This window comes from Camelus bactrianus, unplaced genomic scaffold (assembly GCF_048773025.1).
Source record: "Camelus bactrianus isolate YW-2024 breed Bactrian camel unplaced genomic scaffold, ASM4877302v1 HiC_scaffold_54, whole genome shotgun sequence".
NCBI classification, from domain to species: domain Eukaryota; kingdom Metazoa; phylum Chordata; class Mammalia; order Artiodactyla; family Camelidae; genus Camelus; species Camelus bactrianus.
Genome location: NW_027413971.1, coordinates 2,379,873 through 2,442,500, shown reverse-complemented (window position 1 = coordinate 2,442,500; position 62,628 = coordinate 2,379,873). Strand labels below are relative to the sequence as shown.

The following is a 62,628-nucleotide window of genomic DNA, read 5'->3' as shown; positions in this document are numbered from 1 at the left end:
TTTCTTTTCTTTTCTTTTTTTTTTCTTTCTTTCTTTCCTTTCTTCCTTCCTTCCTCCTTCTTTCTTTCTTTCTTTTTCTTTCTTTCTTTTTCTTTCTTTCTTTTTCTTTCTTTCTTTCTTTCTTTCTTTCTTTCTTCTCTCTTTTTATTTTAACCTCTACTCTATTGATTTCCTGATCTTTAGGATTTCCTTCCTTCTGCTGACTTTTGGGTGTTTCTGCTCTTCTTTTTTTTAGTTCTTTCAGCTGGTGGGTTCGATTGTTTCTTTGAGATCATTCTTCATTTTTGAGGAAGGCCTGTATCGCTATAAAGTTCCCCCTTAGTGCAGCCTTGGCTGAATCCCATAAGTTTTGGGTGGTTGGGTTTTCATTTTCATTTGTATCAAGGTTCTCTTTGCTGTTGTTGTTGTTGCTGTTGCTGTTGCTGTTGTTGTTGCTGTTGCTGTTGCTGTTGCTGTTGTTGTTGTTGTTGTTGTTGTTGTTGTTGTTGTTGTTGTTGTTGCTGCTGGGTTTTTTGTTTATTTCAACTTTGATTTCATCATTCACCCATTGGCTTTTCGATAGCATGTTGTTTCATCTCCATGCTTCCCCCCCCCCCCCCCCGCCTTTAGTTAGCCTTTAGTTGGCTTCTGTGACTCACTTGTACGTTTTGGAGTTCGGTTGACCCTGTTTGGAAGTCTATTCACCTATGGCTATAACTGTTTGTATGAAACAGATAGTAATAGAATCTCAAACCCATCTAAAAGAGAAAGAAAGGAAGGAGAAGGGGGGGAAAAAAAAGTCTCTATTATTTTCTTGCTTCCCTCTGCCACTCTTAATGGTTTAGATGTCTTCTTTTTACAATTTTGTGTTTATTCCGTTTGGAATGAATGGTAGTGATCACCTTTCCGGTGATGAGTGGTCTCATTTTTGTACCATCCTCCTTCTTCTCTATTTAGAGTAGACCTGTTGATGTTTCTTTTAGCATGGGTTCAGTGTTGCTAAACTCTTTTCGTTTTTGCTTGTCTGTGAAGCAAAGTTCTTTACCTCCCCTTCTATTCTAAAGGATAGCTTTGCTGGATAGAGTATCCTAGGCTGCTTCTTTTTGTCTGTTTTGTTTTGTTTTGTTTTGTTTTTCATTCAAGAATTTCAATAGATCTTGCCACTCCCTTCTGGCCTGTAGTGTTTGTGTAGAGAAATCCGCTGAGAGCCTTATGGGGGTTCCCTTGAAACTCACTCTGTTTTTCTCTTGCCTAAAGGCGTTTAGGATCATTGCTTTATCCTTGACTCTGGCCATCTTGATTAGCCTATGTCTTGGTGTGGGCCTGTTTGAGTTCTTTCTGTTGGGTACCCTCTGAGCCTCCTGGACTTGGATATCTGATTCCTTCTTTAGATTTGGGAAATTTTCAGTCATGCTTTCTTCGAATATCTTTTCGGTCCCCTTGGTTCTTTCTTCCCCTTCTGGAACCCCTATTGTGCGTAGATGGGCACGCTTTCGAGGGTCCCTTAGGTCCCTAAGATGGTTTTCGTTGTTCTTTATTGGTTTTTCTCTCAGCTGTTCTGATTGGGTTCTTTCTGTTGTCCTGCCTTCTAGGCCACTTATTCGTTCCTCTGCGTGATCTAGCCTGCTTTGGACAGCCTTTAGACCAGTTCTCATTTCAGCCAATGAGTGGACCAGTTCTCCTTGACTCTTCTTTATAGCTTCGATTTCGTTTTTGACGTATAGTATATCTCTCAACACTATCTCTTGGAGTTCCTTCAGGACTTGGATCACTCCTTTTTGGAAATCTTGATCGAGCAGGCCATCCATGTCTATTTCATGGATCGTGCTTTCAGGGAATTTCTCTGGCTCTTTTAATTGGGAGTGGTTCCTCTGCTTCTTCATAATGCTCCTATCTCTCTGGCACTGTGGCTTAAGGAGTATCAGTTATCTATTGGTGTCCTTAAGGAGTTTATGTATTTATCGAAAGCCTAGGCAGGCATAAAACTTTAAAAGAGAGAGGGGGATAGGGGGAGAGAGAGAGAGACAGAGACAGAGACAGAGGGGGAGAGGGAGAGAGGGGGTGGGGGCAGGATGTTAAAAGAATGGAGAAAAAAAGGTTTGAAAACAGTGTACGATCAATAATAGAAGAGCAAGTTGAAGCAGAATAGCAATTGAGCTGAGACGTCTTCTAAAAGCCTTTAAAAACAAATAGAAAAGATCAGAAAATAATATACAGTTGTTTCAAAAGTAAATTTTTAAAAGGTAATCGGAAATAGAACAGATTTTAACAAAAGATAAAACAGAGGATTTTAAAAGACGGGAGAAAGAAAAGGTTTGAAGACAGTGTGTAATCATGAATAGAAGAGTAAGTGGAAGCAGAATAGCGATCGAGTTGAGACGTCTTTTAATAACCTTAATAAAAAGGAGGAAAAAAATCGAGAAACAATATTTGAAACCTGTGAATAACCAGTAACAGGAGATCAAAACCAAGAGAATGAAAAAGGGAAGGGGGTGGATGTTTAAAAATAATAATAATGAAAAGACTTGAAATGAAACATTTAAAAGGGATTAAAACCGTAAACGTATACGACTGTTCAAAAGTAAAGGTTAAAAAGGTAACAGAAGGTAAAACCGATGTAAAAGAGATTAAAAAAGAAAAAGGAAAAGAAAAAAAAAAAGAGGAAAAAAAAAAAAAAAAAAAAGGATGTGTTCTCCTGGAGACGGTGCGCTCTTAACGGTTTCACCGAGAAGTCTTTCTGTCGTCGCCCTGTTTCGTGAACTCAGCTTGCTGTTTCCGCGGGCCCTCTGTCGGCGCCCTCGTCTGTGCTGCCCTCGGTGCCTGTGGGCAAGTAGATCGCGCCCCCTCCTGGCACCGCGGTCGGATGCTGCGTTCCTGCCGGGAAGGAGGGAGGGTGGCTGGCCGCCTGCCCTCTCCCGGCGCCGGTCGCTCCGCTGCTCTGTGCGGCTGTGTGCTCCGCCTCGGGTCGGCGCTCCTCTCCGTAGGTGGGCTCGGGGAAGACGGTGGAACCGCCCCGCCCCTGCTGCATTCCAAAACTCGGCTCCTTCTTAGTCTTGGTGGCGCGAGTTCTCTGAGGTACCGGGGCAGATATATAATATCTGCCTCAGGCTGAAAACGAGTCTCAGTCCTGCCTAGGAGGTTGCAGAGCCCCCGGGTGCGGATTCGAGTCTCGGCCCCGCCCCCGCTCCCGCCCCCGCCCGCGCGCTGCGCGCCGCGCGCCAGGGGCTATGGCGGCTGTGGCTGCGCCCCGCCTCTCTTCTCGCGAGAAGGGCCGGTGATGGCGCCGCGGGTCTGAGGAGATGGAGGCTACGGCGCCCCTCTCCCCAGGGCACACCGGCCGTGTTGCTTTACCTTTCTTTCCCCGTAATGGACGGGTTGGGGGGGCGGGTTGTTCTGCTCTGTATCCCCTCCCGGCCACGGCGCGTGGTGCCGCCGCCACGGTCCTCTGCCCGGCTCGTGCGGCCTGTCCCGGCCCCCGGCTGCCGGCCTGCGACTCGGGCTGGGTGTCGCGGGGACCCTCTGTGCCCGTTTCACTTGGATAGGTCGGTCAAGGGGCGCTCCGGGCAGCTCTGAGACTCGGAGGCTCCCCCACCGTCCCGTCGGCCTCTCCGTTGGAGACGGGGAGGTCTGGCGAACGAGCCCTATTCCTCCTCTGCCGGTCCCTCCCGCACTGTTTTGCTTTTGACTCTTTCTTTTCTCCTTTTCTCCTACCAGATTTTGGGCGTCTTTGTCTTTCGAAGAGGGCGGTGTTCTGTCGGAGTTCCGCAGGTGGTCTGATTGGCCGAGTGGGTCCGTCGATGTGAGTTTTGGTGTATTTGTGGGAGAGGGTGAGCTACGAGCGTCCTTCTACTCCGCCGTCTTGCTTCTTCTCGGGTTATTTTTGAAGAGTAGGTGCTGGGGATTGAACCCTGGACCTTTATTTTTTGCATGCTAAGCATGGGCTGTACTGCCTGATCTCTAGACCCTCCCCACTGCAACCCCCCCCTTTCCCACCGCCTCCATAGTACTCGATGAATCTCCTACCTAGATATCTATGCTTCCTTGGAATAGGGCCGTCGCTTTCTTCATCGGATTGATGCACGTCTGTGGATTCGTCTCGTTTCTCTCCACTGCGGTGGGTGGCATCGGGGCGTGGGGTGGGGTGGAGTGGCGTGGGCTGGGAACAGTTCTTCACGTGTAGAGGTGGAGCGGAGCGATGAGGATGGTGACTGTTTCCCCGAGTGCTCGCGCCGGGTGATGGAGGCCTGTGGTCTGACTTGGAAGAGGACTCGGGTGACCAGAACAGAGCCCGTGTGGGGTCGTTGTGGAGGGAGGAACTCCACCCCCCCCCCAGCCCCAGCCAAGGCACTCGTACCTCATCGAGGGACGGTCGGCCGAAAACAAACGAAAGCTGTCAGAGGTTTGGGGGTGGGGGTGAAGGGGTGTGTGTGTGTGTGTCTGTGTGTGTGTGTGTGTGTGTCTGTGTGTCTGTGTGTCTGTGTGTCTGTGTCTGTGTGGTGTGTGTGGTGTGTGTGTGTGGTGTGTGTGTGTGTGGTGTGTGTGTGTCCCCGTTCCCCGTACCACGGTCTCTGGTCGAGGCCCCCCCGAGCGGAGAAACGCACGCCAGGCCGTCCGTGCTCCTGGTTGTCCGGCCGCGTGTCCCTGCCACCCAGAGATCCCGAACCGTCCCGCTCGCTCCCCTGCCATGTGCCATGTGCCATGTGCCATGTGCCACCTGCCTGTCGGCCGGGCGATATTTTAGACCCTGCGAAGAAGTCGACCGGACGGACGGGCCGGGCCGGGCCGGGCCGGGCCGGGCCGGGCCGGGCCGGGCTGGGGTGGGTGGTGCTGGGTTCAGAGGAGTGGGGTACAAGCGGGAGGCGGGCGTCGATGGAGGGGAGGGGGAGGGGGAGGGGGAAGGGAGAGGAAAGGGGAGGGGAGGGGGAGCAGGGATGACGATGGTCTGGGGCTTGGCGTGTGGGGTGGGGGTGGGAGGGATGGTAGCCATCCTATGACTTTCTCTCCCTACCCCGCCTTTTGCAAGTCTGTTCGAGTGACAAGGTGGTGCTGGTTTCTGGCTGGTGCACACCATAGTGATTCTGTTCTTCTTTTTCCTGGTCTTTTTCAGGAACCCTCGTCCCGAGGGACTGAATCTAGTGCCCTGTGCTGCGCGGTACGACCTAGGGGTCGAATCTGCCAGGAGAGGACTTACAAGGATTTCGAGGATCCTGGAAAACTGCTACCATCCAGAATCCTACATGGATGTTCAAGATCTTGTGGATGGACGGACGGACGGAAGACGGATCGAATGGAGGCCCCGCCCCATCCCCTGGACCCCTTGGCCCAGGAGGATCGTGATGGGTCTGGAAAGGACTCTTCCGACGAGGGTCTCGGGATGGACTTTCTCGGTCTGCGGAAGGTGTTTCTGCACAAAGAGGAAGAGAGGGGCGTTCTCGGCCAGAGAGCCCGAACCGCCTCCTTTCAGGGATCCGCTCCAGTCAGGGTTGGGGTCGGGGTCAGAACGCAGCCACCGACAGCTCCCCTCCCTCGTCTTGGCTCTCCAACTTGGGAAACCCTCCTCCCTGCCCCCTCACCCATCTTCTCGTCAGCCGGCCTCCAGCTTCCCCGTGCCAACCACCTCTCTCATGCTGCCGGACTTTCCTCCTCCTTGGGCTGCCAGGAAGCTCTCCCGCTCCTCCACGTGCTTTGGCTTGGAATCCCTGACAAACACAAGCGGTGCTGGTGGGCGGGGCCGTGGGCGGTGGCAGAAGGACTCCCTTCATCTTATGGGAGCGATTTTTATCTCCATAGACGTGGCGATTGAGAAAACACATAAAATCACTCAGAAGAATACCCATGTGTAGTATCCCTGACCTAGATCCGTGTCTGTCTGTCTGTCTGTCTGTCTGTCTGTCTGTCTCTCTCTCTCCCTCTCTCTCCCTCTCTCTCTCTCTCTCTCTCTCTCTCTCTCTCTCTGCCTCTCTCTCCATTTCGCTATTCTCTGTGTGTGTGTGTGCGCGCGCGCATGCGTGTCTGTCTGTCTCCCTTGTCTCTCTTTCCTCTCCTCTCCCCTCCTCTCCTCTTCCCTGTTCTCCCCCCTTCCCCCTCACCCCTCCACTCCTCTCTTCTCCCCTCCACTCCTCTCCTCTCCCTCTTCTCATTTCCCCTCCCCTCCCCTCTTTTCCCTCCTCTCCTTTCCTGTCCTCTCCCCTTTTATCCCTCCTCTCCTCTGCTCTTTCTCTCTCTCTCTCTCTCTCTCTCTCTCTCTCTCTCTCCCTCTCCCCCCCTTCACTTCCCTCCCTCCTCCCTACCCCCCCAACCCCTACCTTCACAGGGCCTCATAGATTGCAATCGGTTTCCATGAAATGTGATGAAGAGGGAATGAATTTTAGAATGATATCCCCATGCCATCGAATCCTTCTTCCCCAGGGATAGCGACTTATTTGTGGTCGTGTTTGTTTTTGTTTTTCTTGTTGTTGTTTTGGGGCGCATCGAGGGCGCAGGAGGCGTTGGGAGTGAGGGTGATGTTTCTCTTTCTGTCTGTCTCCTCCTTAGGACGGATTTTAAGAGGAGGGAGGACTCACAGAAATCTACCATCTTGTCTCGTACTGCAGCTGTGTTTGAGCTTCCTATACGATCTGGGCGGAACACTCCCCACCCTCACCTCAAGCCGCCATTGCCGCCCCCTCAGCCCCCTGCACCCCCGTCCAGTCCCACACTTGGGGCGGTGGTTGGGCATGGGGGGATGTTGGCGGGGTGGTGGTTGGTGGGGGGTGGGGTGGTGGAGGAAACCAGAAAACAGACCACTGTGGCACGTGGGTGACTGGGGCTTCAGGGTGAAGGAGGATGAATAAAATGGCCGGAATTAGGCTAACGGATTATTGCTTCTTTTTTTGGCGGGGGGGGAGGGGAGGATCATTAGGTCATTCATTCATTCATTCATTCACTCATTCATTTGCTGGGGGGGGGGTGTCATTCGGTTTCTTATGCTCGCCCTGAAAACGGTCAACTGTCCTGACTGACTGGTTGCTGCTCACGGTTCCAGGCCTGTTGTTGAAACTGGAAGCTATCGATCTTACTGTTTCTACTGTATTTCACTCATTGAAAGTCATCATCATGCTGGGTCTCTGAGTCTTTCTCCGAGGAGAAGGTCGGTCACGGGACTAATGACCTGACAAAATAGCCTGAGTGACCAAGAAGGCCACACCTTGAGTGCTTATGAGATAACGAGATCTAACCACCAGCCTCTATAGAATGGGTCACCTGGAGGCATCGTGACACCATTCTGAGTCTTCTGATGAGAAAACGATTCTGTGGATGGTGATCGATGCCCGATTGTTTGAGCTATGGCTCTAGAACCACCCCACCCACTCCATCCCCAAGGTGGGTACACAGTTTTGAAGACGCTAGCCTGCTGTGAATCCCCTTTGCCCGGCAGAGCGATAAAATGGCCTCTTTGCTTCTAAGCTCCGAGACCTTGTCTCTGGATTCTTGGGCTCGTCGGGGACGGGGGCCGATCTTTTGGCAACAAGCGTGCTTCAGAAACAGCGGATGCCCGAGAAGGACACTCTGCCTCTCCCTCTTCTTCCGGGCCTGAAATGGGGAGGAAAAAAACATCGCTTCCCCTGGAAGCTGGAGTCCGGAGCCCGCCATCCGGAGGGACTTCTGGCTTGGCCTTCTCCTGGGGTGGGGGGGGAGGGCACGCCACTGCACGTGTTCTTTGTCAACTCCCTGTTTCTCTCTTCTCGAGTTATCTCTTTGGGACGGCTCCCACACTGGGTGAAAACAGACAGACAGGCTGGTATGTCTCCCTACCCCACCCTTCGCCCCCAAATGACTGATCTCCTGTCCCATCAGAATCACCACTTGTTTTCCAACGTGGCTTTCTTGGATCCTGGAGGACTTGTAAAGGAAAAGCCCAGCTGGGCTAACAAGCTAAAGTCACAAATCTAAGTGTGATAAGTGTCCGTTTACTGATCTAAGTTCTGCTGGGCTAACTCGTAAATCTGAAGTTTAGTGTCAGTTTACTGGGCTAACAAGCTAACTCGTAAATCCAAGCTCAACAAGTGTCAGTAACGTGATCTGTTCCAAATTGATAAGCTCCAGTGTACTGATCCTTTGCTTTTTGTTGTTTGAGCCTTATTGGCGAATAGACCCATATTTGTAATTAACCCTATGAAACCTCATGTGCACGTCTTGGAGGTGCTCAGAGCTTCGGAGCAGAAGCCCCTCTGAGCCCGCCGGCGTAATAAATCTGAGTACTCCAACCCTCCGAGAGGTGCTTGTTTCTTGGCTGGCCTGTCATTTCCGTAACAGACTGATATCAACTTAGAGCCAAGATGGGCGCAGAACTGAAGGAGCTTCTCGGCTGGCCTAAGAAGCCTGTCGTCGTGATGTGGGAGGCATTCTTTACGAGGGACCTATCTGATTAAGTGCTTGACCGCCTTTTGGACTTTGAACCAACTTGGAGATAGGAACTAGGATGAGAGGGCACCCGAAATAGCTCAGCAAACTCTTCTCCATCCTTAGAAGACAGACAGACAGACAGACAGACAGACAGACAGACAGACAGAGTGAGTGTGTGTGTGTGTGTGTGTGTGTGTGTGTGCGCGCGCGCGCGCGCGTGTTTGTGCGCGTGCGGGGGTGTGGGAGAGGGAGGAGATGACGTCAGCGTACTGGACACTGTTTCAGTGACATGGGGAGTGCTGTCAACTAGGAAGGAACGTCATGTATTCTTCAGCCTTGTGTCTGTACAGGTGGGTACACTCAGGGTTCCAGAAAGGATGGGATATTCCTGGCAGTCGTCTACTGCCCTGGCATCGAGGGCTGGCTGGCTGGCTGGCTGTCATCCAAAGTGGAGGCTCTCGTGAAAGGGACGGAACCGAGTCCCGAGGAGATGCCTCCTTCACTGACTTTCATGTAAACACAGTGGACCACAGCCTCCGGAAAGAGGGTGGGTGGCACACGTGGCCCCAGTCTGTTCTGTCCATTCGGCAAATGGCCTGGGTTAGGGGAAACCCAGCATGGCGACCATCCGACAGGCCGACCCACTGACCCACGGACGTGCTCGGTTTCTCCCAGCTTCCTGGATGACCTCCCCCACCCACCCCCACCCCACCCGCATTCCTTCACCCACCGTGGTGTCTGGTGTCAGGGCACTTGGAAGATGACTCCCATTGTTCAATAGACAGGGGCAGGAAGATTCCTATAGGACCGCAAAAACAGTCAACTGGCCATACATACATACATACGTACAAACTTTTTGTCCCCAGAGGCCTCAGACCTCCTCTCTCTGGACACGCTGAACCCCAGTAACTGGCCCCCATTCAACTGCCACATAGTAGGGGTCATCCAGACGTTCTTGGGATGGTAGGTATGACTTCCAAAGGGGTTGAAGCCTTCCTTCCCCCGCTGCAAGCCTGATGCCATCAGCATGGCCAGGACACTGCTACAAACAAACAAACAAACAAACAAACAAATAAACAAACAAACACACACACACCACCACCACCACCACCACCAACAACAACAACAACAACAACGACAACAAAAGACAAACACATGCGTATGTGACTTGGGGACATACTTTCCGCAGCCTCCAGGGACGAAGGCACCCGCTTCGCTGGGTAAATCCTACGAGGCTTCACTAAAGCGCTTGCCAACTTACTTCTCAGAAGGATCGATCTCTGCCCCCATCACCCGCCATCATCAGGCAAGGTCGTCAGAATCCATGGGAGATATAGACTAGAAGAAGAAGTAGAGGAAGGAGGAGGAGGAGGTGGAGGAGGAGAATCAGTGACATGAGGTGTGTACGACTTCTTGTCTCCAAGAGGATTGAGTTTTAAATTTTTTTCTTTTCAGATACAAGGGAAAATAAACTTTTGTTTTTTCCCCTTCCTTCCCTTTTAGAGGCGGACACCCACATGGTAACTATCATACCTCTGTCAGCAGAATGGAATCCTTTCTCTTTTTCTCCCTCCCTGACCCTTCTGGGATTCAGAAATCCTCCGTGAGGATTTTTCTATTCTTGGCAGCAGAGTTATTAGCATCATTGACTTGGAGGCAAAAACTTAGGTTTCCATTAAACTGGGATAGACATGCATGGATAAGAGATACTAGTGCTACTCGTTTTCCTTAGGGTTCCCCTGTGTCTGTGGGGTGTGTGTGTGTGTGTGTGTGTGTGTGTGTGTGTGTGTGTGTGTCTGTGTGTCTGTGTGTCTGTGTGTCTGTGTGTCTGTGTCTGTGTCTGTCTGCCTGCCTGCCTGCCTGCCTGCCTGCCTGCCTGCCTGTTTATTGTAGGAACTCTCTGTCAATGGAAGTATAGTTGACTTACAATGTTGTGTTCATTTATGACGTACGGCATAGTGATTCACTTATTCACACACACACACACACACACACACGTATACTTTTTCAGGATAGGTTATTACAAGCTATTGAACATAGTTCCCTGTGCTAGACAGTAGGACCTACTTGTGTACCTAGTTTGTATAGGGTGGTTTATATATGCTAATCCCAAACTCCTGATTTATCCCTCTGCCCTCCCCCGTTCCTCCACCCTACCCTGTCCCCTGTGTTAACCATCGGTTTCTTTTCCATGTCTGCGAGTCCAGTCTGTTTCTGGTTTGTAAATAGGTTCCTTGGAGTCTTTTTAAAATGGAGTTATTTATGTATGGATGGGTGTCTTGACTTACTTTCAGATCCCACCTAGAAGTGATGGCATAGGATATCTGTCTTCCTCTGGGTGACTGACATCACTAAAGCTACGGAACGCTTCACGTATGTGCGTGTGTCGTCCACGTTCAGGGGCCGTGCTGATCTTCTCTGGATGGTTCCCGTGTTAGTCGATGTGCTGTGGCAGCAAGCGCTTGCCTTAGGGTTTTTGTCTCAACCTGAAAGCCGGCCCGGAGACTGAAGGTCTTCTAGTTGCCTCCACTATCTGCCTAGGACCATCTCCACGAACGTTTCCCATTTTCTCTCACCCTTTTGTCTTGGCATCATTGAGTACTAAAATGCTCCGTCTCCTGAAGCCCTGCAGACTGAAGCTGGACAACGGGAGGTAAACGTCAGAGAAATGGCCACAACAGCTCCTGTGGAAACCATCCTAGGGCCTGTTTTTGGAGGAGCCGCTCAGAGAGTTGAGCCGAACACCCCAGGACATCATCAGAGGCATTTCAAACTGCTCGAGCCGTTTCGATGACCCCGATGTGTGGAAATCTCCTACCAGACTGACCCCTTACTCCCGGCCCTGAATCTGGTTTCTCATCTGCTCCAATGATTAACCTTTGTGCTGTTCTTTGGTTTTCCACACAAGTGCCTCTTAGGCGATACCTGACTGCTTGCTCCCTAGGCCTAGCTTCAGAAGCCCATCGACACCACCGCCTCCTGAGACGAGATACTACAACTGTTTCCTTGAACAGACCTGTTCTCAGAACTAAGAAACTGGGTCCATGAAACGCAGGCCCTCTAGGAAACTATTCCCTCCCTCCTGCCCCCACACCACACGCACGCACGCACGCACGCATGGACGCACATGCACAGTCAACAGCCCAGCTTTTAATGTGTAAAACTTCCAGGGAAGTTACAGAATAGGGAAATGTTGGGGTCCAGAGTAGGCTGCCCCAAAATGTGCCCGATGGACTATGCTGAATGAAAGGGACTTCACAACTGGCCAAGGGGGAGGGTATAGGTCAGTGGTAGACTGTGTGCTTAGCAAGCAAGCACAAGGTCCTGGGTTTAATCCCCAGTACCTCCGGTCAAAAATAAATACATAAAATCGAATTCCTCTCCCCGCCCGCCCCCCCCAAAGTATACACTGCTGTATGTCAACTCTGTCTCAATAAAACTGGAAGAAAAAAAGGAAAAAAAAAATGATTTAACAAAAGAAAGAAAGAAACAAACAAAGAACTGCCCGAGGCAAGAGGAACACTCTGGCCCTCCTTTCTGCCTCCCTGGAAGCAGGGGAAAAAGAATTTTGTTTTTTTAAAGTCTCCCATCCCAGAGGAATCTATCAAGTCAGAGGTCTGCTTCCATGCCCTTCCATGATTCTCAAACGGTGTAGTGGGGTTTACCCAGATTAGGAAAAGGAGGGGACTCCTTTGGCCTGAGACCAGGCGAGATTCTCCCCCTCCCTCCCGCCTCCCTCCGTGCAGTTGGGACGGGGTGGCCTAAGGGTGGGGAAATTGAAACCAAAGAACAAAAGCCGTTCAACAGAGAGGAGCCGGAGGCCAAGTCAAAGGCTCTGACCTGAGCACAGAGCTTTCTGCATTTGAATGAAGCGATTGAACGAGGCCCTGCCGAATGGATCCTCCTGACGTCCCCGCCCCCGCTTCCAGGAGACAGTCAGTCGATTTGGGACCGATCGGTGGAGAAGGCCTGGGAGGCGGCGGCGGCGGCGGTGGCGGCGGCGGCGGCGGAAGCAGCGGCGGGGGCGGGGGGGGGTGGTGCGCGGGCGGGGGCGGGACCAACGGTCGCTCCAACTCTGCCTGCCTGCCTGTCTGCCTGCCTGTCTGCCTGCCTGCCTGCCTGCCTGCCTGCCTGCCTGCCTGCCTGCCTGCGGGGCTGAGGCCTGAGGGCCACGCTGGTTCCTGCCACTCAGGGAAACTTCTGCGGGTGTTGCCGAAAGATCGCCCTCCCCCACCCCGTCCCTGACGAGCCAAATAACCCAGAGACAGGGTCTTAGAGTTTAGAAGAAAAGAGGCAGCTTGATTGCTTTGCTGGGCAAAGGGGACTCACAGCAGGCTAGTGCCCTCCAAACTGTGAACCCGTCTTGGGGTTGGGGTTTCATGCTTCTGTGGACGAACAGGTTGGAGCATGAAAGGGAATCACAACAGGCGGGAGCACAAAAGGTGCTCATGATCAACAAGGGTCTCTGATGAAACTTCCTCCTAAATCTGGATGAGTGTCTGATAACATGGGACCTCCTGGTGGTCTAGTAGGTCATCAGCCCGTGACCTTCTTTATCTGGTCAGACTCACCCGGCGGCACCAGCGCCACGGAGGAACTCGGGGTGGGGGGTGGGGGGTGGGAGGGGGCTGGTCGTTCTCCTGAGCTTATCCTCCCGTGACTCCCTTCCTGGGGAAAGACTCAGACGCCAAACATGATTGTCAAGTTGAACGATCAGAGGAAGGTCAAATCAAACAGTTAGAATCGACAACTTTAGCTGTTTTTAACAGTGGGCCTGGAGCTGGGAGCGGTGTCTGGTCAGTCGAGTTTGCTGATCGTTCTAAAAGCAAGCAGTAAGCATAAAGCCAAAAATTGGCTTAGCCTAAGTGCGGCCACTTCATGATTCCTCCTTCACTGGGGGCTGAGGCGTGGGGGAGGGCGGGGGTGGGGGACAGGACTGAGGTGGCGGCGAACTTCTCCGTGAATGCTCGGAGCCGAACTGCTCTCTGGGCCTAGGTCTGAAAAAGGCCTGAGTCTCAGCTATGACAGATTCTCTCTCTTTCTGGGCACATGGACTGACTCGCCCCGCATCCTCCCATCCTGTCAGACCCTTTGGACACACACCTCCACCTGAAGAGTTCTCTGGCCTCGTCCAGAAAAAACAAACACACGCACGAACAAAACCAAACGAGCACACAGAAACCCTGCTGATCTCCTTGGACCCCATTCACTTCGGAGAGTCCCTCTCGTAGAAATCCCCTCTGCTCGATGATTTCACCACAGCCGCCTCCCTTTCTCCGGCACAGTGACCCCCCACCCCCACCCCTGCGTGGGCCCTGTCCCTCTACCTATCAAAAACCAAACCCCAGGAGAAAAGAAAATCAGAATGCTGTTTTGAGCCACTGGATCTGTGAAAGGAACCAAACAGAAAGCTGAAATAACCAAACCAGCCGAACACCAAAAGCGAACAGACAGATACCCCAGAAAGAAGGGCACGCTGACCCTTGCCCCTTTCCTTCCTGGAATCAGGACATAACATAGATCTACACCCCACCCCCCACCCCACCCTCCCCAGATGTCTTCTTTATGCCGGAACGAGAGTGACGTTCTTATTGTCAACGGTGCTGTTATGGAAATGACAGGCCGGCCAAGAAACAAGCACCACTCGGAGGGTTGGAGTACTCAGATTTATTACGCCGGCGGGCTCAGAGGGGCTTCTGCTCCTAAGCCTTGAGCACCTCCAAGACGTGCACGTGAGGTTTTATAGGGTTAAGTACCAGCTTGGGGTATTCGGCCAATAGGCACGCAATAGCTTTAGCAACATCATTATCACGAAAGTAGAGGCAGTGAGGCAGCAAACCAACATTTCAAGGCCAGATATGTCTCTTTGAAAATCCAGCTGGCTAGCAAAATATGAACAGGGAATCAGCAAACCGGCACTTATTAATTTAGATTTACGAGTTAGCCCAGCAGAACTCAGATCAGTAATCCGACACTTGTTACACTTAGATTTGCGACTTAGCTTGTTATCCCAGCTGGGCTTTTCCTTCACAGTGTAAAGCGGAGAAGGAGAGAATTCTGTACAAACAGACCTCGATGAAAAGAATCCTCACCCTCTTTTAGGCCCCCACCTCAACACACGTGCGCGCACACGCGCGCACACACACACACACACACACATGCATGCACGCACGCGCGCGTATAGTTACTCCTGTTCTCTCTCTTTCTCTCTCCCTCTTCCTTTCTTACTGATTTTTTAAAAATGTTTACTGATAACACAGAAAATAATTGCTTAAATGTTGTCCAGGAATGATATTCATTTTTGAAAACATGATATATATTGTAAAGGATTTGGGCTCCCTTAGAAAAATCCCAGTCCAGGCACGATTGTATAGCACCTCCTTTCACTTTCAAGTGTCTCATTTCAGACAATAAAGTAGCCAGTCATCTTCCTTGTGCATGACCTTTGTAACTGGCACAAGTCAAACGGCACAAAATTCAGACCCAATCTCCTGATCCATATGATTCTCATATTCTTTTTTTTTTTTTTTTTTTTTTTTTAGCGAGTCCAGAAGCTATGGGTCTGTGCCAACCACCCGTGGCTGTTCACTATCCAGCATTTCTTCCATTATCTTTATGTTGTCCTGTTTCTTGGAAGTATTAGTGCAGCTACTTTTCCCGATGGTCTGTCTCTGTCTCTGTCTCTCACTCTTTTCTCCTTCTTTTTTTTGGGGGGGGGAGGAGGGGGATGGGTTTGATTAGGTTATTTATTTATTTTAATGGTGGTTCTGGGGATTGAACCCAGGGCATCATGCATGCTAAGCAGGCACTCTAACAATGATCTATATCCTTCTCTACACCGCCCCCCCGACCCTCCAGCACCCCCCCCCCCGTCCCCGGCCAGGGCCTGTCTTTGCTCAACCCAATAGAAAAGCATTTATGTTTTGCCAGTTTCCTGGGTCCTTCTTTGTTTCATAAAACTGAGAAGAAATACACGTGGAAGTTCTCTCCTATGAATTGAACAGACTGAAGATCCTTTAAATAACCAAATGAGGTGGAAGTGCAGAGAGTACCATACGGGAACACACCGAGGCACATCGTCATCAAATTGACCAAAATTAAGGATAAGGAGAAAATATTAAAATGAACGAGAGAAAAGCAACAAATAACATACAAGGGAACTCCCGTAAGGTTATCAGCTGATTTTTCAGCAGAAACTCTACAGGCCAGAAGTGGGTGGCACAACATACTTAAAGTGATGAAAGGGAAAAACTGACAGGTAAGAATACTCTATTCAGCAAGGCTCTCGTTCAGATTTGAGGGAGAAATCAAAAGCTTCACAGATAAACAAAAGCTACAAGATTTCAGCACCATCAAGCCGGCTTTACAAGGAATGATAAAGGATGGTCTCAAGTCATCAAATCCTAAGAAAAGAGAACAAAAAGATGACAGAGAAAGGGAGGGGGGGAGAGAGGGAGAGAGAGAGGGGGAGAGAGGGGGGGAGGGAGAGAGAGAGAGAGAGAGAGAGAGAGAGAGAAAGAGAGAGAGAGAGAGAGGGAGGGAGGGAGGGAGGGAGGGAGGGAGGGAGGGAGGGAGAGGAGACCTTCGAAAGATTGCTTTGCCTGTTTAGGGTCTTCCGTTGTTCCTTAAAAATTTTGAAATTGTTTGTTCTAGTTCTGTGAGGAATGTCGTGAGTATTTTGACAGGGGTTGCATGGAACCTGCGGTTTGCTTTGGATAGTGTGGCCATGTTGATAGTATTGATTCTTCCAATGCAAGAGCACAAGGCATCTTTCCATTTCTTTGTGTCATTTCAGATTCTGGAGTATAGATAACCTCCTCGATTAAGTTTATTTCTAGGCATTTTACTGTTTTTGACTCAATGGAAGTGTTTATCCCAGTTATAAAATTCTGGTTTTTAAAGTGGAGGGGGGAAAAAAAAAAAGGAAAGGAAGGGCCACAAATGGCAAAATATCCTTCTTTCTCATGGGTGAATTGTATTCCATTACGTGTGTGTATGTGTGTGTGTGTGTGTGTGTGTGTGTGTGTGTGTGTGTGTGTGTCCCCTCTTCTTTATCTATTCAAATATTGATGTGCACTTAGGATGCTTCCGTATCTTGGCAATCATAAATGATGTTGCTGTTAATAGCAGGGTGTGTGTATCTTTTTGAATTCATTCTTCTTTTGTGGTTGGCTTTATTCCTTTGATAAGTATGTAAGTTTAAAAAGCTAAAGCTCTAAACCTTCCTGGAAACAATGAACAGTACATATATGTAAATTAAAAATATATGTGCAGTAAAAACATTTTAAAAAAATAAATAAATAAAAAAGAACGAAAGACAAGGAAATTAGCTATCAAGCCGTGAAAGACATGGAAGAAACTTAAAAGACATCTTACTAAATCAAAGAAACCGGTCTGAAAATTGTTACCAACTGTACAATTCCAACCAAATGACATCCTGGAAAAGGCAAAGCTCTAGAAACAATCAAAAGATCATGGTATCCAGGGGTTTGGGGAGAGGGAGGGAAGGAGGAATGAACAGATGCAGCGTGAGGGATTTTTAAGGCGATGAAATTATTCTGTAGGATACCATAGTGGTGGCTGCATGTCATTGTACATTTGTCAAAACCCATAGAACGTTCAACCTCAAGAGTGAACCGTCCTGTAAACTATGGACTTTGATGGATAATAACGTGTCCATGTCGGATCATCAGTTTTACCAAATAGGCCACACTGATGAGAGATGTTGAGGGGAGTGGAGGATATATGTGTGGGTGGGGAGGGCTATGTGAGAACTCTCTGTATTTTCTGCTCAATTCTGCTGTGAGCCTGAAACTGCTCTAGGAAATAAAGTCTATTAATCAAAAACAAAAACAAAAACAGAAACAGAAACAAAAACAAAACACCCAAATGAGGTGAACCAGGATTCAGTCATCCAAAATGGAGCTGGACGGCCAGTGGGAGGAACTTTGTTGCAGACATAGTCCTGTTTCAGGGAGGGGGACGTTGTCCCCTCCCTCTACACATCTTGAGTTCTCTGGGCTGGACTGATCCAAAAATGGACCCCAGACGGATCGTTGAGCAGGAGCGACAGGGAACCTACTGTCTTTCATTCAAGCACTCATGTCCCCGAAGCAGGCAGCTTTTCTCCGTTTTAGGACAAGAAATCAGCCCTTTGTGCGAAATGGGCCGGGCTGAGAGCCTTTGGTTTTGGGTGACCCGTCCATGAAGAATCGAGACGGAGTTTGGGTTTTGGGGAGGGGGGGGAAGCCCCTGAAAGAAGTCACGAGGTTGGTTGGTTTCTCTAGGCTTCCGGGGCCTGAAGGCTCTCAGTGGGTGATCAGGGTGTTTTCCTAAGTCCAGATGCAGGGAGGGCACCCTCCACGGAAGTGATCGATTTCCCGCTTTCAGGGAGACAGAAAGAAGAGTCTGAGGGTCCCTCTTGCGTCTGCTGGCCCCTCGGCTTCTTCGGTCACTCTCATTTCTAACCCATCCGTGTGCCACGGAGGCACATACATGTTTGGGGTGGCCTCCCCTGGGTCCCGACACCGGCATCAATGGGGGGAGGGGGTGCATGAGTGGTCAGAACTGTATCAAGCTCAAGGGCACCACCAACCGGTTTCAAAAACAAATCTGCCAGCAGCTGCTAGCCGCAGCCTGGTCGTTTCAAAGTTCCCGCCTTGCTCTTGTGGTGTGTTTTCTTTCGTTTCCCCTTCTCCACTTGCCCCGTGGGGTAGTCTGATGACACACACTTCCAGTGCTTCTTTCTTGCATCTGTGTCTCCTGGGCTGCAGTCCTAAGAGCCCCCCCCATCGCCCCCGCCCCCCCCCAATCAACTCGTTTCTTTACCCTCCACCAGGTCTCCTGGCTTGGAAATCTCGGCTCACAGCATGTGTCTCGTGTCCTCTCTGAATTCACGGGCCCAGCCATCCACCCTAAGGAGACGGAGGGAGGGAAGGAAGGTTTTGACCTGGCGACCTTCCTTGCCGGCATCCTCCGGATTTGGGACCCTTCAGTGCGCCACCTGCCACCCGCCATACCACTCTCACCCTGAGGCCTAGCCCTCGGGGCTCCGTCCACGCGGAAACCTGAACGCGGACGGACCTGGACAGTGGGCGGGGTGGGGGTGGGGGTGTGGAGGGGCTTGCTTCATCACTGCCGGAACCGTGGAGGCGACCGGGACAGACGCGTCCTTCAAGAGGTGAAGGGACACGTCGCCCGGGCTAGGTCCGTGCCACAGCATGTGATTTGGCTCTAAAAAGGAAACCAGGGACCCGTGGAGCCGAGAGACCTGTGGGAGACAGGCGGGGCCGTTTCTGCGTGCCCCTGACTCCCTGAAAGAAGCCAATCTGAAAAGGTGGCATCCTGTAGGGTACCGGCTCTGGATGACATTCATTCTCAAAAGGGCAAAAGCCCCAGAGAGGGTGAAAAGATGAGTGGGGTCGGGGGTGGTGGTGGTGAAGGTTGTCTGTGTGGGTGTGTGTGTGTGTGGGTGTGTGGGTGTGGGTGTGGGTGTGGGTGTGTGTGTGTTGTGGCGGGGGGTTGTTGATGAATAGGTGGAGCACAGGGGACTTTTAAGCAGCGAAACTCTCCGGTAGGTAGGTCCACGATGGGATGAAAACCAACATGCTGGATATGGCAATACCTAAGATGGGGTGAACTGAAAGAACCCTTCTGGGTGTCCCGCCCCTCAGCCGAAGTTTAAAGTCCTTCCTAAAGCCAGAAGGTAAAGACACACGAGAGCAATCTGAGGGGCCATCGCTGAGGAGTAACAGCGAGGCCAGTGAATCCAGTGAAAGACTGACTGACGTGGGGGCCTGGGTCCCTCGGCTCGACCCCCTTCCCCGGGAAACCGAAGCCTTCGACGCAGGGATGCGCTTTGACACGCTTCTGTCTCATCGGAGAAGGCTTCTTCTGCCTGGCATTGCGTGACGGGGCCGAGAAACCCGTCCTCTCCTCCTCTGCGTGAGGTAGCGGTCGCTCCCGCCTTTGCGCAGCGGTGAAGAAAGCTACCAGAAACACGGTTCTGCGTTTCTCTCGATACCGTGGGCGAGCGTCACGGCTTTTCCTTGCGTTCCACCATGCAGTCAGATAGCATTCTCAAAACTAAGCGTGCCATGCAAATTTTCCTTTTCCTTTTTTAAAGTGACTGTCAAGAACTTAGGCAGCATCGAGTGAAAATGTTGGGCACCTTCATCTCTTGGTTTGTATGGAGCCAGCTAGGTCATCAGACCCACGTCACCATGATTTCTGAATTCTAAGATCCTTTCCAATCCATGATATTGTACACTCCTGGGTCATGGGATGTCACTATGGCTGATCAGGTCAAAGGGAATGTGTCCCTCCAGAGCACTTATTAACACGTCAGTTTATTTAAACGACAACAAAGGAAATTCCCTTCGGGCGATATTCATTCCACACGCTAAAGGAAAGCGATAGGTTGTGTGCCTGAGCCCACACAGTGTGACGCAGGAACGGGGTGGGGGTTGAGGGAGGAGGAACTCTGGCTAGTGTCCGGGACCTAACGGGAGATAGAGTGGAGGATTTTTGCCCTTCTTCAGGGACAGGGTGAATCGGCCCGAGGTTGACTTGTGCGCTCAGAAAGAGGGCCTTTACCGGATGCCCCGAGCAAGCAGACTTTTCTTTTCTTCTTCTTCTTTTCTTTTTTCAGTTTTATTGACATAGGTTTGACATACAGCCCTCTATCAGTTTCAGGTGTACAGCACAATGATTTGACTTCCATAGACTGTGAAGTGATTATTAGGTAACTTTAGTGACCAGGAAACAACGATATGTTAAAAGGGGGTTTAATCAACAGAACTGCTATTTCTGATGATCATCTATTCCTAAGAGAAAGGACAGATGAACACTCCAAAATGCAGGAAGTGCATAGTCACAGAATGATGAACAATCTTTACCCGTGCCGACGTTTTGACGCCAGGATACGTGGAAAGCTGAAGTTTTAGAACATAGAAATATTTGGCTCTCCATTTGACCTGGAAATCTCCTTGTTGGAAAGAAGCTAATTTCTCCTCCTCATCCTCGTCCTCCTCGTCCTCGTCCTCGTCCTCCTCCTGCCTTTTTAACTAAAAAAATAAAAAAATAAAATAAAATAAAATTTTTTAACAAGAAGTTTTTATCTTTTTGGAGGGGGGACGGGTCATTAGGTGTCTTTATCTACGTTTCAATTAATTATTTAGATTTATTATACGTTTTCAGTGGTGGTACTGGGGACTGAGCCCAAGGCCTTGTGCATGCTGAGCACGCACTCTACCGCAGAGCTCTACGCTTTCCCAGAAAGGAGCAAATTTCTAAACATAGAACTGGATGAGTAGGTCAGCTTTTTGATCTCATAGAAGCAGCGGCCCAGTTCTCTGGGGGGAACCCTCCTTATCTTGTCCATCTCGACAACGTCAGAAACGTCTGTCTGCATAGCCCACAGTGGCCTGAGACTGAGGCCAGGGGGCTGAATCAGGTAGAACCTGAAACCGAATGGAAGAAACAAACAAACAAAAAAGGGTGGGGAGGGGCACGCGGAGGCCTTTTTAAACGTACACACTGCTGCGTGGTCTCCCTCATCGAAACTCTAATTCGCAGCCTTCTTAAGGAGAAATATACACCTGAAACGTCTTTTTTCCACACAGAGTTTAAAAGCTTTCACCCTCCGAGCCGAAAAACCTTACCCGTCCCATCGGTTCTTTCTGAGTGAGTGGGTTCTCTAGTGTCCTACGCGTCTGCTGGGAAACAAGCTGCTGGAGAACCAGCAACTAGAAACCAAGCTGCACCAGCATTTCCATGAGCGTAAAATCTTACATTCACACTTACTTGCTTAAAAATGCACACGCCTGCTTTGTTTTCATGTTTTACACAGTCGATGACCTATAACATGTATGATGCTCAAGAAATTGTGTGAGGGGCAATCCTGAGATTGACCGTGAGGGCGCAACAGATGGCAGATATTTCCTTAGGGTAAAACAATGGACGGTCATGGGAAGCCAGATCATCCATTAACAGAACTTGGTTCTGGCAGGAAAGCATGTGGTTTAACCCCGGGGAAATATTTGCTATCTCGAGATGTCCCAGAGGCAATCACAGGATACACTTAGAAATTTTGCATCCCCCGAGGAGGGTGATTGTTCCTGGAAGGGATAGGCCTGAAATGAATCAGTTAGCCAGCAAGCAGAACTTCGTGCTTCTGGCATGAAATATCTAAAGCCCCACCTCTTTGATCGCATTTCTTTTTTTTTTTTCCCTGAGCCGTATACTCCCAATAAACAGGATGTCGACCAGGCTTTTGGCACTCTAGATCCACGAGACCTTGAGTCCCCTGGTCCCATTTTCGCTCTTTACTTGGTCTCTTTGTTTCTTAATTCTTGCGTCGCCCGTCCTCAGACACGGTCCCGAGCTGCGCTGGACACAGCACCCGTCCTACCCGACTCGTGAGTGACCTATAGTTTTTAAATGAAAGCTACAAAATCTCTGGTCATGTCGATCTGCTGGTCTCGTCTGTATGAGACAGGGCAGTACCTGAGTTTCAGAGACACACACAGACACACACACAGACACACACACACACACAGACACAGACACAGACACACACACACACACACACACACACACACACACACACACACACACTCTAAAGGGAACAAAGAACAAAGAAAGATAGAGAAAGAAAAAGAAAAAGGCTCAGGGGAATAAAGGATTCGCTTGCTCTCTGTGACATGACCCAGTAGACCTAGTTGTCACGAGACAGGAAGCTCAACTCTCCGTGTTTACATTATCTGTTCCTGAGCTTTCTTGCAGAAAATTCTCATGCGTTTCTTTCCCCTCACGGAAGTCTTCTCTATTCCCCACAGAGCCTGGGGCGATGGCTCTTCACCCTGGAGCCGCCTGCGGCCGATCCAAGATATCGGATGATTTATGGAAGTGATCAGTGATCCTGAGACAAAGCCCTTCCTTTAGGTAGAAAAGCATGGCCCCTGCTGCTCAGGGAGCTGGCACTCCCCCTCCCTCTCCCCTCATGCCACCTTCTCCTTTGTGCACAAGCTATCGCTTTCGCAAAAGAGCTTGGCTTGCCTGAGAGTCTTGTGGAAGCCATCCTCATTTCTATGGTACTGCCGTCCAAGGATCTGGAAAGGGCCCGGTCCCATGTATGCATGTATGCATGTAGGCACTTGTGTATGTCCCCGGCTTGTAGGCCTGGCATGTTTCTTCCTCCACATACACTTGCCAGAGTTCATTCATGAAAGAGCTCTATGGAACTGGTTTTCAAGGGAACATGCAGGCAGGGAATGCGAACAGGAAGGAACCCAAATGTTTTCCTTCAGGTTGACATGATCTAGGACAGATCCTTTCATCCAGAAAAGCAAATGTCAAGGGATCGGTCTCGTGAAAAGAGCCATGTCTTGATTGTGACGAGCAGCATTCGAGGTGAAACTTTTCGCCTCCCTAGGTTTACCCCGAATCCATTAAGTTCCTGTGGGTTATCTCTGTCATGAAACGTGTCAGCCAGGAAAAAAAAAAAAAAAAAAAAAAGAGTCTGGGAGCGATGGTTGGCTCGGTCTCAAGTCTCAGGAAGTGTTCACACCCCAAGCAGTCCGAGGGGGTAGTGTGTGTGTGTGTGGGGGAGGCGGTCCATCTCTGAAAAATTGGTGCCTCCTCCACGTAGTTTTTGGTCCCTTGCAACTGAAGCATCTGGCGACGTCCCTGGAATGTTTAGATCGTTTCCAAAGAAGATGAGATACGGAAGCGTTCGTTCCTGGCTCCATGAGTCGAAGGGGATGTGCTTTAATATCTTTCTGACAGAAAAGACTCGAGATCTGTCAGTGTGTTGGCCGACATGACTGGTATACCTTCGGAGGATGGATGGACCTACAGACAGACAGACAGACCGGAATACATACATACTTACTTACATACGTACATATGTAAACATACAATACAATACAATACAATACAATACAATACAATACAATACAATACAATACAATACAATAAAACAAAACAAAATGAAACAGAATAAAATAAAATAAAATAAAATAAAATAAAATAAAATAAAATAAATTAAATTAAATTATATTAAAATAAAAGGATGCTGTGAGGAGAAAGTGTCTGTTTCTGGCTAGGACCAAATCGTGTCCCTACGTGGACCGGTTGGGAAAGACTGGTGTCCCAGATGGTTCACCGTGACTTCCTCGTGAACATTTGCTGTGACCGATTCGGGCTTCGGAACAGTCACGGTCTCGTTCTGAGGAACGTCTCCTGGAAAGCATGTGGAGACCGTCTTCGTCTGCCGTCCTTAGGAAACGTTCCAGCAGAGCGGGTGTCCGAGAGCCTCTAGGGGCGATGGCTATGCTTTGTGGACGTCTGTCCCTCTTCAGGCCGAATTTCATGGAAGTATGCTGATCTGGCCAGCCGACAAGTCTGAATGGGGGTGATTTTTTGGTAGAAATGCGCGTCCTTGGAGAGACCAGGGGAAGGGGAGCATGTCTCAGTGGAAACTCTCGTACAGCGTGATAGAGATGAGAATGCGGTTCTGTGTCATCATCTTTGCGTGCTTCCCGCCACCCTCCCCCTCCCCGCCCCGCCCCGCCTTCCACTGATACGCTGGGCCACGTCACGCGTGCTTCGAGTTTTCTCCGATGGTTGGCCAACGCTCTTCCGACTCCCGTTGCCCATGGTTCTCCCGCTTTGGACTTGGCATCCTCGAGAACCAAAGCCGCCCTTTCCCTGAAGCCCCGCCGAGCCGGGCTGAGCAGCTGGACATCCGCTGGAGAGAGGTCACTGCCGTGTCCCCTCTCGAGACCCTCCTCCTGCCCGTTGCTGTGGAGGCCACTCAGAAAGTGGACCTGAACCCGCATGCGTTTTTCAGGCCACCCGAGCCTCTTCGAGCCCGACGCCTAGACATCTTCCTGACTGGTGGCGCTCCGGACTCACACCCTGGGTTTCTCGTTGGCTTCAGCCATGGACCTTTGTCTTCCTGGAACGAAAGACCAGACCGGTTTCATCAGGTGGAACCACCTGCCTGGTGGCGGGACTGTCGTGGAACCCTATGGACCACCCCGAAGTGTATATGCAGCCCAAGGGTGATCTCTCCAGTTGAACAACCATCGAGGCCCAAAAGGACCCCTGCCCCGGGAAGAAAGAAACTTTGACCTTGACCCTTAGCTGCCCGAACGAGAATTTGGATCAGGGTTGGGTAGGGTGATGGAGATCTCCCTTGGCACAGTTCCCGTGTGCGGGACTTTCAATGACTCTGTCTTCCTGAAAGGACACCCGCCCCCTGACCACGCTGTCTCGTCATCAGTTTGTTTCCACGAGGGACGAACCGTCATTGTGTGCACGACAAAGTTGGCCGCTGCCTGTTTGGTCCGCCATCGCTCCGTAAGGGACCGACGAAGTGTGCGTCGTGACCAGTGACCGATTTCGGAGCCCGTGGGTGGTGGGCGGGTGTGTATCTGTTTTCCAGGTCACGCGCGACGCGGTGTGTCGTGGTGTGGCCCGCCCGGCCACCCCACCTCCCTTCCCCCATGGAAAATCAAGGGAGAGTATTGCCCGAGACAGACGAAAGTGCAGCCATGAAACCTAAAAGGATGACCCTGGATGTCAACTTGGAGGTGGCTAGGAGACGGCTGAGCATGCATAGGATCACACTGCACTGCCACCGTGTGGGATGCCGCACATGTGTCGCCGTCGTGGTTTTCATCTCCTCCACCTATTGCCCTCACCTACATCCACTCTTTATTTCCGGTAAGACAGTGAGAATTTTCCCTCTCTCTCTCTCTCTCTCTCTGTCTCTCTCTCTCCTACTGTCTCTCATAATTGACCTGACAAGGGGATGTCCGTTTTCACGTGTCCAACATAGCGATTCGGGATTCTTCCATGTTCCACGATGATCACCGTGATGAGTCTGGTTACGGATCCGTCACCGGACAGCGTCATGACAATAGTATGGTTTGACTCTACTCGCCCTGCTGTCCATGACCTCCCGTAATTTGTGTATTTATTAATTGGAGTTAACTGGAAGCTTGTACTTTTTCCTCTCCCTCACCCATTGCACTCATTGTTCCTTCTTGGTATCCATGAGCCTGTTTCAGCTTCCTTGCATGTGTTCCTGCGTATTGTCTTGGGGATTCTGCCTCGAAGTGACAACATCCCTCTCGGACTTAAGTCACTTAGTTAACATCATCCCCTCTAGGTGTAGGTCTCTCCAGACCACGTGGCACTGTCCATTCGTCCATCCGCGGGCCCGTAGTGGAACTGCCGGGTCTTCCAGGAGTTTTCTGTGGAATGTTTTGAGGGACTTCTGTCCTGTTTTCCCTAATGGCTTTCCTCCACCTCCGTTTCGCCCTCTCCCCCTCGCCCCCACCACCAACCCCTGTTCCGTGTTGCCTTCTGTCTTCTGTCGGAGAGCGGATTCTGTCAGGTATGAGTCGAGAGCTCTGTGTCCGCCCGCCAGCCCGCCCACCCCGCCCCATCTCGAACGGTGGTCTCTATCACGTGTTCCGTCAGGAGCAGGCACTTTCTGCTTGTTTTTGGAACTTGCTGTCGAGATTCCAGGTTCTGGGCCTGTCCGGATATCTCTTAGAAACGGAAATGCGTGCGTTTTCCCCTTTTTAAAATTGTGTTCGTTTGTTTACTTATTTATTTATTTATTTACTTACTTACATTTATTTATTTATTTAGGCCCTTTTTTTTTTTTTTTTTTTGGTTCTTGCTGCTGTTGTTGCTTTCGGTGGTTGTTTGTTTATTCGGGGAGGGGAGGTAATTCGTTTCTTTTGCTGGTTTGTTGCCTGACTTAGTGATTGCCTGACTTACCGACTTCCTTATTTACTTGAACGGAAGTCCTGAAGATCGAACCCTGGACCTTGCGCGTACTGGGCAGGCACTCTGCCGCTGAGTTCTACGCTCCATCCTCCCCCTCGCCCCCTCCCCCATTTGGGGGAGGAAAAAAATAATTTTTTTTTCTTTTAAACTGAAAACGTCCGTTTGGGTCTCCTGCGCGTGTTTCATCCCTGGTTTTCTGGCTTCTAGGAGGTGGAGTTGACCGAGTTCTTGGACTGTTGAGGAGAGGAACCCCTGATGGGCTGCGGTTGTGCTTTTTCTACGGTGGTTTTTTTTTGTTTTTAAACCCCAGAGTATTTCTACAACTTGATTTCCCTTTGGTGGTGGGTTTTGTCGTTTGTTTTCATGTTTCCTTCCTTCCTTCCTTTCTTTCTTTCTTTCTTTCTTTCTTTCTTTCTTTCTTTCTTTCTTTCTTTCTTTCTTTCTTTCTTTCTTTCTTTCTTTCTTTCTTTCTTTCTTTCTTTCTTTCTTTCTTTCTTTCTTTCTTTCTTTCTTTCTTTCTTTCTTTCTTTCTTTCTTTCTTTCTTTCTTTCTTTCTTTCTTTCTTTCTTTCTTTCTTTCTTTCTTTCTTTCTTTCTTTCTTTCTTTTTCTTTCTTTTCTTTCCTTCCTTCCTTCCTTCCTTCCTTCCTTCCTTCCTTCCTTCCTTCCTTCCTTCCTTCCTTTCTTCCTTTCTTTCTTTCCTTTCTTTCTTTCCTTTCTTTCTTTTCTTTCTTTGTTTTCTTTCTTTTTTTTTTTTTCGGATGGGGCTACAGTTTCCTTGTCCACGTTGACTGTGTCAAACACACACACCGACACACACACGCATACCCAGACACGCGGATGCGCATGCACAGTGTTGCTCTGTGTAGATGCACTGAACCTCGATTTACCGAGCGGGTGGCTATCGACTCGCCCCCCCGAACCCCCGCCCGCATTTTTTTGTTTTCCCTCCTCCTTCCTGCGGTTGTGGTCAGCCGTGCTGACGTCCGTGTTCTCACGACCGACCGCGAGTGCGTTTTCCCCAGGCGCCCGTTTGTTGTCTTTGGGCTTTGTCGCGATCTGTGCCGAGATCGATTTTTCTTTCCGCTTCGATGGGGTTCGCGGTCTTCATCCTTTCTTTTCTAGCTTCTGGGCTTTGCCTGCCTGCTTTCGAAAGACCTCCCGCATTCGAGAGGACGGACTCCAAAGCCGATTCCTGCGTTGTTCTCTGAGCGCTCGCCTGGTTTCGGTTTGCCAGCCCCCGCCTTCCCTCCCTCTTCCCCTCCTCCCCTTCCCAACCTCCCACCCGGGAACCCGGGATCTCGTCCTGGTCGCTCTGGGCCACCCGCGGCGTCGGCCCCGGCCCCGCCGGCGTGTCCGTGTGATCTCCCCCGCCCGGGGAATCGCGTGGGGAGCGCGTCCCCTTCGCGGCAGCCGCCCGGCCGGCCGTGTCTTGCCAAACCCCGGCTCCCTCCGTCCTCCCCGCCTTGATCTGTTGCCGGGGTCGAGTCGCGCCGCGTCGCGTCGTGTCGCCTCGTGTCGTGCCGTGACGTGCCGTGCCGTGCCTGCCGTGCCGTGCCGTGCCGTGACGAGGGTGAGCGGGCTCCGAGGCGGACGCCACGGGGCCGCCCGGCGCCTCAGTCCGGGACGAGCTCGGGCGTTTGGGCGGCAGGCGGCGGTCGGGATCGGTTCCGGGGACGTTGGTGACGGTTGTCGGGCGCCATCTGGCTGCCGCTCTGAGATCGTCCCTCTTCTCCCGAGCGTCGGCGACCTCGGCAAGGGATGGGGCTCGGCGGCGGGGCCCGAGGCAGACTTCGGGGAGGCTGGCGACACCGGCGGTGACAGTCCCCGTGGCGCTGAGCCGCGGGCGCGTCCTGCTCTCGGCGCAGATTGGACTCGCAGGATGATGAGGGGGTGACTGTCGCCGCGCTCCCGGGATCTCGTGTGCCGGGGGAAGCCGTGTGGCCTGGCCTGGTCGACCAGCATCCGCCTGTGCCCCTCCAGCCGCGGAGACCGACCCGAGCCGATCGGACACGGCCTGCGCCTTGCCGCCGCGGGGGAAAGGGAGAGAGTGTCCCGCGCCCGGGCCGCCGGCGGCTAGGTGGTCAGGCCCTCGTCTGCGTCCCTTGGACGACTGCTCCTGAGGCGAGGAGCGGCCCGGGCCCAGTGCGGTGAGGCCGGGGACGGGCGCGCTGGGGTTCCCGGTGGTCGGAGGCGCCTCCTTGGATGAAATGTTTTCTGAGTCCCGATGGATCCGGAGACGTGGCTGGGCCGGCCCCTGTTGGCGCGGGAGGCCTGGGAGGGGGTGCCCCCCGGCCCGTAAGCCTGCCCGCGTGGGTTCTGGTGGCGTTGGAGGGACCGAGACTTCATCCGGACTCGGGGACCGGCACGGGGGCGTCCTGCGAGGGATGTGGTGGAGGCAGGCTTTCCCCGGCCCGGGGCCCGGGGCCCGGTGCTCGGGAGCGGTCCCTCGTGGGGGGCCCTCTCGTCGGAGGCGCCTCTGTGGCATCTCCCCGAGTCCCCGGCCACGCGGGCGAGAAAAGGGCAGGGCGTCCCCGGCCTGATCCCATCTCCCTCTCGTCCATTCCCATTCCCATTCCCATTCCCATTCCCATTCCCATTCCCATTCCCATTCCCATTCCCATTCCCACTCCTCCTCCTAAGCCTCCTCCTAATCCCCCTCCCCCTCCCCCTACCAACCCCCCACACCCCGGTCGATCAGATGGCCCCCGAGAGCTTCGGGGCTGCCATTTATGGGGGTAGGGCTGGGGGCAGGTGGCCGGACCGAGGTCCCGGGGCCCCCCCCTGCAAATCGTGGACCCGCCCCGTTTCTGGGCGCTGTCATTTTTCCTGTCGTGTTGGGCATTTTCTGCCAGCAGATAGGTGCTGACACGGTCTTCCTCGGTGTCTGTCACCGAGTGTTGGGTCTCCGGACGCGTGCGGGGCTCTGGGCTTCTCTCTGCGTGAGCCCTGGCCTGGTAGCCGACTCCGCTTCTGACACTTGAGCCGCCCGCCCGGGCCTGCGCGCCGGCTCTCGTGTGTGCGTCCGGCTGACGTGGCCCGTGGTGCCACCTCCGGTCTCTGGTGGCCCGAGGGTGGTGGGGTGAGGTGGCGGCGTGGGTCTTTTACCCCGTGCGCTCCCCGCCGCAGGCACCCGGTGGTGGCCGGCACGACCCCACTCCCGTAGGCTCCGTGCCGCGTGTCAGGCATTCCCCGCCTGGGGTCGTTGGCCGCTCTCCTCGGAGAGGACTGAGGAGTGGGTGGCGCCTGGCGAGGCTGAAGCAGGCCCCTCTGGTGGTTGTCCTCGCCGGGCCCTCCCCTCTGGGGCCTCCCTGCCCCACATGGCTCGCTCGCTCGCTCGTTCACTCACTCACCTGACCGATGTGGTGAAGTCATTCTCCCCCGGGCCGGGCCTAAGCCGCGCCAGACGAGGGACGGGGACGTTCATGGCGAACGTGTCTTCTCTTCTCGTTCTGCCTGCGGGCCCCTCGCCTCTCCTCTGCCGCCCGTGGGTGGCGGGGGGGAGGCAGGGGTGCGGTCTCCGGCCCGACCTCGGTCTCCCGTGCCTTGTGGTGTCGGCGAGGCCGGGGTCTTGCGACGCGGCAGACACTCTCGCCTCCTCGCCTGCTCGGCGTCCTGTCTCGCGAGCGGCCCTCCCCCGCGGCGGGGGAGGGCTGCCCCGCCGCCACGCCACGTACCCCCTCGTCGGGGTGTGAGCGTGTCTCGCCTTGGTCCTCTGCGGTGCCCCTGGAGCGCTCCAGGTTGTCCCTCAGGTGCCCGAGGCCGAGCGGCGGCATCGCTTCCCGTCCCCAGCGAGTCCTCTCGGGTAACCCCTGCGGTGGTCGTGTCTCCCGAGCGCCTCTCTTGAGGCGTGGGGGAGGGGTCGAGACGGTGAGCGAGGCGTGGCCGCTCCCCAACCTCGGTGGGGCCGGGGCCGCCTCCTGAACGTCAGTCCTCACCCTGTACCGGGGTGGGGGGGACTGACGTGGCCGGGCGCACGCCGGGTGGGTCCCCCTCAGCGGGGTTCGCGCCCGGGCGTGGGAGCGATCGTGGTAGGGCCGGGTGATGTGCCGGTGGGGGGCGGGCGTCTGTCCCGTCCCCACGCGGTCTTGGGTGCGTCTCCTCGCGAGGTGGCACGCACGGGCTCTCCCCGGTCCCGACCGCGAACGCTCGCTTCTTGGCCCGCTGCTTACCCCTACCGCAGACCCCTCCTGCCCAGCCGAGCGCTGGCGTACACGTCGGCGGGCTTCCGTAGGCCTGAACGGGGCACGCTGGGTGGGGGGCGATGCGCCCTCGGTGAGAAAGCCTTCTCTAGCGATCTGAGAGCGGAGCCTTGGGGGCACCGGACCCCCCAGCCGCCGCTCCTCCATCCAGAGCGTGCAGTCACTCTCCACGGGGAGCGACTGCCGCGGCGTGTGGGCAGGGCCCCGTCGCTTTGGCGTGTGGGCTGCGCTGGCCCCGCGGAGGGGCCGAGTGCTGTTCTTGGCCTGCTGTGACCCGCGCCTCCCCCCTCCGAGTCGGGGGAGTGTTCCGCCGGGCTGGGCCCGGCGTCTGGCGCGGGGCCGTGCGATCGCGCGCGCGCGTGTGCGCGGGCTTGGCCTCCCCGGCGCGTGCCATGGGGGGAGGGAGAAATCGTTCCACCCTTACTTCGCCCACCTGTCTCCCCGCTGCGAGGAGCCACCCCACCTTTTCCGGTCCCGAGCTGCAGCCACCGGTGGCGGTGCGTGGGCCACGGGTCAGGCCGCCTCACTCGGGAGCATTTCCATGGGCTGCGAGTCCTGGAGTTGATCCATACGAAGCTGGATGTTGGTGGTGGCTGTACAGACGAGACAGATGAGTGAGCGGAAAGTGTTACCCTCAGGAATGGGGTTTGGGCTGCTAAACAAGAGTCCTGGTGGTGGGGCCTGGATGTGGGAAGGACCACCATGTGTTGGCTGAGGCCAGCCGGGGTCCTGGGCATCGTGTGTCAGCACCGCCATGTGGGGGTTGTGGGATCCTGTGGTGGTTTCCCTGGCGGCCCGAATGTGTCTCGAGATTTCTCCATACCTCAGTTGGTGCCCGTTCACAACCCCACCCCTGTGTCTGTCGCTCTTGCTCACGAGCGGCCCCTCTTCGGCGCCGCCGGCCCTACCATGCCTGGAAGGATGGCCACCCGCTCTGAGGATTTCCCCAACCGACCCCCGTCCTGGGACCAGAACGTGGCCTCACCACCTGTGGGTGCTGCCACTCCCCTGGAGGCAGACGCAGTTGAAGCATCGTCAGACATGATGGGGGGAGATGAGGTGCTTCTGAACTGCACAAATGATTGTGTGCATGTTGGGGCAGGGCAGCGACGGCCTGTGCGGTGGGAGAGAATTGCAGTGGGCCGTTCAGAGTCCTAGCGGTGTCGGGAGATGGTGTCCATGAGCCAAAGTGAGGGTGAAGCGAGGTGCTCAGGAGAGGGCAAGTCGGTGCCTAGGGTGACATGGGACCGCCATTTTGCCAGAGGGCCTGTGGCGGTGAGAACACATGTCACAAACCAGCGGGCGATTAGTGTCAGGGTTTCTGTCATGGGGCGTATGGCGGTGGCTCAATGGCCCACAATTCCAGCTTAAAAGATCCCAGGCAGTGTCGCACGTTCGAGGGTGGGCAGGCTGTGGGCCGCTACCTCATTTGTCCTGTCCACTCTCAACCGTCCTTTAACCTGTCCACACTGTCTGAAGTCCCATGTGATGCACCAGAGCTCGTTTCCCTTACTAAGCCAGCTGCAGGTCCTATCCGGGTTTGAAGCTGCAAATAAGCAAGCAAGCGGGCGTTTTAGCGTGTGGGAGTTGAACTGTCATATCCCGACACGTGACGACGCTACGGTCGCATTGCCTGAGGCGAGTCGGGCACAGGCAGGCCAACATGGACCGGGTGACAATGCAGCAAAGACCACGGGGAGCCCAGGCATGGGGCAAAAACCACAGACTGCGCAAGTGCAGAACCATAGAAATAGGAGGAATTAGCGGATTCCCCATAAAAGAGAACAACTGTACACCAGGAAGCTGCGTGGAGGGCGGCCCCGAACCTCCCCCACACAGTCAGCCGTGTTCCGGAATTCTGAGTGTGGGGAGGTTCCGTCTTCTGTCTGCAGCACCCGGGATCTCTTAGGAGCCCTTCGAGAGTCTTACCGGAGTCCCTCGCACTGCGGGCTGACGGGGAAAGGCGGGGGTTGGGCTGGAAACGCAGGTAGCATCTAGTGCCTCCCCCTGGATAGGGGAGGTAATTAGCGGATTTCCCCTGCAATGGAACACGTGTGACACCAGGAAGCTGCGTGGTGGGCGGCCCCGAACCTCCCCCACACAGTCAGCCGAGTTCAGGAATTCTGAGTGTGGGGAGGTTCCGTCTTCTGTCTGCAGCACCCGAGATCTCCGAGGAGCCCTTCGAGAGTCTTCCCCGAGTCCCTCCCAGTACGGGTTGCCGGGGAAATGCGGGGGTTGGGCTGGAAACGCAGGTAGCATCTAGTGCCTCCCCCTGGACAGGGGAGGTAATTAGCGGACTTCCCCCTGCCAGGGAACACGTGTGACACCAGGAAGCTGCGTGGAGGGCGGCCCCGAACCTCCCCCACACAGTCAGCCGTGTTCCGGAATTCTGAATGTGAGGAGTTTCCGTCTTCTGTCTGCAGCACCCGAGATCTCCTAGGAGCCCTTCGAGAGTCTTCCCCGAGTCCCTCCCAGTACGGGCTGCCGGGGAAATGCGGGGGTTGGGCTGGAAACGCAGGTAGCATCTAGTGCCTCCCCATGGACAGGGGAGGTAATAGCGGAATTCCCCTTGCGAGGGAACACGTGTGACACCAGGAAGCTGCGTGGAGGGCGGCCCTAAACCTCACCCAAACAGTCACACTTGTTCCGGAATTCTGAGAGTTGGGAGGTTCCGTCTTCTGTCTGCAGGAACCGAGATCTCCGAGGAGCCCTTCGAGAGTCTTCCCCGAGTCCCTCCCAGTACGGGCTGCCGGGGAAATGCGGGGGTTGGGCTGGATACGCAGGTAGCATCTAGTGCCTCCCCATGGACAGGGGAGGTAATTAGCGGACTTCCCCTTTCGAGGGAACACCTGAGACACCAGGAAGCTGCGTGGAGGGCGGCCCTAAACCTCCCACACACAGTCACCCGTGTTCTGGAATTCTGAGTGTGGGGAGGTTCCGTCTTCTGTCTGCAGCACCCGAGATCTCCGAGGAGCCCTTCGAGAGTCTTCCCCGAGTCCCTCCCAGTACGGGTTGCCGGGGAAATGCGGGGGTTGGGCTGGAAACGCAGGTAGCATCTAGTGCCTCCCCCTGGACAGGGGAGGTAATTAGCGGACTTCCCCCTGCCAGGGAACACGTGTGACACCAGGAAGCTGCGTGGAGGGCGGCCCTAAACCTCCCCCACACAGTCAGCCGTGTTCCGGAATTCTGAATGTGAGGAGTTTCCGTCTTCTGTCTGCAGCACCCGAGATCTCCTAGGAGCCCTTCGAGAGTCTTCCCCGAGTCCCTCCCAGTACGGGCTGCCGGGGAAATGCGGGGGTTGGGCTGGAAACGCAGGTAGCATCTAGTGCCTCCCCCTGGACAGGGGAGGTAATTAGCGGACTTCCCCCTGCCAGGGAACACGTGTGACACCAGGAAGCTGCGTCGAGGGCGGCCCCGAACCTCCCCCACACAGTCAGCCGTGTTCCGGAATTCTGAGTGTGGGGAGGTTCCGTCTTCTGTCTGCAGCACCCGGGATCTCCTAGGAGCCCTTCGAGGGTCTTACCGGAGTCCCTCGCACTGCGGGCAGCCGGGGAAAAGCGGGGGTTGGGCTGGAAACGCAGGTAGCATCTAGTGCCTCCCCCTGGACAGGGGAGGTAATTAGCGGACTTCCCCCTGCAAGGGAACACGTGTGACACCAGGAAGCTGCGTGGTGGGCGGCCCCGAACCTCCCCCACACAGTCAGCCGTGTTCCGGAATTCTGAGAGTGGGGAGGTTCCGTCTTCTGTCTGCAGCACCCGAGATCTCCTAGGAGCCCTTCGAGAGTCTTCCCCGTGTCCCTCTCACTGCGGGCAGCCGGGGAAAAGCGGGGGTTGGGCTGGAAACGCAGGTAGCATCTAGTTCCTCCCCATGGACAGGGGAAGTAAGTAGCGGACATCCCCTTGCGAGGGAACACCTTTGACACCATGAAGCTGCGTGGAGGGCGGCCCCGAACCTCCCCCACACAGTCAGCCGTGTTCCGGAATTCTGAGTGTGGGGAGGTTCCGTCTTCTGTCTGCAGCACCCGAGATCTCCTAGGAGCCCTTCGAGAGTCTTCCCCGAGTCCCTCTCACTGCGGGCAGCCGGGGAAAAGCGGGGGTTGGGCTGGAAACGCAGGTAGCATCTAGTGCCTCCCCATGGACAGGGGAGGTAATTAGCGGACTTCCCCCTGCAAGGGAACACGTGTGACACCAGGAAGCTGCGTGGTGGGCGGCCCCGAACCTCCCCCACACAGTCAGCCGAGTTCAGGAATTCTGAGTGTGGGGAGGTTCCGTCTTCTGTCTGCAGCACCCGAGATCTCCGAGGAGCCCTTCGAGAGTCTTCCCCGAGTCCCTCCCAGTACGGGCTGCCGGGGAAATGCGGGGGTTGGGCTGGAAACGCAGGTAGCATCTAGTGCCTCCCCATGGACAGGGGAGGTAATAGCGGAATTCCCCTTGCGAGGGAACACGTGTGACACCAGGAAGCTGCGTGGAGGGCGGCCCTAAACCTCACCCAAACAGTCACACTTGTTCCGGAATTCTGAGAGTTGGGAGGTTCCGTCTTCTGTCTGCAGGACCCGAGATCTCCGAGGAGCCCTTCGAGAGCCTTCCCCGAGTCCCTCCCAGTACGGGCTGCCGGGGAAATGCGGGGGTTGGGCTGGATACGCAGGTAGCATCTAGTGCCTCCCCATGGACAGGGGAGGTAATTAGCGGACTTCCCCTTTCGAGGGAACACCTGAGACACCAGGAAGCTGCGTGGAGGGCGGCCCTAAACCTCCCACACACAGTCACCCGTGTTCTGGAATTCTGAGTGTGGGGAGGTTCCGTCTTCTGTCTGCAGCACCCGAGATCTCCGAGGAGCCCTTCGAGAGTCTTCCCCGAGTCCCTCCCAGTACGGGTTGCCGGGGAAATGCGGGGGTTGGGCTGGAAACGCAGGTAGCATCTAGTGCCTCCCCCTGGACAGGGGAGGTAATTAGCGGACTTCCCCCTGCCAGGGAACACGTGTGACACCAGGAAGCTGCGTCGAGGGCGGCCCCGAACCTCCCCCACACAGTCAGCCGTGTTCCGGAATTCTGAATGTGAGGAGGTTCCGTCTTCTGTCTGCAGCACCCGAGATCTCCGAGGAGCCCTTCGAGAGTCTTCCCCGAGTCCCTCCCAGTACGGGCTGCCGGGGAAATGCGGGGGTTGGGCTGGAAACGCAGGTAGCATCTAGTGCCTCCCCATGGACAGGGGAGGTAATAGCGGAATTCCCCTTGCGAGGGAACACCTGTGACACCAGGAAGCTGCGTGGAGGGCGGCCCTAAACCTCACCCAAACAGTCACACTTGTTCCGGAATTCTGAGAGTTGGGAGGTTCCGTCTTCTGTCTGCAGGACCCGAGATCTCCGAGGAGCCCTTCGAGAGTCTTCCCCGAGTCCCTCCCAGTACGGGCTGCCGGGGAAATGCGGGGGTTGGGCTGGATACGCAGGTAGCATCTAGTGCCTCCCCATGGACAGGGGAGGTAATTAGCGGACTTCCCCTTTCGAGGGAACACCTGAGACACCAGGAAGCTGCGTGGAGGGCGGCCCTAAACCTCCCACACACAGTCACCCGTGTTCTGGAATTCTGAGTGTGGGGAGGTTCCGTCTTCTGTCTGCAGCACCCGAGATCTCCGAGGAGCCCTTCGAGAGTCTTCCCCGAGTCCCTCCCAGTACGGGTTGCCGGGGAAATGCGGGGGTTGGGCTGGAAACGCAGGTAGCATCTAGTGCCTCCCCCTGGACAGGGGAGGTAATTAGCGGACTTCCCCCTGCCAGGGAACACGTGTGACACCAGGAAGCTGCGTCGAGGGCGGCCCCGAACCTCCCCCACACAGTCAGCCGTGTTCCGGAATTCTGAGTGTGGGGAGGTTCCGTCTTCTGTCTGCAGCACCCGAGATCTCCTAGGAGCCCTTCGAGAGTCTTCCCCGAGTCCCTCTCACTGCGGGCAGCCGGGGAAAAGCGGGGGTTGGGCTGGAAACGCAGGTAGCATCTAGTGCCTCCCCATGGACAGGGGAGGTAATTAGCGGACTTCCCCCTGCAAGGGAACACGTGTGACACCAGGAAGCTGCGTGGTGGGCGGCCCCGAACCTCCCCCACACAGTCAGCCGAGTTCAGGAATTCTGAGTGTGGGGAGGTTCCGTCTTCTGTCTGCAGCACCCGAGATCTCCGAGGAGCCCTTCGAGAGTCTTCCCCGAGTCCCTCCCAGTACGGGTTGCCGGGGAAATGCGGGGGTTGGGCTGGATACGCAGGTAGCATCTAGTGCCTCCCCATGGACAGGGGAGGTAATTAGCGGACTTCCCTTGGCGAGGGAACACCTGTGACACCAGGAAGCTGCGTGGAGGGCGGCCCTAAACCTCCCCCACACAGTCAGCCGTGTTCCGGAATTCTGAATGTGAGGAGTTTCCGTCTTCTGTCTGCAGCACCCGAGATCTCCTAGGAGCCCTTCGAGAGTCTTCCCCGAGTCCCTCCCAGTACGGGCTGCCGGGGAAATGCGGGGGTTGGGCTGGAAACGCAGGTAGCATCTAGTGCCTCCCCATGGACAGGGGAGGTAATAGCGGAATTCCCCTTGCGAGGGAACACCTGTGACACCAGGAAGCTGCGTGGAGGGCGGCCCTAAACCTCACCCAAACAGTCACACTTGTTCCGGAATTCTGAGAGTTGGGAGGTTCCGTCTTCTGTCTGCAGGACCCGAGATCTCCGAGGAGCCCTTCGAGAGTCTTCCCCGAGTCCCTCCCAGTACGGGCTGCCGGGGAAATGCGGGGGTTGGGCTGGATACGCAGGTAGCATCTAGTGCCTCCCCATGGACAGGGGAGGTAATTAGCGGACTTCCCCTTTCGAGGGAACACCTGAGACACCAGGAAGCTGCGTGGAGGGCGGCCCTAAACCTCCCACACACAGTAACCGTGTTCTGGAATTCTGAGTGTGGGGAGGTTCCGTCTTCTGTCTGCAGCACCCGAGATCTCCGAGGAGCCCTTCGAGAGTCTTCCCCGAGTCCCTCCCAGTACGGGTTGCCGGGGAAATGCGGGGGTTGGGCTGGAAACGCAGGTAGCATCTAGTGCCTCCCCCTGGACAGGGGAGGTAATTAGCGGACTTCCCCCTGCCAGGGAACACGTGTGACACCAGGAAGCTGCGTCGAGGGCGGCCCCGAACCTCCCCCACACAGTCAGCCGTGTTCCGGAATTCTGAGTGTGGGGAGGTTCCGTCTTCTGTCTGCAGCACCCGGGATCTCCTAGGATCCCTTCGAGGGTCTTACCGGAGTCCCTCGCACTGCGGGCAGCCGGGGAAAAGCGGGGGTTGGGCTGGAAACGCAGGTAGCATCTAGTGCCTCCCCCTGGACAGGGGAGGTAATTAGCGGACTTCCCCCTGCAAGGGAACACGTGTGACACCAGGAAGCTGCGTGGTGGGCGGCCCCGAACCTCCCCCACACAGTCAGCCGTGTTCCGGAATTCTGAGTGTGGGGAGGTTCCGTCTTCTGTCTGCAGCACCCGAGATCTCCTAGGAGCCCTTCGAGAGTCTTCCCCGTGTCCCTCTCACTGCGGGCAGCCGGGGAAAAGCGGGGGTTGGGCTGGAAACGCAGGTAGCATCTAGTTCCTCCCCATGGACAGGGGAAGTAAGTAGCGGACATCCCCTTGCGAGGGAACACCTGTGACACCATGAAGCTGCGTGGAGGGCGGCCCCGAACCTCCCCCACACAGTCAGCCGTGTTCCGGAATTCTGAGTGTGGGGAGGTTCCGTCTTCTGTCTGCAGCACCCGAGATCTCCTAGGAGCCCTTCGAGAGTCTTCCCCGAGTCCCTCTCACTGCGGGCAGCCGGGGAAAAGCGGGGGTTGGGCTGGAAACGCAGGTAGCATCTAGTGCCTCCCCATGGACAGGGGAGGTAATTAGCGGACTTCCCCCTGCAAGGGAACACGTGTGACACCAGGAAGCTGCGTGGTGGGCGGCCCCGAACCTCCCCCACCCACACAGTCAGCCGAGTTCAGGAATTCTGAGTGTGGGGAGGTTCCGTCTTCTGTCTGCAGCACCCGAGATCTCCGAGGAGCCCTTCGAGAGTCTTCCCCGAGTCCCTCCCAGTACGGGCTGCCGGGGAAATGCGGGGGTTGGGCTGGAAACGCAGGTAGCATCTAGTGCTCCCCATGGACAGGGGAGGTAATAGCGGAATTCCCCTTGCGAGGGAACACGTGTGACACAGGAAGCTGCGTGGAGGGCGCCCTAAACCTCACCCAAACAGTCACACTTGTTCCGGAATTCTGAGAGTTGGGAGGTTCCGTCTTCTGTCTGCAGACCCGAGATCTCCGAGGAGCCCTTCGAGAGTCTTCCCCGAGTCCCTCCCAGTACGGGCTGCCGGGGAAATGCGGGGGTTGGGCTGGATACGCAGGTAGCATCTAGTGCCTCCCCATGGACAGGGGAGGTAATTAGCGGACTTCCCCTTTCGAGGGAACACCTGAGACACCAGGAAGCTGCGTGGAGGGCGGCCCTAAACCTCCCACACACAGTCACCCGTGTTCTGGAATTCTGAGTGTGGGGAGGTTCCGTCTTCTGTCTGCAGCACCCGAGATCTCCGAGGAGCCCTTCGAGAGTCTTCCCCGAGTCCCTCCCAGTACGGGTTGCCGGGGAAATGCGGGGGTTGGGCTGGAAACGCAGGTAGCATCTAGTGCCTCCCCCTGGACAGGGGAGGTAATTAGCGGACTTCCCCCTGCCAGGGAACACGTGTGACACCAGGAAGCTGCGTCGAGGGCGGCCCCGAACCTCCCCCACACAGTCAGCCGTGTTCCGGAATTCTGAGTGTGGGGAGGTTCCGTCTTCTGTCTGCAGCACCCGAGATCTCCTAGGAGCCCTTCGAGAGTCTTCCCCGAGTCCCTCTCACTGCGGGCAGCCGGGGAAAAGCGGGGGTTGGGCTGGAAACGCAGGTAGCATCTAGTGCCTCCCCATGGACAGGGGAGGTAATTAGCGGACTTCCCCCTGCAAGGGAACACGTGTGACACCAGGAAGCTGCGTGGTGGGCGGCCCCGAACCTCCCCCACACAGTCAGCCGAGTTCAGGAATTCTGAGTGTGGGGAGGTTCCGTCTTCTGTCTGCAGCACCCGAGATCTCCGAGGAGCCCTTCGAGAGTCTTCCCCGAGTCCCTCCCAGTACGGGTTGCCGGGGAAATGCGGGGGTTGGGCTGGATACGCAGGTAGCATCTAGTGCCTCCCCATGGACAGGGGAGGTAATTAGCGGACTTCCCTTGGCGAGGGAACACCTGTGACACCAGGAAGCTGCGTGGAGGGCGGCCCTAAACCTCCCCCACACAGTCAGCCGTGTTCCGGAATTCTGAATGTGAGGAGTTTCCGTCTTCTGTCTGCAGCACCCGAGATCTCCTAGGAGCCCTTCGAGAGTCTTCCCCGAGTCCCTCCCAGTACGGGCTGCCGGGGAAATGCGGGGGTTGGGCTGGAAACGCAGGTAGCATCTAGTGCCTCCCCATGGACAGGGGAGGTAATAGCGGAATTCCCCTTGCGAGGGAACACCTGTGACACCAGGAAGCTGCGTGGAGGGCGGCCCTAAACCTCACCCAAACAGTCACACTTGTTCCGGAATTCTGAGAGTTGGGAGGTTCCGTCTTCTGTCTGCAGGACCCGAGATCTCCGAGGAGCCCTTCGAGAGTCTTCCCCGAGTCCCTCCCAGTACGGGCTGCCGGGGAAATGCGGGGGTTGGGCTGGATACGCAGGTAGCATCTAGTGCCTCCCCATGGACAGGGGAGGTAATTAGCGGACTTCCCCTTTCGAGGGAACACCTGAGACACCAGGAAGCTGCGTGGAGGGCGGCCCTAAACCTCCCACACACAGTCACCCGTGTTCTGGAATTCTGAGTGTGGGGAGGTTCCGTCTTCTGTCTGCAGCACCCGAGATCTCCGAGGAGCCCTTCGAGAGTCTTCCCCGAGTCCCTCCCAGTACGGGTTGCCGGGGAAATGCGGGGGTTGGGCTGGAAACGCAGGTAGCATCTAGTGCCTCCCCCTGGACAGGGGAGGTAATTAGCGGACTTCCCCCTGCCAGGGAACACGTGTGACACCAGGAAGCTGCGTCGAGGGCGGCCCCGAACCTCCCCCACACAGTCAGCCGTGTTCCGGAATTCTGAGTGTGGGGAGGTTCCGTCTTCTGTCTGCAGCACCCGGGATCTCCTAGGAGCCCTTCGAGGGTCTTACCGGAGTCCCTCGCACTGCGGGCAGCCGGGGAAAAGCGGGGGTTGGGCTGGAAACGCAGGTAGCATCTAGTGCCTCCCCCTGGACAGGGGAGGTAATTAGCGGACTTCCCCCTGCAAGGGAACACGTGTGACACCAGGAAGCTGCGTGGTGGGCGGCCCCGAACCTCCCCCACACAGTCAGCCGAGTTCAGGAATTCTGAGTGTGGGGAGGTTCCGTCTTCTGTCTGCAGCACCCGAGATCTCCTAGGAGCCCTTCGAGAGTCTTCCCCGAGTCCCTCTCACTGCGGGCAGCCGGGGAAAAGCGGGGGTTGGGCTGGAAACGCAGGTAGCATCTAGTGCCTCCCCATGGACAGGGGAGGTAATTAGCGGACTTCCCCCTGCAAGGGAACACGTGTGACACCAGGAAGCTGCGTGGTGGGCGGCCCCGAACCTCCCCCACACAGTCAGCCGAGTTCAGGAATTCTGAGTGTGGGGAGGTTCCGTCTTCTGTCTGCAGCACCCGAGATCTCCGAGGAGCCCTTCGAGAGTCTTCCCCGAGTCCCTCCCAGTACGGGCTGCCGGGGAAATGCGGGGGTTGGGCTGGAAACGCAGGTAGCATCTAGTGCCTCCCCATGGACAGGGGAGGTAATAGCGGAATTCCCCTTGCGAGGGAACACGTGTGACACCAGGAAGCTGCGTGGAGGGCGGCCCTAAACCTCACCCAAACAGTCACACTTGTTCCGGAATTCTGAGAGTTGGGAGGTTCCGTCTTCTGTCTGCAGGACCCGAGATCTCCGAGGAGCCCTTCGAGAGTCTTCCCCGAGTCCCTCCCAGTACGGGCTGCCGGGGAAATGCGGGGGTTGGGCTGGATACGCAGGTAGCATCTAGTGCCTCCCCATGGACAGGGGAGGTAATTAGCGGACTTCCCCTTTCGAGGGAACACCTGAGACACCAGGAAGCTGCGTGGAGGGCGGCCCTAAACCTCCCACACACAGTCACCCGTGTTCTGGAATTCTGAGTGTGGGGAGGTTCCGTCTTCTGTCTGCAGCACCCGAGATCTCCGAGGAGCCCTTCGAGAGTCTTCCCCGAGTCCCTCCCAGTACGGGTTGCCGGGGAAATGCCGGGGTTGGGCTGGAAACGCAGGTAGCATCTAGTGCCTCCCCCTGGACAGGGGAGGTAATTAGCGGACTTCCCCCTGCCAGGGAACACGTGTGACACCAGGAAGCTGCGTCGAGGGCGGCCCCGAACCTCCCCCACACAGTCAGCCGTGTTCCGGAATTCTGAGTGTGGGGAGGTTCCGTCTTCTGTCTGCAGCACCCGAGATCTCCTAGGAGCCCTTCGAGAGTCTTCCCCGAGTCCCTCTCACTGCGGGCAGCCGGGGAAAAGCGGGGGTTGGGCTGGAAACGCAGGTAGCATCTAGTGCCTCCCCATGGACAGGGGAGGTAATTAGCGGACTTCCCCCTGCAAGGGAACACGTGTGACACCAGGAAGCTGCGTGGTGGGCGGCCCCGAACCTCCCCCACACAGTCAGCCGAGTTCAGGAATTCTGAGTGTGGGGAGGTTCCGTCTTCTGTCTGCAGCACCCGAGATCTCCGAGGAGCCCTTCGAGAGTCTTCCCCGAGTCCCTCCCAGTACGGGTTGCCGGGGAAATGCGGGGGTTGGGCTGGATACGCAGGTAGCATCTAGTGCCTCCCCATGGACAGGGGAGGTAATTAGCGGACTTCCCTTGGCGAGGGAACACCTGTGACACCAGGAAGCTGCGTGGAGGGCGGCCCTAAACCTCCCCCACACAGTCAGCCGTGTTCCGGAATTCTGAATGTGAGGAGTTTCCGTCTTCTGTCTGCAGCACCCGAGATCTCCTAGGAGCCCTTCGAGAGTCTTCCCCGAGTCCCTCCCAGTACGGGCTGCCGGGGAAATGCGGGGGTTGGGCTGGAAACGCAGGTAGCATCTAGTGCCTCCCCATGGACAGGGGAGGTAATAGCGGAATTCCCCTTGCGAGGGAACACCTGTGACACCAGGAAGCTGCGTGGAGGGCGGCCCTAAACCTCACCCAAACAGTCACACTTGTTCCGGAATTCTGAGAGTTGGGAGGTTCCGTCTTCTGTCTGCAGGACCCGAGATCTCCGAGGAGCCCTTCGAGAGTCTTCCCCGAGTCCCTCCCAGTACGGGCTGCCGGGGAAATGCGGGGGTTGGGCTGGATACGCAGGTAGCATCTAGTGCCTCCCCATGGACAGGGGAGGTAATTAGCGGACTTCCCCTTTCGAGGGAACACCTGAGACACCAGGAAGCTGCGTGGAGGGCGGCCCTAAACCTCCCACACACAGTCACCCGTGTTCTGGAATTCTGAGTGTGGGGAGGTTCCGTCTTCTGTCTGCAGCACCCGAGATCTCCGAGGAGCCCTTCGAGAGTCTTCCCCGAGTCCCTCCCAGTACGGGTTGCCGGGGAAATGCGGGGGTTGGGCTGGAAACGCAGGTAGCATCTAGTGCCTCCCCCTGGACAGGGGAGGTAATTAGCGGACTTCCCCCTGCCAGGGAACACGTGTGACACCAGGAAGCTGCGTCGAGGGCGGCCCCGAACCTCCCCCACACAGTCAGCCGTGTTCCGGAATTCTGAGTGTGGGGAGGTTCCGTCTTCTGTCTGCAGCACCCGGGATCTCCTAGGAGCCCTTCGAGGGTCTTACCGGAGTCCCTCGCACTGCGGGCAGCCGGGGAAAAGCGGGGGTTGGGCTGGAAACGCAGGTAGCATCTAGTGCCTCCCCCTGGACAGGGGAGGTAATTAGCGGACTTCCCCCTGCAAGGGAACACGTGTGACACCAGGAAGCTGCGTGGTGGGCGGCCCCGAACCTCCCCCACACAGTCAGCCGTGTTCCGGAATTCTGAGTGTGGGGAGGTTCCGTCTTCTGTCTGCAGCACCCGAGATCTCCTAGGAGCCCTTCGAGAGTCTTCCCCGTGTCCCTCTCACTGCGGGCAGCCGGGGAAAAGCGGGGGTTGGGCTGGAAACGCAGGTAGCATCTAGTTCCTCCCCATGGACAGGGGAAGTAAGTAGCGGACATCCCCTTGCGAGGGAACACCTGTGACACCATGAAGCTGCGTGGAGGGCGGCCCCGAACCTCCCCCACACAGTCAGCCGTGTTCCGGAATTCTGAGTGTGGGGAGGTTCCGTCTTCTGTCTGCAGCACCCGAGATCTCCTAGGAGCCCTTCGAGAGTCTTCCCCGAGTCCCTCCCAGTACGGGTTGCCGGGGAAATGCGGGGGTTGGGCTGGAAACGCAGGTAGCATCTAGTGCCTCCCCCTGGACAGGGGAGGTAATTAGCGGACTTCCCCCTGCCAGGGAACACGTGTGACACCAGGAAGCTGCGTCGAGGGCGGCCCCGAACCTCCCCCACACAGTCAGCCGTGTTCCGGAATTCTGAGTGTGGGGAGGTTCCGTCTTCTGTCTGCAGCACCCGGGATCTCCTAGGAGCCCTTCGAGGGTCTTACCGGAGTCCCTCGCACTGCGGGCAGCCGGGGAAAAGCGGGGGTTGGGCTGGAAACGCAGGTAGCATCTAGTGCCTCCCCCTGGACAGGGGAGGTAATTAGCGGACTTCCCCCTGCAAGGGAACACGTGTGACACCAGGAAGCTGCGTGGTGGGCGGCCCCGAACCTCCCCCACACAGTCAGCCGTGTTCCGGAATTCTGAGTGTGGGGAGGTTCCGTCTTCTGTCTGCAGCACCCGAGATCTCCTAGGAGCCCTTCGAGAGTCTTCCCCGTGTCCCTCTCACTGCGGGCAGCCGGGGAAAAGCGGGGGTTGGGCTGGAAACGCAGGTAGCATCTAGTTCCTCCCCATGGACAGGGGAAGTAAGTAGCGGACATCCCCTTGCGAGGGAACACCTGTGACACCATGAAGCTGCGTGGAGGGCGGCCCCGAACCTCCCCCACACAGTCAGCCGTGTTCCGGAATTCTGAGTGTGGGGAGGTTCCGTCTTCTGTCTGCAGCACCCGAGATCTCCTAGGAGCCCTTCGAGAGTCTTCCCCGAGTCCCTCCCAGTACGGGTTGCCGGGGAAATGCGGGGGTTGGGCTGGAAACGCAGGTAGCATCTAGTGCCTCCCCCTGGACAGGGGAGGTAATTAGCGGACTTCCCCCTGCCAGGGAACACGTGTGACACCAGGAAGCTGCGTCGAGGGCGGCCCCGAACCTCCCCCACACAGTCAGCCGTGTTCCGGAATTCTGAGTGTGGGGAGGTTCCGTCTTCTGTCTGCAGCACCCGGGATCCCCTAGGAGCCCTTCGAGGGTCTTACCGGAGTCCCTCGCACTGCGGGCAGCCGGGGAAAAGCGGGGGTTGGGCTGGAAACGCAGGTAGCATCTAGTGCCTCCCCCTGGACAGGGGAGGTAATTAGCGGACTTCCCCCTGCAAGGGAACACGTGTGACACCAGGAAGCTGCGTGGTGGGCGGCCCCGAACCTCCCCCACACAGTCAGCCGTGTTCCGGAATTCTGAGTGTGGGGAGGTTCCGTCTTCTGTCTGCAGCACCCGAGATCTCCTAGGAGCCCTTCGAGAGTCTTCCCCGTGTCCCTCTCACTGCGGGCAGCCGGGGAAAAGCGGGGGTTGGGCTGGAAACGCAGGTAGCATCTAGTTCCTCCCCATGGACAGGGGAAGTAAGTAGCGGACATCCCCTTGCGAGGGAACACCTGTGACACCATGAACCTGCGTGGAGGGCGGCCCCGAACCTCCCCCACACAGTCAGCCGTGTTCCGGAATTCTGAGTGTGGGGAGGTTCCGTCTTCTGTCTGCAGCACCCGAGATCTCCTAGGAGCCCTTCGAGAGTCTTCCCCGAGTCCCTCTCACTGCGGGCAGCCGGGGAAAAGCGGGGGTTGGGCTGGAAACGCAGGTAGCATCTAGTGCCTCCCCATGGACAGGGGAGGTAATTAGCGGACTTCCCCCTGCAAGGGAACACGTGTGACACCAGGAAGCTGCGTGGTGGGCGGCCCCGAACCTCCCCCACACAGTCAGCCGTGTTCCGGAATTCTGAGAGTGGGGAGGTTCCGTCTTCTGTCTGCAGCACCCGAGATCTCCTAGGAGCCCTTCGAGAGTCTTCCCCGAGTCCCTCCCATTACGGGTTGCCGGGGAAATGCGGGGGTTGGGCTGGAAACGCAGGTAGCATCTAGTGCCTCCCCCTGGACAGGGGAGGTAATTAGCGGACTTCCCCCTGCCAGGGAACACGTGTGACACCAGGAAGCTGCGTCGAGGGCGGCCCCGAACCTCCCCCACACAGTCAGCCGTGTTCCGGAATTCTGAGTGTGGGGAGGTTCCGTCTTCTGTCTGCAGCACCCGGGATCTCCTAGGAGCCCTTCGAGGGTCTTACCGGAGTCCCTCGCACTGCGGGCAGCCGGGGAAAAGCGGGGGTTGGGCTGGAAACGCAGGTAGCATCTAGTGCCTCCCCCTGGACAGGGGAGGTAATTAGCGGACTTCCCCCTGCAAGGGAACACGTGTGACACCAGGAAGCTGCGTGGTGGGCGGCCCCGAACCTCCCCCACACAGTCAGCCGTGTTCCGGAATTCTGAGAGTGGGGAGGTTCCGTCTTCTGTCTGCAGCACCCGAGATCTCCTAGGAGCCCTTCGAGAGTCTTCCCCGTGTCCCTCTCACTGCGGGCAGCCGGGGAAAAGCGGGGGTTGGGCTGGAAACGCAGGTAGCATCTAGTTCCTCCCCATGGACAGGGGAAGTAAGTAGCGGACATCCCCTTGCGAGGGAACACCTGTGACACCATGAAGCTGCGTGGAGGGCGGCCCCGAACCTCCCCCACACAGTCAGCCGTGTTCCGGAATTCTGAGTGTGGGGAGGTTCCGTCTTCTGTCTGCAGCACCCGAGATCTCCTAGGAGCCCTTCGAGAGTCTTCCCCGAGTCCCTCTCACTGCGGGCAGCCGGGGAAAAGCGGGGGTTGGGCTGGAAACGCAGGTAGCATCTAGTGCCTCCCCATGGACAGGGGAGGTAATTAGCGGACTTCCCCCTGCAAGGGAACACGTGTGACACCAGGAAGCTGCGTGGTGGGCGGCCCCGAACCTCCCCCACACAGTCAGCCGTGTTCCGGAATTCTGAGAGTGGGGAGGTTCCGTCTTCTGTCTGCAGCACCCGAGATCTCCTAGGAGCCCTTCGAGAGTCTTCCCCGTGTCCCTCTCACTGCGGGCAGCCGGGGAAAAGCGGGGGTTGGGCTGGAAACGCAGGTAGCATCTAGTTCCTCCCCATGGACAGGGGAAGTAAGTAGCGGACATCCCCTTGCGAGGGAACACCTGTGACACCATGAAGCTGCGTGGAGGGCGGCCCCGAACCTCCCCCACACAGTCAGCCGTGTTCCGGAATTCTGAGTGTGGGGAGGTTCCGTCTTCTGTCTGCAGCACCCGGGATCTCTTAGGAGCCCTTCGAGAGTCTTACCGGAGTCCCTCGCACTGCGGGCTGACGGGGAAAGGCGGGGGTTGGGCTGGAAACGCAGGTAGCATCTAGTGCCTCCCCCTGGATAGGGGAGGTAATTAGCGGATTTCCCCTGCAATGGAACACGTGTGACACCAGGAAGCTGCGTGGTGGGCGGCCCCGAACCTCCCCCACACAGTCAGCCGAGTTCAGGAATTCTGAGTGTGGGGAGGTTCCGTCTTCTGTCTGCAGCACCCGAGATCTCCGAGGAGCCCTTCGAGAGTCTTCCCCGAGTCCCTCCCAGTACGGGTTGCCGGGGAAATGCGGGGGTTGGGCTGGAAACGCAGGTAGCATCTAGTGCCTCCCCCTGGACAGGGGAGGTAATTAGCGGACTTCCCCCTGCCAGGGAACACGTGTGACACCAGGAAGCTGCGTGGAGGGCGGCCCCGAACCTCCCCCACACAGTCAGCCGTGTTCCGGAATTCTGAATGTGAGGAGTTTCCGTCTTCTGTCTGCAGCACCCGAGATCTCCTAGGAGCCCTTCGAGAGTCTTCCCCGAGTCCCTCCCAGTACGGGCTGCCGGGGAAATGCGGGGGTTGGGCTGGAAACGCAGGTAGCATCTAGTGCCTCCCCATGGACAGGGGAGGTAATAGCGGAATTCCCCTTGCGAGGGAACACGTGTGACACCAGGAAGCTGCGTGGAGGGCGGCCCTAAACCTCACCCAAACAGTCACACTTGTTCCGGAATTCTGAGAGTTGGGAGGTTCCGTCTTCTGTCTGCAGGAACCGAGATCTCCGAGGAGCCCTTCGAGAGTCTTCCCCGAGTCCCTCCCAGTACGGGCTGCCGGGGAAATGCGGGGGTTGGGCTGGATACGCAGGTAGCATCTAGTGCCTCCCCATGGACAGGGGAGGTAATTAGCGGACTTCCCCTTTCGAGGGAACACCTGAGACACCAGGAAGCTGCGTGGAGGGCGGCCCTAAACCTCCCACACACAGTCACCCGTGTTCTGGAATTCTGAGTGTGGGGAGGTTCCGTCTTCTGTCTGCAGCACCCGAGATCTCCGAGGAGCCCTTCGAGAGTCTTCCCCGAGTCCCTCCCAGTACGGGTTGCCGGGGAAATGCGGGGGTTGGGCTGGAAACGCAGGTAGCATCTAGTGCCTCCCCCTGGACAGGGGAGGTAATTAGCGGACTTCCCCCTGCCAGGGAACACGTGTGACACCAGGAAGCTGCGTGGAGGGCGGCCCTAAACCTCCCCCACACAGTCAGCCGTGTTCCGGAATTCTGAATGTGAGGAGTTTCCGTCTTCTGTCTGCAGCACCCGAGATCTCCTAGGAGCCCTTCGAGAGTCTTCCCCGAGTCCCTCCCAGTACGGGCTGCCGGGGAAATGCGGGGGTTGGGCTGGAAACGCAGGTAGCATCTAGTGCCTCCCCCTGGACAGGGGAGGTAATTAGCGGACTTCCCCCTGCCAGGGAACACGTGTGACACCAGGAAGCTGCGTCGAGGGCGGCCCCGAACCTCCCCCACACAGTCAGCCGTGTTCCGGAATTCTGAGTGTGGGGAGGTTCCGTCTTCTGTCTGCAGCACCCGGGATCTCCTAGGAGCCCTTCGAGGGTCTTACCGGAGTCCCTCGCACTGCGGGCAGCCGGGGAAAAGCGGGGGTTGGGCTGGAAACGCAGGTAGCATCTAGTGCCTCCCCCTGGACAGGGGAGGTAATTAGCGGACTTCCCCCTGCAAGGGAACACGTGTGACACCAGGAAGCTGCGTGGTGGGCGGCCCCGAACCTCCCCCACACAGTCAGCCGTGTTCCGGAATTCTGAGAGTGGGGAGGTTCCGTCTTCTGTCTGCAGCACCCGAGATCTCCTAGGAGCCCTTCGAGAGTCTTCCCCGTGTCCCTCTCACTGCGGGCAGCCGGGGAAAAGCGGGGGTTGGGCTGGAAACGCAGGTAGCATCTAGTTCCTCCCCATGGACAGGGGAAGTAAGTAGCGGACATCCCCTTGCGAGGGAACACCTTTGACACCATGAAGCTGCGTGGAGGGCGGCCCCGAACCTCCCCCACACAGTCAGCCGTGTTCCGGAATTCTGAGTGTGGGGAGGTTCCGTCTTCTGTCTGCAGCACCCGAGATCTCCTAGGAGCCCTTCGAGAGTCTTCCCCGAGTCCCTCTCACTGCGGGCAGCCGGGGAAAAGCGGGGGTTGGGCTGGAAACGCAGGTAGCATCTAGTGCCTCCCCATGGACAGGGGAGGTAATTAGCGGACTTCCCCCTGCAAGGGAACACGTGTGACACCAGGAAGCTGCGTGGTGGGCGGCCCCGAACCTCCCCCACACAGTCAGCCGAGTTCAGGAATTCTGAGTGTGGGGAGGTTCCGTCTTCTGTCTGCAGCACCCGAGATCTCCGAGGAGCCCTTCGAGAGTCTTCCCCGAGTCCCTCCCAGTACGGGCTGCCGGGGAAATGCGGGGGTTGGGCTGGAAACGCAGGTAGCATCTAGTGCCTCCCCATGGACAGGGGAGGTAATAGCGGAATTCCCCTTGCGAGGGAACACGTGTGACACCAGGAAGCTGCGTGGAGGGCGGCCCTAAACCTCACCCAAACAGTCACACTTGTTCCGGAATTCTGAGAGTTGGGAGGTTCCGTCTTCTGTCTGCAGGACCCGAGATCTCCGAGGAGCCCTTCGAGAGCCTTCCCCGAGTCCCTCCCAGTACGGGCTGCCGGGGAAATGCGGGGGTTGGGCTGGATACGCAGGTAGCATCTAGTGCCTCCCCATGGACAGGGGAGGTAATTAGCGGACTTCCCCTTTCGAGGGAACACCTGAGACACCAGGAAGCTGCGTGGAGGGCGGCCCTAAACCTCCCACACACAGTCACCCGTGTTCTGGAATTCTGAGTGTGGGGAGGTTCCGTCTTCTGTCTGCAGCACCCGAGATCTCCGAGGAGCCCTTCGAGAGTCTTCCCCGAGTCCCTCCCAGTACGGGTTGCCGGGGAAATGCGGGGGTTGGGCTGGAAACGCAGGTAGCATCTAGTGCCTCCCCCTGGACAGGGGAGGTAATTAGCGGACTTCCCCCTGCCAGGGAACACGTGTGACACCAGGAAGCTGCGTCGAGGGCGGCCCCGAACCTCCCCCACACAGTCAGCCGTGTTCCGGAATTCTGAGTGTGGGGAGGTTCCGTCTTCTGTCTGCAGCACCCGAGATCTCCTAGGAGCCCTTCGAGAGTCTTCCCCGAGTCCCTCCCAGTACGGGCTGCCGGGGAAATGCGGGGGTTGGGCTGGAAACGCAGGTAGCATCTAGTGCCTCCCCATGGACAGGGGAGGTAATAGCGGAATTCCCCTTGCGAGGGAACACCTGTGACACCAGGAAGCTGCGTGGAGGGCGGCCCTAAACCTCACCCAAACAGTCACACTTGTTCCGGAATTCTGAGAGTTGGGAGGTTCCGTCTTCTGTCTGCAGGACCCGAGATCTCCGAGGAGCCCTTCGAGAGTCTTCCCCGAGTCCCTCCCAGTACGGGCTGCCGGGGAAATGCGGGGGTTGGGCTGGATACGCAGGTAGCATCTAGTGCCTCCCCATGGACAGGGGAGGTAATTAGCGGACTTCCCCTTTCGAGGGAACACCTGAGACACCAGGAAGCTGCGTGGAGGGCGGCCCTAAACCTCCCACACACAGTCACCCGTGTTCTGGAATTCTGAGTGTGGGGAGGTTCCGTCTTCTGTCTGCAGCACCCGAGATCTCCGAGGAGCCCTTCGAGAGTCTTCCCCGAGTCCCTCCCAGTACGGGTTGCCGGGGAAATGCGGGGGTTGGGCTGGAAACGCAGGTAGCATCTAGTGCCTCCCCATGGACAGGGGAGGTAATAGCGGAATTCCCCTTGCGAGGGAACACCTGTGACACCAGGAAGCTGCGTGGAGGGCGGCCCTAAACCTCACCCAAACAGTCACACTTGTTCCGGAATTCTGAGAGTTGGGAGGTTCCGTCTTCTGTCTGCAGGACCCGAGATCTCCGAGGAGCCCTTCGAGAGTCTTCCCCGAGTCCCTCCCAGTACGGGCTGCCGGGGAAATGCGGGGGTTGGGCTGGATACGCAGGTAGCATCTAGTGCCTCCCCATGGACAGGGGAGGTAATTAGCGGACTTCCCCTTTCGAGGGAACACCTGAGACACCAGGAAGCTGCGTGGAGGGCGGCCCTAAACCTCCCACACACAGTCACCCGTGTTCTGGAATTCTGAGTGTGGGGAGGTTCCGTCTTCTGTCTGCAGCACCCGAGATCTCCGAGGAGCCCTTCGAGAGTCTTCCCCGAGTCCCTCCCAGTACGGGTTGCCGGGGAAATGCGGGGGTTGGGCTGGAAACGCAGGTAGCATCTAGTGCCTCCCCCTGGACAGGGGAGGTAATTAGCGGACTTCCCCCTGCCAGGGAACACGTGTGACACCAGGAAGCTGCGTCGAGGGCGGCCCCGAACCTCCCCCACACAGTCAGCCGTGTTCCGGAATTCTGAGTGTGGGGAGGTTCCGTCTTCTGTCTGCAGCACCCGAGATCTCCTAGGAGCCCTTCGAGAGTCTTCCCCGAGTCCCTCTCACTGCGGGCAGCCGGGGAAAAGCGGGGGTTGGGCTGGAAACGCAGGTAGCATCTAGTGCCTCCCCATGGACAGGGGAGGTAATTAGCGGACTTCCCCCTGCAAGGGAACACGTGTGACACCAGGAAGCTGCGTGGTGGGCGGCCCCGAACCTCCCCCACACAGTCAGCCGAGTTCAGGAATTCTGAGTGTGGGGAGGTTCCGTCTTCTGTCTGCAGCACCCGAGATCTCCGAGGAGCCCTTCGAGAGTCTTCCCCGAGTCCCTCCCAGTACGGGTTGCCGGGGAAATGCGGGGGTTGGGCTGGATACGCAGGTAGCATCTAGTGCCTCCCCATGGACAGGGGAGGTAATTAGCGGACTTCCCTTGGCGAGGGAACACCTGTGACACCAGGAAGCTGCGTGGAGGGCGGCCCTAAACCTCCCCCACACAGTCAGCCGTGTTCCGGAATTCTGAATGTGAGGAGTTTCCGTCTTCTGTCTGCAGCACCCGAGATCTCCTAGGAGCCCTTCGAGAGTCTTCCCCGAGTCCCTCCCAGTACGGGCTGCCGGGGAAATGCGGGGGTTGGGCTGGAAACGCAGGTAGCATCTAGTGCCTCCCCATGGACAGGGGAGGTAATAGCGGAATTCCCCTTGCGAGGGAACACCTGTGACACCAGGAAGCTGCGTGGAGGGCGGCCCTAAACCTCACCCAAACAGTCACACTTGTTCCGGAATTCTGAGAGTTGGGAGGTTCCGTCTTCTGTCTGCAGGACCCGAGATCTCCGAGGAGCCCTTCGAGAGTCTTCCCCGAGTCCCTCCCAGTACGGGCTGCCGGGGAAATGCGGGGGTTGGGCTGGATACGCAGGTAGCATCTAGTGCCTCCCCATGGACAGGGGAGGTAATTAGCGGACTTCCCCTTTCGAGGGAACACCTGAGACACCAGGAAGCTGCGTGGAGGGCGGCCCTAAACCTCCCACACACAGTAACCGTGTTCTGGAATTCTGAGTGTGGGGAGGTTCCGTCTTCTGTCTGCAGCACCCGAGATCTCCGAGGAGCCCTTCGAGAGTCTTCCCCGAGTCCCTCCCAGTACGGGTTGCCGGGGAAATGCGGGGGTTGGGCTGGAAACGCAGGTAGCATCTAGTGCCTCCCCCTGGACAGGGGAGGTAATTAGCGGACTTCCCCCTGCCAGGGAACACGTGTGACACCAGGAAGCTGCGTCGAGGGCGGCCCCGAACCTCCCCCACACAGTCAGCCGTGTTCCGGAATTCTGAGTGTGGGGAGGTTCCGTCTTCTGTCTGCAGCACCCGGGATCTCCTAGGATCCCTTCGAGGGTCTTACCGGAGTCCCTCGCACTGCGGGCAGCCGGGGAAAAGCGGGGGTTGGGCTGGAAACGCAGGTAGCATCTAGTGCCTCCCCCTGGACAGGGGAGGTAATTAGCGGACTTCCCCCTGCAAGGGAACACGTGTGACACCAGGAAGCTGCGTGGTGGGCGGCCCCGAACCTCCCCCACACAGTCAGCCGTGTTCCGGAATTCTGAGTGTGGGGAGGTTCCGTCTTCTGTCTGCAGCACCCGAGATCTCCTAGGAGCCCTTCGAGAGTCTTCCCCGTGTCCCTCTCACTGCGGGCAGCCGGGGAAAAGCGGGGGTTGGGCTGGAAACGCAGGTAGCATCTAGTTCCTCCCCATGGACAGGGGAAGTAAGTAGCGGACATCCCCTTGCGAGGGAACACCTGTGACACCATGAAGCTGCGTGGAGGGCGGCCCCGAACCTCCCCCACACAGTCAGCCGTGTTCCGGAATTCTGAGTGTGGGGAGGTTCCGTCTTCTGTCTGCAGCACCCGAGATCTCCTAGGAGCCCTTCGAGAGTCTTCCCCGAGTCCCTCTCACTGCGGGCAGCCGGGGAAAAGCGGGGGTTGGGCTGGAAACGCAGGTAGCATCTAGTGCCTCCCCATGGACAGGGGAGGTAATTAGCGGACTTCCCCCTGCAAGGGAACACGTGTGACACCAGGAAGCTGCGTGGTGGGCGGCCCCGAACCTCCCCCACACAGTCAGCCGAGTTCAGGAATTCTGAGTGTGGGGAGGTTCCGTCTTCTGTCTGCAGCACCCGAGATCTCCGAGGAGCCCTTCGAGAGTCTTCCCCGAGTCCCTCCCAGTACGGGCTGCCGGGGAAATGCGGGGGTTGGGCTGGAAACGCAGGTAGCATCTAGTGCCTCCCCATGGACAGGGGAGGTAATAGCGGAATTCCCCTTGCGAGGGAACACGTGTGACACCAGGAAGCTGCGTGGAGGGCGGCCCTAAACCTCACCCAAACAGTCACACTTGTTCCGGAATTCTGAGAGTTGGGAGGTTCCGTCTTCTGTCTGCAGGACCCGAGATCTCCGAGGAGCCCTTCGAGAGTCTTCCCCGAGTCCCTCCCAGTACGGGCTGCCGGGGAAATGCGGGGGTTGGGCTGGATACGCAGGTAGCATCTAGTGCCTCCCCATGGACAGGGGAGGTAATTAGCGGACTTCCCCTTTCGAGGGAACACCTGAGACACCAGGAAGCTGCGTGGAGGGCGGCCCTAAACCTCCCACACACAGTCACCCGTGTTCTGGAATTCTGAGTGTGGGGAGGTTCCGTCTTCTGTCTGCAGCACCCGAGATCTCCGAGGAGCCCTTCGAGAGTCTTCCCCGAGTCCCTCCCAGTACGGGTTGCCGGGGAAATGCGGGGGTTGGGCTGGAAACGCAGGTAGCATCTAGTGCCTCCCCCTGGACAGGGGAGGTAATTAGCGGACTTCCCCCTGCCAGGGAACACGTGTGACACCAGGAAGCTGCGTCGAGGGCGGCCCCGAACCTCCCCCACACAGTCAGCCGTGTTCCGGAATTCTGAGTGTGGGGAGGTTCCGTCTTCTGTCTGCAGCACCCGAGATCTCCTAGGAGCCCTTCGAGAGTCTTCCCCGTGTCCCTCTCACTGCGGGCAGCCGGGGAAAAGCGGGGGTTGGGCTGGAAACGCAGGTAGCATCTAGTTCCTCCCCATGGACAGGGGAAGTAAGTAGCGGACATCCCCTTGCGAGGGAACACCTGTGACACCATGAAGCTGCGTGGAGGGCGGCCCCGAACCTCCCCCACACAGTCAGCCGTGTTCCGGAATTCTGAGTGTGGGGAGGTTCCGTCTTCTGTCTGCAGCACCCGAGATCTCCTAGGAGCCCTTCGAGAGTCTTCCCCGAGTCCCTCTCACTGCGGGCAGCCGGGGAAAAGCGGGGGTTGGGCTGGAAACGCAGGTAGCATCTAGTGCCTCCCCATGGACAGGGGAGGTAATTAGCGGACTTCCCCCTGCAAGGGAACACGTGTGACACCAGGAAGCTGCGTGGTGGGCGGCCCCGAACCTCCCCCACACAGTCAGCCGAGTTCAGGAATTCTGAGTGTGGGGAGGTTCCGTCTTCTGTCTGCAGCACCCGAGATCTCCGAGGAGCCCTTCGAGAGTCTTCCCCGAGTCCCTCCCAGTACGGGTTGCCGGGGAAATGCGGGGGTTGGGCTGGATACGCAGGTAGCATCTAGTGCCTCCCCATGGACAGGGGAGGTAATTAGCGGACTTCCCTTGGCGAGGGAACACCTGTGACACCAGGAAGCTGCGTGGAGGGCGGCCCTAAACCTCCCCCACACAGTCAGCCGTGTTCCGGAATTCTGAATGTGAGGAGTTTCCGTCTTCTGTCTGCAGCACCCGAGATCTCCTAGGAGCCCTTCGAGAGTCTTCCCCGAGTCCCTCCCAGTACGGGCTGCCGGGGAAATGCGGGGGTTGGGCTGGAAACGCAGGTAGCATCTAGTGCCTCCCCATGGACAGGGGAGGTAATAGCGGAATTCCCCTTGCGAGGGAACACCTGTGACACCAGGAAGCTGCGTGGAGGGCGGCCCTAAACCTCACCCAAACAGTCACACTTGTTCCGGAATTCTGAGAGTTGGGAGGTTCCGTCTTCTGTCTGCAGGACCCGAGATCTCCGAGGAGCCCTTCGAGAGTCTTCCCCGAGTCCCTCCCAGTACGGGCTGCCGGGGAAATGCGGGGGTTGGGCTGGATACGCAGGTAGCATCTAGTGCCTCCCCATGGACAGGGGAGGTAATTAGCGGACTTCCCCTTTCGAGGGAACACCTGAGACACCAGGAAGCTGCGTGGAGGGCGGCCCTAAACCTCCCACACACAGTCACCCGTGTTCTGGAATTCTGAGTGTGGGGAGGTTCCGTCTTCTGTCTGCAGCACCCGAGATCTCCGAGGAGCCCTTCGAGAGTCTTCCCCGAGTCCCTCCCAGTACGGGTTGCCGGGGAAATGCGGGGGTTGGGCTGGAAACGCAGGTAGCATCTAGTGCCTCCCCCTGGACAGGGGAGGTAATTAGCGGACTTCCCCCTGCCAGGGAACACGTGTGACACCAGGAAGCTGCGTCGAGGGCGGCCCCGAACCTCCCCCACACAGTCAGCCGTGTTCCGGAATTCTGAGTGTGGGGAGGTTCCGTCTTCTGTCTGCAGCACCCGGGATCTCCTAGGAGCCCTTCGAGGGTCTTACCGGAGTCCCTCGCACTGCGGGCAGCCGGGGAAAAGCGGGGGTTGGGCTGGAAACGCAGGTAGCATCTAGTGCCTCCCCCTGGACAGGGGAGGTAATTAGCGGACTTCCCCCTGCAAGGGAACACGTGTGACACCAGGAAGCTGCGTGGTGGGCGGCCCCGAACCTCCCCCACACAGTCAGCCGAGTTCAGGAATTCTGAGTGTGGGGAGGTTCCGTCTTCTGTCTGCAGCACCCGAGATCTCCTAGGAGCCCTTCGAGAGTCTTCCCCGAGTCCCTCTCACTGCGGGCAGCCGGGGAAAAGCGGGGGTTGGGCTGGAAACGCAGGTAGCATCTAGTGCCTCCCCATGGACAGGGGAGGTAATTAGCGGACTTCCCCCTGCAAGGGAACACGTGTGACACCAGGAAGCTGCGTGGTGGGCGGCCCCGAACCTCCCCCACACAGTCAGCCGAGTTCAGGAATTCTGAGTGTGGGGAGGTTCCGTCTTCTGTCTGCAGCACCCGAGATCTCCGAGGAGCCCTTCGAGAGTCTTCCCCGAGTCCCTCCCAGTACGGGCTGCCGGGGAAATGCGGGGGTTGGGCTGGAAACGCAGGTAGCATCTAGTGCCTCCCCATGGACAGGGGAGGTAATAGCGGAATTCCCCTTGCGAGGGAACACGTGTGACACCAGGAAGCTGCGTGGAGGGCGGCCCTAAACCTCACCCAAACAGTCACACTTGTTCCGGAATTCTGAGAGTTGGGAGGTTCCGTCTTCTGTCTGCAGGACCCGAGATCTCCGAGGAGCCCTTCGAGAGTCTTCCCCGAGTCCCTCCCAGTACGGGCTGCCGGGGAAATGCGGGGGTTGGGCTGGATACGCAGGTAGCATCTAGTGCCTCCCCATGGACAGGGGAGGTAATTAGCGGACTTCCCCTTTCGAGGGAACACCTGAGACACCAGGAAGCTGCGTGGAGGGCGGCCCTAAACCTCCCACACACAGTCACCCGTGTTCTGGAATTCTGAGTGTGGGGAGGTTCCGTCTTCTGTCTGCAGCACCCGAGATCTCCGAGGAGCCCTTCGAGAGTCTTCCCCGAGTCCCTCCCAGTACGGGTTGCCGGGGAAATGCGGGGGTTGGGCTGGAAACGCAGGTAGCATCTAGTGCCTCCCCCTGGACAGGGGAGGTAATTAGCGGACTTCCCCCTGCCAGGGAACACGTGTGACACCAGGAAGCTGCGTCGAGGGCGGCCCCGAACCTCCCCCACACAGTCAGCCGTGTTCCGGAATTCTGAGTGTGGGGAGGTTCCGTCTTCTGTCTGCAGCACCCGAGATCTCCTAGGAGCCCTTCGAGAGTCTTCCCCGAGTCCCTCTCACTGCGGGCAGCCGGGGAAAAGCGGGGGTTGGGCTGGAAACGCAGGTAGCATCTAGTGCCTCCCCATGGACAGGGGAGGTAATTAGCGGACTTCCCCCTGCAAGGGAACACGTGTGACACCAGGAAGCTGCGTGGTGGGCGGCCCCGAACCTCCCCCACACAGTCAGCCGAGTTCAGGAATTCTGAGTGTGGGGAGGTTCCGTCTTCTGTCTGCAGCACCCGAGATCTCCGAGGAGCCCTTCGAGAGTCTTCCCCGAGTCCCTCCCAGTACGGGTTGCCGGGGAAATGCGGGGGTTGGGCTGGATACGCAGGTAGCATCTAGTGCCTCCCCATGGACAGGGGAGGTAATTAGCGGACTTCCCTTGGCGAGGGAACACCTGTGACACCAGGAAGCTGCGTGGAGGGCGGCCCTAAACCTCCCCCACACAGTCAGCCGTGTTCCGGAATTCTGAATGTGAGGAGTTTCCGTCTTCTGTCTGCAGCACCCGAGATCTCCTAGGAGCCCTTCGAGAGTCTTCCCCGAGTCCCTCCCAGTACGGGCTGCCGGGGAAATGCGGGGGTTGGGCTGGAAACGCAGGTAGCATCTAGTGCCTCCCCATGGACAGGGGAGGTAATAGCGGAATTCCCCTTGCGAGGGAACACCTGTGACACCAGGAAGCTGCGTGGAGGGCGGCCCTAAACCTCACCCAAACAGTCACACTTGTTCCGGAATTCTGAGAGTTGGGAGGTTCCGTCTTCTGTCTGCAGGACCCGAGATCTCCGAGGAGCCCTTCGAGAGTCTTCCCCGAGTCCCTCCCAGTACGGGCTGCCGGGGAAATGCGGGGGTTGGGCTGGATACGCAGGTAGCATCTAGTGCCTCCCCATGGACAGGGGAGGTAATTAGCGGACTTCCCCTTTCGAGGGAACACCTGAGACACCAGGAAGCTGCGTGGAGGGCGGCCCTAAACCTCCCACACACAGTCACCCGTGTTCTGGAATTCTGAGTGTGGGGAGGTTCCGTCTTCTGTCTGCAGCACCCGAGATCTCCGAGGAGCCCTTCGAGAGTCTTCCCCGAGTCCCTCCCAGTACGGGTTGCCGGGGAAATGCGGGGGTTGGGCTGGAAACGCAGGTAGCATCTAGTGCCTCCCCCTGGACAGGGGAGGTAATTAGCGGACTTCCCCCTGCCAGGGAACACGTGTGACACCAGGAAGCTGCGTCGAGGGCGGCCCCGAACCTCCCCCACACAGTCAGCCGTGTTCCGGAATTCTGAGTGTGGGGAGGTTCCGTCTTCTGTCTGCAGCACCCGGGATCTCCTAGGAGCCCTTCGAGGGTCTTACCGGAGTCCCTCGCACTGCGGGCAGCCGGGGAAAAGCGGGGGTTGGGCTGGAAACGCAGGTAGCATCTAGTGCCTCCCCCTGGACAGGGGAGGTAATTAGCGGACTTCCCCCTGCAAGGGAACACGTGTGACACCAGGAAGCTGCGTGGTGGGCGGCCCCGAACCTCCCCCACACAGTCAGCCGTGTTCCGGAATTCTGAGTGTGGGGAGGTTCCGTCTTCTGTCTGCAGCACCCGAGATCTCCTAGGAGCCCTTCGAGAGTCTTCCCCGTGTCCCTCTCACTGCGGGCAGCCGGGGAAAAGCGGGGGTTGGGCTGGAAACGCAGGTAGCATCTAGTTCCTCCCCATGGACAGGGGAAGTAAGTAGCGGACATCCCCTTGCGAGGGAACACCTGTGACACCATGAAGCTGCGTGGAGGGCGGCCCCGAACCTCCCCCACACAGTCAGCCGTGTTCCGGAATTCTGAGTGTGGGGAGGTTCCGTCTTCTGTCTGCAGCACCCGAGATCTCCTAGGAGCCCTTCGAGAGTCTTCCCCGAGTCCCTCCCAGTACGGGTTGCCGGGGAAATGCGGGGGTTGGGCTGGAAACGCAGGTAGCATCTAGTGCCTCCCCCTGGACAGGGGAGGTAATTAGCGGACTTCCCCCTGCCAGGGAACACGTGTGACACCAGGAAGCTGCGTCGAGGGCGGCCCCGAACCTCCCCCACACAGTCAGCCGTGTTCCGGAATTCTGAGTGTGGGGAGGTTCCGTCTTCTGTCTGCAGCACCCGGGATCTCCTAGGAGCCCTTCGAGGGTCTTACCGGAGTCCCTCGCACTGCGGGCAGCCGGGGAAAAGCGGGGGTTGGGCTGGAAACGCAGGTAGCATCTAGTGCCTCCCCCTGGACAGGGGAGGTAATTAGCGGACTTCCCCCTGCAAGGGAACACGTGTGACACCAGGAAGCTGCGTGGTGGGCGGCCCCGAACCTCCCCCACACAGTCAGCCGTGTTCCGGAATTCTGAGTGTGGGGAGGTTCCGTCTTCTGTCTGCAGCACCCGAGATCTCCTAGGAGCCCTTCGAGAGTCTTCCCCGTGTCCCTCTCACTGCGGGCAGCCGGGGAAAAGCGGGGGTTGGGCTGGAAACGCAGGTAGCATCTAGTTCCTCCCCATGGACAGGGGAAGTAAGTAGCGGACATCCCCTTGCGAGGGAACACCTGTGACACCATGAAGCTGCGTGGAGGGCGGCCCCGAACCTCCCCCACACAGTCAGCCGTGTTCCGGAATTCTGAGTGTGGGGAGGTTCCGTCTTCTGTCTGCAGCACCCGAGATCTCCTAGGAGCCCTTCGAGAGTCTTCCCCGAGTCCCTCCCAGTACGGGTTGCCGGGGAAATGCGGGGGTTGGGCTGGAAACGCAGGTAGCATCTAGTGCCTCCCCCTGGACAGGGGAGGTAATTAGCGGACTTCCCCCTGCCAGGGAACACGTGTGACACCAGGAAGCTGCGTCGAGGGCGGCCCCGAACCTCCCCCACACAGTCAGCCGTGTTCCGGAATTCTGAGTGTGGGGAGGTTCCGTCTTCTGTCTGCAGCACCCGGGATCCCCTAGGAGCCCTTCGAGGGTCTTACCGGAGTCCCTCGCACTGCGGGCAGCCGGGGAAAAGCGGGGGTTGGGCTGGAAACGCAGGTAGCATCTAGTGCCTCCCCCTGGACAGGGGAGGTAATTAGCGGACTTCCCCCTGCAAGGGAACACGTGTGACACCAGGAAGCTGCGTGGTGGGCGGCCCCGAACCTCCCCCACACAGTCAGCCGTGTTCCGGAATTCTGAGTGTGGGGAGGTTCCGTCTTCTGTCTGCAGCACCCGAGATCTCCTAGGAGCCCTTCGAGAGTCTTCCCCGTGTCCCTCTCACTGCGGGCAGCCGGGGAAAAGCGGGGGTTGGGCTGGAAACGCAGGTAGCATCTAGTTCCTCCCCATGGACAGGGGAAGTAAGTAGCGGACATCCCCTTGCGAGGGAACACCTGTGACACCATGAACCTGCGTGGAGGGCGGCCCCGAACCTCCCCCACACAGTCAGCCGTGTTCCGGAATTCTGAGTGTGGGGAGGTTCCGTCTTCTGTCTGCAGCACCCGAGATCTCCTAGGAGCCCTTCGAGAGTCTTCCCCGAGTCCCTCTCACTGCGGGCAGCCGGGGAAAAGCGGGGGTTGGGCTGGAAACGCAGGTAGCATCTAGTGCCTCCCCATGGACAGGGGAGGTAATTAGCGGACTTCCCCCTGCAAGGGAACACGTGTGACACCAGGAAGCTGCGTGGTGGGCGGCCCCGAACCTCCCCCACACAGTCAGCCGTGTTCCGGAATTCTGAGAGTGGGGAGGTTCCGTCTTCTGTCTGCAGCACCCGAGATCTCCTAGGAGCCCTTCGAGAGTCTTCCCCGAGTCCCTCCCATTACGGGTTGCCGGGGAAATGCGGGGGTTGGGCTGGAAACGCAGGTAGCATCTAGTGCCTCCCCCTGGACAGGGGAGGTAATTAGCGGACTTCCCCCTGCCAGGGAACACGTGTGACACCAGGAAGCTGCGTCGAGGGCGGCCCCGAACCTCCCCCACACAGTCAGCCGTGTTCCGGAATTCTGAGTGTGGGGAGGTTCCGTCTTCTGTCTGCAGCACCCGGGATCTCCTAGGAGCCCTTCGAGGGTCTTACCGGAGTCCCTCGCACTGCGGGCAGCCGGGGAAAAGCGGGGGTTGGGCTGGAAACGCAGGTAGCATCTAGTGCCTCCCCCTGGACAGGGGAGGTAATTAGCGGACTTCCCCCTGCAAGGGAACACGTGTGACACCAGGAAGCTGCGTGGTGGGCGGCCCCGAACCTCCCCCACACAGTCAGCCGTGTTCCGGAATTCTGAGAGTGGGGAGGTTCCGTCTTCTGTCTGCAGCACCCGAGATCTCCTAGGAGCCCTTCGAGAGTCTTCCCCGTGTCCCTCTCACTGCGGGCAGCCGGGGAAAAGCGGGGGTTGGGCTGGAAACGCAGGTAGCATCTAGTTCCTCCCCATGGACAGGGGAAGTAAGTAGCGGACATCCCCTTGCGAGGGAACACCTGTGACACCATGAAGCTGCGTGGAGGGCGGCCCCGAACCTCCCCCACACAGTCAGCCGTGTTCCGGAATTCTGAGTGTGGGGAGGTTCCGTCTTCTGTCTGCAGCACCCGAGATCTCCTAGGAGCCCTTCGAGAGTCTTCCCCGAGTCCCTCTCACTGCGGGCAGCCGGGGAAAAGCGGGGGTTGGGCTGGAAACGCAGGTAGCATCTAGTGCCTCCCCATGGACAGGGGAGGTAATTAGCGGACTTCCCCCTGCAAGGGAACACGTGTGACACCAGGAAGCTGCGTGGTGGGCGGCCCCGAACCTCCCCCACACAGTCAGCCGTGTTCCGGAATTCTGAGAGTGGGGAGGTTCCGTCTTCTGTCTGCAGCACCCGAGATCTCCTAGGAGCCCTTCGAGAGTCTTCCCCGTGTCCCTCTCACTGCGGGCAGCCGGGGAAAAGCGGGGGTTGGGCTGGAAACGCAGGTAGCATCTAGTTCCTCCCCATGGACAGGGGAAGTAAGTAGCGGACATCCCCTTGCGAGGGAACACCTGTGACACCATGAAGCTGCGTGGAGGGCGGCCCCGAACCTCCCCCACACAGTCAGCCGTGTTCCGGAATTCTGAGTGTGGGGAGGTTCCGTCTTCTGTCTGCAGCACCCGAGATATCCTAGGAGCCCTTCGAGAGTCTTCCCCGAGTCCCTCTCACTGCGGGCAGCCGGGGAAAAGCGGGGGTTGGGCTGGAAACGCAGGTAGCATCTAGTGCCTCCCCATGGACAGGGGAGGTAATTAGCGGACTTCCCCCTGCAAGGGAACACGTGTGACACCAGGAAGCTGCGTGGTGGGCGGCCCCGAACCTCCCCCACACAGTCAGCCGAGTTCAGGAATTCTGAGTGTGGGGAGGTTCCGTCTTCTGTCTGCAGCACCCGAGATCTCCGAGGAGCCCTTCGAGAGTCTTCCCCGAGTCCCTCCCAGTACGGGTTG

At 57.2% G+C, this 62,628-nt stretch overlaps 1 long non-coding RNA gene and 1 other non-coding gene across 2 annotated transcripts; both read right to left on the bottom strand.

Moving 5' to 3' along the window:
- Positions 1–8,671: 8,671 nt before the first annotated feature.
- Positions 8,672–10,464, bottom strand: LOC141576981 (uncharacterized). The gene is made up of 2 exons (XR_012505416.1): positions 9,545–10,464; positions 8,672–9,406 (listed from the first exon to the last, which is right to left on the bottom strand). It is a non-coding gene; the product is annotated as an uncharacterized LOC141576981 (long non-coding RNA).
- Positions 10,465–10,717: 253 nt separating this feature from the next.
- Positions 10,718–10,826, bottom strand: LOC141576984 (U6 spliceosomal RNA). Its single transcript, XR_012505418.1, has one exon. It is a non-coding gene; the product is annotated as a U6 spliceosomal RNA (small nuclear RNA).
- Between the last annotated feature and the right edge of the window lie 51,802 nt (positions 10,827–62,628).